General features: G+C 48.4%; 2 protein-coding genes across 2 annotated transcripts in view; one reads left to right on the top strand and one right to left on the bottom strand.

The window, feature by feature from the left end:
- Positions 1-54,570: 54,570 nt before the first annotated feature.
- On the bottom strand, positions 54,571-60,044 carry RPL35 (ribosomal protein L35). The gene is made up of 4 exons (XM_001516096.6): positions 59,965-60,044; positions 57,524-57,660; positions 55,385-55,466; positions 54,571-54,762 (listed from the first exon to the last, which is right to left on the bottom strand). Exons 1-4 carry the CDS (start codon positions 59,965-59,967, stop codon positions 54,613-54,615), a joined length of 372 nt encoding a protein of 123 aa, XP_001516146.2. The 5' UTR covers positions 59,968-60,044; the 3' UTR covers positions 54,571-54,612.
- An 8,564-nt stretch (positions 60,045-68,608) lies between these two features.
- ARPC5L (actin related protein 2/3 complex subunit 5 like) overlaps positions 68,609-69,094 on the top strand; it is an 8,567-nt gene continuing 8,081 nt past the window's right edge. Inside the window, exon 1 of the mRNA XM_029063775.2 lies at positions 68,609-68,824. Coding sequence (XP_028919608.1) covers positions 68,682-68,824 — 143 coding nt within the window. The 5' untranslated portion in view covers positions 68,609-68,681. The remainder of the gene's footprint in view (positions 68,825-69,094) is intronic.

Genomic DNA, 69,094 nt, shown 5'->3' on the forward strand with positions numbered 1-69,094 from the left:
ACCCCTGGGTCACGTCCTCCCGCGGTCCTGGAACGCCCTCCCTCCTCACCTCCGCCAAACTGATTCTCTTTCCCTCTTCAAAACCTTACTTAAAAATCACCTCCTCCAAGAGGCCTTCCCAGACTGAGCTCCTCTTCCCCCTCTACTCCCTCTGCCATCCCCCCTTTACCTCTCCGCAGCTAAAGCCTCATTTTCCCCTTTTCCCTCTGCTCCTCCACCTCTCCCTTCCCATCCCCACAGCACTGTACTCGTCCGCTCAACTGTATATATTTTCATTACCCTATTTATTTTGTTAATGAATTGTACATCGCCTTGATTCTATTTAGTTGCCATTGTTTTTACGAGATGTTCTTCCCCTTGACGCTGTTTAGTGCCATTGTTCTTGTCTGTCCGTCTCCCCCGATTAGACTGTAAGCCCGTCAAACGGCAGGGACTGTCTCTATCTGTTGCCGACCTGTTCATCCCAAGCGCTTAGTACAGTGCTCTGCACATAGTAAGCGCTCAATAAATACTATTGAATTCCAAGTCTCTAGACCCTACTCTACAGGGCACCCAGAGAAACATTAGTGGGAAATCAATTAGGACAGCACTCTCCATCTCCTAGCACTTCATATAATAAGCCATATGGATGCTCTAAAGTTCAAATGAATGCCTAAATAGAGTTGATCAAAGCTGTCAAGCTAGATTCCCTTTCACAATGCTGTGCAGATTAATCCACTGCCAAGGAGCACAGGGGGAAGTTTTCCTAACACCTGCTCTAATTGCTTTTTTCAAGGACAGCTTGGCCTATTGGATAAAGCAAGGGACTGGGAGTCAGAGGGTCTGGATTCTAATCCCCATCCCACCACTTCCTGCTGTGTGACCTTGGATAAGTCACATAACTTCTCTGTACCCCAATTTCTTCAACTGCAAAATGGAGATTCATTATCCGTTCTCCCTCCTACTTAGCCTGTGAGCCCCATGTAGGACAGGAACTGTGTCTAACATGATTAACTCGTGTCAACCCCAGCACTTAGAACAGGGCTTGATGCATGCTAAGCACTTAATAAACACCATTAAAAAAATCCAGCTTCATCACCCTCCCCAGTCTCTGGAAAATGTAATCAACTGTGGGATGGCAGAGGAAAGAGGCTTGAGGAGGGCCCCCTGGAACACAGTCAATCAATCACTCATACTTATTGAGCGCTTACTGTGGGCAGAGCACTGTACTAAACACTTGGAAGAGTACACTACAACAGTATAACACACATTCCCTGCCTATAACGAGCTTACAGTCGAGAGGGGGCAACAGACATTAATGTAAATAAATTATAGATATGTACATAAATGCCTTGGGGCTGGGAAGGGGGATAAATAACGGGAGGAAGTTTGGAGGGTGACGTAACTACAAGAAGCCTCAGTTCAAGTTGTTAACTACCTGAAGTGGAGGCATTAAAGCAGATCTGTATTCTCCACCTCCAGTAAAAGGCAGTACTTTTCAAGAAGATGGATGAACTAGGAAGGATTGTCTCTATTTGTTGCTGCATTGTACTTTCTAAGTGCTTAGTACAGTGTTCTGCACACAGTAAGCACTCAATAAATACGATTGAATGAATATAAGGAAATCTGAATCCACTTCCTGGTCCTTGGTGGCTTCTAAGGAGCTAGAGTTCTTTTAGCTTTTGAAGAGGGATGGGGTGGTTCCTCTCTGAATTCACTTGAATACCTCCGATTTCTTTTTGAGCTCCCTCTAGCTGGAAAGCACACCTATCCTATAGAAATGCCTGAATCCCTATGATTGAACCCAGATTTCTAGGTTGGCAAAGAGACTCCATTAGAGAGGGGTACAAAGACTCTGTATTTTCTGCAGGAGCCCTCTGGAATGGAGATTCCCAAAGGTGTTGAGGTCACATCCTGCAAAGGTGTTGGTGTAGTCCCCAAACATTTATAACAATAGAATGGCATCAAGACACTGTGCTTCAAGTTGAGAAAAATGCTCACAGGGGTCAAAGATATCAGTTGAGAAGAGATTACTTGGAAGGTGTGTGTATCAATCAATAGTATTTGTTGCATGCTTACTGTGTGCAAAGCTCTGTACTAAGGATTGGGAAATTACAGTAGATGCAATCAATCAATGGTATTTATTGAGCGCTTATCACAAGCAGAGCACTGTACTCTGTGCTTGGGAGAGTACAATAAAAAAAGTCAGTAGACATATTCCCTGATGATGATGCTTAACAAATATGCTTAACAAACACCAACGCTACCATCATCATCATTATTATTTTTATGAGTGCCTTTAAAAATGTCTGAAATTTATTTCTCATTATTGTTTCATTAATTTCTCACTGAATTTTATTAAGTGACTCTCCAGTGACATCCAGGGACATACCTAATTAAGTGGCCCTCCTCCATGAAACCTAGGGACTCCTGCTCTGGAGGATCTAGTTTTTTCAGTTTGTAGAGAAGATGCACCCATCAGGGTGGACTTTCCTACCCTTTCGCAACTTGTGTGAGCAGACCTTAGATTATAAACTTCTCAAGCACAGGGACTGGATCTTCTACTTATACCTTACATTCCCAAGTGCCCGATAGAATATCCCACCCCCAGTTGGCACTCAACTAAAAACGATTGATTTATTGATTCTTTTATGGCATTTATTACATGCCAGGCACTGTACTAAGCACTGGGGTAGACACTAACTAATCAGGTTGGACCCAGTCCGTGTCCCAAGTAGGGATCCCAGTCTTAACCCCCATTTTTGAGGTGACTGAGGCATAGAGAAGTGAAGTGACTTGCCCAAGGTCACCCAGCAGACAAGTGGCAGAGTCAGGATTAGAACCCTGGTCCCTCTGACTCCCACACCTGTGCCGTATTCACTAGGCCACGCTGCTTCTCATGATTCATGATGATATGTACCTTAGTAATGGAGATTCACAGGGTTGTGCCCTATTATCCACCTAAAAGACAGGTGCCCCCCCCCATAGCTGTTCCCCCCTGAATGAGTAGGGCAGACCTCCCGGACCGACCACAATGACAATTCTCTTGTTCCCCTAGCTCTCCCGCTCCCTGCCATATGCTGCTGACTCTGGCAGAAGCCCTTACAGTCTGCTACAGGCCTTTTGTTGGCACTTACAATCCAGCTTGCAGCCTGTGGCATCCACTTCCAGCTGCCGCTAACTTTCATAGGCCCTGAGGTTGGGGTGGCTTTCCAGAAGATCAGGAATACATTCCCCACGCCTTCCCTCACCCCCCCACTGCACACACACACACCAGTAGTGGCATCTCTGTCCCTTGCTGTTCTGCCAAGCACAGCTTGCATGAAGCAGATCAAGCCAACAGACGAAAGGAAACTCAATTCCACTCACGGTTCACCTCACCTGGGGTAGCCATGCAGGAATGTGCTTCTGTTGAACGCCTGACACGCCAAGGAGGATGTTCCTGTTAAAAAAGCAGGATTCCTGGGGTGAGGTCTTCTGAAGGAGGAGAAAGAGATGGGTTTTTGTTCCCCCTTCCTCCCCTCACCCCAAAATCTGGGATGGCGCCATGATTTTGTCTAAATATCCCACCAAATCCCTGACTAAACAAGACATTTCTGAGAGTTTTCCTTTGTACTAAATAAACTTCCAGACATCTCTGATTCTAGGAATGTATTATTGTTCAATAGGATCTGTCACTTGAGTTTCCCTAAGCTTGGGTCAGATTTTGCAATGAAGGCTGGAAACAAGCTTGGATTCCTCTCCCAGCAGAAAGTGAAGCTCTAAGGCCTAAGATCCAAGGCCCAAGTAGAGACCTGCCTGTCTTGTTCGACTTTCTCTCTGCTCTTCCCCAACCCCAAACCATCCCTGTGGATGGTCTGCAGACCTGCTCTGGGCTCAGAAACTGTAGATTCCTCCCAAGGAAGGGCTCAGGGAAACAATCTCCACAAAGACTTACAGCTGTAGCCAAGGTAGACTGTAAATTCCATGTCGGAAGGGGTGCATGTCTAACAACTATATTGTATTATACTCTCCTAAATGTTTAGTACAGTGGTGTCCACATGATAAGCACTCAATAAATACTATTTTTAATCCCATTTGTTAAGCACTTACTATGTGCCAGGAACTGTACTTATGCTCTGGGGTAGATACAGGCTAATCAGGTTGGACACAGTCCATGTCCCACATGGGGCTCATAGTTTTAATCCCCATTATACAGATAAGGTAATTGAGGCCCAGAGAAGTTAAGTGACTTGTCCAACGTCACAGGTCACACAGCCGACAAGTGGGGGAGGCGGGATTAAAACTCATGTCCTCTGACTCCCAGACCCATGATTTTTCCACTAGGCCATGCTGCTTCCCTGAGAAGTTATGTGACTTGCTCAAGGTCAAACAGCAGACACACATTTATCTTGTATCTACCCCAGCACTTAGTATGTTGCCTGGCACATAGTGAGCACTTAACTACTATTAAAAATGTGGTAGAGCCAGGACTCCCAGGCCTGTGCTCTATCCACTGCACCGAGCTGTTCCTCCGTACCCTAGAATCAGGCTGGGAAGATGAGTACCAGGTAAATAGACTGTGAGCAACATCACTCCATGGTCAGACCTAGGTTGGGTAATGGTATGACCTCAGAGACACAGGACGACCTATAAGATCTCAAGTCGGAGCTCAAATCTGGGTAGGAAAAATCACAAAAGATCTTCTATATGGGACCCTCCCTGAGTGCCTGTGGAAATGAGAGGCTGCCTACCACAGAGCAGGAGGGAAAAGGAAACTCACTTCTCTTATCTTCACTTGTAAAGACTTTCCTGAAGCCTCAAAAGCTGGAAAGGTGCAATGGGCTTGAAAAGCAGGAAGAAGAGACATCCAGAATTTAGAGGATTCAAAATGTAATTGCTCAAAATGGTGCTCTTCTATTAGGCCCTCTTGAGCATTCCCAATGCCCTACACGAGGAGTCAGGAGTAGGGAGTCAGCATGGACTAGTGAAAAGAGTTGGGGCCTGGGAGTCAGAGGACCTGGGTTCTAATTCCGGCTCCATCACCTATTTGCTGTGTGACCTTCGGAAAGTTACTTAACTTCTCTGTGCCTCAGTTCCTTCATCTGCAAAATGGGGATTCAATCCCTGTTCTCCCTCCTATTTAGACTGTGAGCCCCATGAGGGGCCTGATTATCTTACACCTACCCCAGCACTTAGTATAGAGCTTGGCACAGAGTAAGTACTTAACAAATACCACAATTATTATTATTATTATTATTATTATTATTATGAAATCTCAGCTTCTGCCCTAGAGGATGGGTCTCCTGGCCTCCTTGGTTCAAAGGAAATAGCCATAAAAGGATAATAATAATAATAATATTTGTTAAGCGCTTACTATATGCCAAGCTCTGTACTAAACACTGGGGTAGATACAAGGTAAACAGTTTGGACACAGTCTGTGTCCCACATGGAGCTCACTGTCTTAATTCCCCATTTTACAGATGAGATAACTGAGGCCCAGAGGAGTGAAGTGACTTACCCAAGTCACACAGCAGGTAAGTGGCAGACTCGGGATTAGAACCCATGACCTTCTCACTCCCAGGCCCGTGCTCTATCCACTACAACATGCTCAAGGTCAGACAAGGGAATCCCTGAACCAGGCCCAGTTCATGGTGATGGACGGAAGTTCAGCGCCTCAAAACTCTGGAAAAAAGTGGGCCACGTCAGATTCGGCTGTCCAGGTTGTGTCCAGCTTTCCTCCCTTTTTTTTTTTTTGGCTCTCCAGGACTGTCTTTTAGGATGGTTGGTCTGTTGGAATGATGGGGGTTCGGATGATCAACTTTAGTTGCTGTTCAGACAGGCACCACCCACCTGTCCCTTTTCCTCTGCCAAGCCTCCTCCCTCCGGCTCTTCTTTTCATCAACAGGACCAGACAGCAGAGGGGTGGATATTGTTGCAGTTGCCAGACTCAGCAAACGCCCCCCAAGACTTCCAAGAGAATGGAACTTAAAGACACAGGAGATGCCCAGAAGCTCTTGATTTACAGCTGCAGTCCAAGTTGTTATAGACCGCAAGCAGAGCTCCATCTTTGGAGTGTGTTTGAGAGCAGAAGTCTCTCCTCCACCACACCATGCCTATTATTTCACACTCGAGAAAGAAAATGCTGACAGCAGTTGTGCTTTCCTGTTTGGAGAGCTTTGGAGTTCTGAGTGGCTTCTCCTGAAAAATGTTTCCTGCTCCCCCTGGCTTTACAATGAGGTGTGGAGAATCCATCGAGATCGCAACTTGCTCCGTACAATGGGGGGGGGGGGGGGCGACTCTCTTTCACTGGAGTTTGGTCAGTGGCACCCAGGATCTTAGGACAATTTTAATCAATAAAGAAAAATAAATGGAAAGATTTCTCCCCCTTCTCCTTTCCCCTTGCCTTTCCGTTCCGCACCACACCCACCCCCAGCATCTGCTCCAAATAATGAAGTGTAAACTATGTAGCTTACTGAAAAAAGAAAAACAAATTCCTGCCCAGCCCCAGCCACAGAATCCATAGCAAACACTGCCAGCGCTTACCCAGTGGAAGTCTTGCCCTAAGGCCAGGAGTCCCCCGAGTTCCCCCAGCCTGCTATTTTATCAAACTCCCTAAGTAGGGTGGGTGTTGGAGCTTTCTTTCAGACCTTGCTGTGAAAGGAGATGGGAGATGAGGGCCATATTTGTGTCTGGCCACCTCTCTCTCTTCCAGGAGGGTAAAGTTACCGCTTATGGTAACTGACAAGCAGTGTGATCTAATGCATAGAGCAGGGGCCTGGAAGTCAGAAGGACCTGAGTTCTAATATCAGCTCTGCCAGATTGGTGTCTAGCTACCTCTCCTCCATGAGGGTAAGGCTGCAGCATTGAGTAACTGATGAGCAGTGTGGTCTAGGGGATAGAGCAGAGGCCTGGAAGTCAGAAGGACCTGGGTTCTAATATCAGCTCTGCCACTTGTCTGTTGTGTGATCTTAGGCAAGTCACTTCACTTCTCTGTGCCTCTTCACCTCATCTGTAAAATGGGGATTAAGACTGTGAGCCCCATGTGGGACATGGACTGTGTCCAACCTGATTAGTTTATATTCATTCATTCAGTCGTATTTATTGAGCACTTACTGGGTGTAAAGCATCCACTCCACTGCTGGCACTTAGTTCTTAACAAATATCATTATAAAAAAACAAAACAAAAAAGATTGACCAGATGTTCCATTTCGGATCCGATCATCCGTGGTTTGGGGATTGGGCTGGTAGAGCATAAAAGCCATGAGAGCTTTAGGCACAACAAGCAACTGGCTGTAGGCTACAGAAACAAATGGTGGAAGTGTGAAACCCAAAAGAAACGCCCACCAGATTCACTGGTCCAGACGTGCACAGGTTAAAATGGGCTTTAACAGGAGTTTTTCCAGTGCTCTCTCTGGGTTGTACAGGGGCAGGAAGAGCCGTCTTTTAAGCGGGAGGAGGGATACCCTACTAGAGGTGATTTGGTCGAAACAGTGGCAGCAGAAATTTAGGTTAGACACAGAAGTTAGACACTTACCAATAATAATAATGGTATTTGTTAAATGCTTACTTCATGCCAAGCACTGAATTAAGCACTTTGATAGGTACAAGATAATAAGTCCCTGTCCCATATGGGACTCACAGTCTATAATTTGGAGAAAGAACAGGTACTGAATTCCCATTTTATGGTTGAGAAAACTGAGACACAGAGAACTTAAGCAACTTGTCCAAGGTCACACAGCAGACTAGTGATACATAGCACCTCCTAAGGATTATGAAACCTTAAAATATGGAACTGAAAGGCGTTCAGAATCTCCCCATCCTTCTAAAGACAACTAAGAATCCAGTGGGCAGCTCTCTGACCAGAGGGCATTCAGCCCAGATGGTCCAGCCTGAGGGGTCCTCGGATTCAAGTCTACCCACCCCCTGACAACTGCATACACTTCACTGGGAGACCCAGCACTGCCACTGGCCTTCTGGGTGACCTTGGGCAAATCATTTAACCTCCTTGGAGACCTCAGTTTCCTCATCTGTAAAATGAGGTGATACCTGTTTTCCTTACCACTGGGACAGGGACTGTGCCCACTCTAATTATCCTTTATCTACCCTAGCGCTAAGCACTGAGCTTGGCACCTAGAAATCACTTTATAAATCCTTAAATTAAATTATTAAAATCTTCATCTTTCCAGACTGAACAGCTCTCATCTTTTCAGTCTGTCTTGGTATGGAAGTTGCGCCACTCTCTGATCCTTGTCATTGCCTTTTTCTGATCCTTCTCTTGACTGAAACTGTGGGCACCTGAGGGGCAGGATATTATGGCTTCAAACAGCAGGAAAACTGGGTCTTAGGTTTCAGTTTCTATCCCCATCCTGATTATGCCTACCATTTTCCTGGTCTTTTAGGGCACCATAGCGCAAAGAATCAATAATTTAAAGGAGCAGTCGATGATGACTTCAATAATGATAACAATACAAATAATAATAATATAGTGGTATTTCTTCAGCACTCATTACATGCCATTAATTGTACTAAACGCTGCCGTATATACAAGATAGTCAGTTGCAGTCCCTGTCCCACACGGACCTCACAATCTAAGAAGAAGGGAGAATATCCAATCCCTACTTTACAAATGAGGAGGAGACACAGAGAAGTTGTCCTTGATCAACATCAGGAAGAATGTAAGTGGCAGACCTGGGATTAGAACCCGGGTCTTCTGCCCCCGAGGCCCGTGCTCTTCCGACTAGGCCCCACTGCTTCGGAGCCCATACCAGTGCCAGCAGATTAGCTGAAAGCTGCATGGGTCTGAGCTGGAAAGCTGGTTTGCCTGGGCATTCTCTCTCCTGAGAAAGCCTTAAGAATCAGTCCCAGGAGCAGAGACAGGATGTCCCATGTGAGACAAGGACCACTGTGTCCTACTTAATTAGCTTGTACTTAACCCAGTGCTTAATACAGTGCTCGGTACATAGTAAGCGCTTCCACCGTCCTGTTTGCCTCACGACCGCCTCACCTCCACCTTTCCTGGCTCTGGGGAAGGGTGACTGCAGCTGGATGGGGATAGGGCTGCTGGTCTGCACAGCCCCTAGCAGGAGACCCAGCTGTAGGGGTGGAGCAGGAGTTAAAAGAGCTCTGGTTCCCCATTCCTTCCTTTCTCCTCAAGACTGTAAGTTCATTGTGGGCAGGGAATGTGTCTGCCAGCTCTGCTAATATGTACTTCCTTAAGTGCTTAGAACAGTGTTCTGCACACAGTAAGCACTCAATAAATATGATTGATTGATTGATGGATTGAAATACCAATCTTATTATGAGGGTCTTTGTGTTTTGGTTCTCGGAGTAAGGAGGAAGAGTTGAGGAGGAGGAAATACCCAGAACTGAACCAGTTCTCCAGTAGGTGAAACAGAAAGCTACTGAGGGGGTGGGAAAATTCTTCCATTATCCCAGACCTGAAGGGTGTCAGAGACAGACATTCCCACCAGCAAAAACCCTCAACTAAGGAAGAAACGAGGAACTGTCATTTTGCACGGCAGCGCAGTCCTAAAGCCAGGTGAGTCTGTTTCCAGCTGTGCTCCTCCTCACAGTCCTGACAGGACATGTCTATGTGCTCCCTGAGTTGGGTAGCCTGCTTCTTTAGAAGGGTCCTGAAGGCAGAAGGGGCAGGAGTGGGAAAGGAAGTCTTGCTGAGCCTCTGCTCTAAGTAAACAGATCCACTGTCTGTCCCCTTTAGGCAGAGTGGAGGTGGTCAAAAGAAAAAAAAAGAGGGAAATAGGAAAAGAGGAGTGCAAGGGGAAAAAAAGAAGAAGAAAGGTGAAGGGAAGAGGAAATAGAGGAAGGTGTGGGAATGAGGAGGGAGAAAAAGGGATAGGAAAGAGGGAAGAGAGAAAATTGAGGGAAGAATAAAGGCAAGAGGAAGAAGGGAAAGGGGAAAGAAAGAGCTAAATTCACTCTCATCAATTCCAGCCCTCTCACAAAGGCAGGGGTGGTGGCCCTGAGAGCACAACTCAGAATGGACCAGGTTAATGGGGGCCACCACCCAGAAGGAAACGTTGGCAAGGTTTGGCTGTCACCCCAGCCGAACTGAGCCGACCTAGGACCATGCCTGCTAGCTTTCGATGCCCAAGATGGCAGTGGTGCCTGCTATAGCAGCAGTTAATGTTACTGCTAAGGAAGAGGAGGAAGAAATAGCTGGGAGCCACTTCCTCCTCTTTATTCTTGGGAAGCCTCCACTGCTATGACAGCTAAAAGCTGGGTCTTGCTCTAGTCTTTTCTGGTGGCAGGCAGACCCACAGATTTGTGACTGCCTTTCCTAAAGCAGGATATCTGGTTGCTCCTTATCCATTTTACTGCTTGCTGCCAAGAAATGAGTTACCTCGAAATTTGCTTCCCAAAACCCATGGACCTGAGGTTGAGGAACACAGAATCCTCCTTCCATTCATAATCTAGAAACATCACTCTGAAAACCAATATATCATTGCTGTTTTCTATTTGGAATTATTCTCCTAGCTCTCTAGGTTTGGTAGAATGTTTTAGGAAAGGTCATGGATTTACAAGGCCCATTCTTCAATTTTTGTTCCGCTAATTTTTTCTGGCACCTTTAACCAGGATTCTCCCCATTAGACCTAAGATCAACCCTGGGAAAAGTGTGTCCAGAATGTGTAGCATTTGGAAGGAGAGGATGGCTCACCATAGCAGTTGATTACAATCAGGTGTTTAGTTGAAGGCAGGGATCATGGCTATTAACTCTGTTATACTCTCGAAGTGCTTAGTACAGTGTTCTGCACACAGTAAGTGCTCAGTGAATACAATTGATTGACATCCTGAAAAATACAGTTATCCTTTCAAAGGGAAGCAGCTTGGCCTAGTGGTTAGAGCATGGGCCTGGGAGTCAGAGGATCTGAGTTTTAATGCCGGCTCCACCAGATACCTGCTACGTGACCTTGGACAAGTTACTTAACTTCTCCGTGCCCCAGTTAAATCATCTGTAAAATGGGGATAAAGACTGAGAGCCCCATGTGGGACATGGACTGGGTCCAACTTGATTATCTTGTATCTACCCCAGTGAGGACAGTACCCAGCACATAATAAGCGTTTAGTAGCATAAAAAAAATCAAAGACAAGATTGCATTCATGAGCGTGAGTGTCTTTGAGAGAGACTCTCTCACCCCCATGTACTTTTTAAAAATATAGTAGGGCACAGGATAGTATCAGGAAAAAAATCACAAAACCAGCACCCAATAAGCTTGGCCTGTTTTCTGCACCACCACTGGTGTCATAATTCTGATCTTTAATGATAACTCTTGTGAACTCTTCCCACACAAGGCAAAAAATGTTCTGACCTGAATAATAATAATAATATTTTTTTAAGCATTTTCTATGTGCCAGGCACTGTACTAAGCACTGGGGTAGATACAAGCAAATCGAGTTGGACACAGTCCCTGTCCCATGTGGGGCTCACAGTTTGAAGCCCCATTTTACAGATGAGGTAACTGAGACATCGTGAAGTGAAGTGACTTGCCCAAGGGCACCCAACAGACAAGTTAGTGGAGCTGGGATTAGAACTCATGACCTTCTGACTCTCAGGCCCGTGCTCTATCCACTAGACCACACTGCTTCTCATCTTGACCACCTTGTTGGTTTGGGGTTTCCAGGTCCCTATCGTTGTTGAGTTCTAAGGCCACCCTCAGGGATTGAGGAGAGGTAGGGAGGGGGAGAAGAGGGAAGTGTCTGGGGAGAGGGGGTAAAATCAGAAAGGACTCTGAATTCCATACATTCTCCAGTCCATCCAGTTCATAGATGGAGCTTGGGAGTGACCGGGGTGGGGTCAGAAGTTAATCAGTTATTCTCAGCCAGCTTAATTGCCACAGTATGGGTAGGTAAAAACCGTGGCACGTGGCATCCCTTGGAAAGAGCTCTCCACTTTACTTGGCCAGAGTCCTTTTCCCCAGTCAATTTTCATACCCCTCAAGCTCCTGGGGAGGCCCATTTAGAGTCCATGGCATTGTAAGCAAGTGGCAGGGGTGGTGGTGTTAATGGGTCATTCTCCAAAAAGCTAGATTTACCAGTCAGGAATCAGAAGGTCTCAAACCTGACAGTGAACATCACCCACCACTCCCAACAATCTATCCTCCTCTTCCTTAGCAGAGGCAGCTCCCAGAACAGAAATCTGGGTGGGGAAAGCCATTTAATCACCGCTCCCAAGACATCAAGCACCTGCTCCCCGCTTGTAAGAGGCTTAGGTTCTGAAGTGGGTGAGCTTTCAACTCTAAGCCTGCTCCAAAAAGAAAGGATTTCCCTCTTCCCACCCTCAGAGATGCTTTGAAAAATGTCAGCATATGCCCAGATACTTGGAATACATCTGCCTAGAGGCAGGGGAATGGATCAGGTCACTTCTTACAGTCTCTTCCAGTTTAAGGAAGTGGAAACATTCCCGGGTGGAACAGGGGCAGTAGCCCCAGTTTGGCAAAAAGCAGTTCTTCCCTCTGGTGATTAATGCAGCTGCTGAGAATTAGCTGATTAAAATCAAAAGAACAATCTCAATAGAGCCCCTGGCTTTGAAGTACAGATGTCCTGGCCACAGATATCCTTTCCATCAGCAGGAGAAACAGCAGAGGTGGATGAGGGATCGACAGGTTTTGAACTTTCACATAATTAATTTTCTGAACTTTGGAGCTACCGGACCCTGCAGAAACAATTCTCCATGGCCCAATCTGACTGTTCTCCCCGTGCCAAAATGGAATTAGTGAAGGGATTTGGGATGAGGGCTAAAAATTGCTGTGCTGGAAGAAATCTGATCTTTTCCAGAACGTTTCGTTGGGCTGCTGAGCCTGTCAAGTTATGCACCAGTAAGTATGCTTCTTTTGCAAACTCACTTGTAATCACCACCCTCTTTTTAAAGTTGTCATTCCCTGAGTGAGTTTTTTTACTGTTGTTCTCCAATTCTTTGTTCCCTCACATTTTTCTCTTTCCTGCCTCCCCTGTGCAGTCCTGTTTTAATCTTCCTCCTCTCTCTTCTTCAACCCTCTTCCTAGAGGAAGTGCTTTAATTTCTGAAGACAGCTCACTAATCCCTTCCCTAGAGGAACACAACCCAATGCCAGGGACATTAGCACTCTGAGAATGGACAGGATTGAACTGGATTTGCCTGCAGTTTTCTTCCATTAAAACATAGTGGGATTCTGTAAATTCCTTTGGGGCAAGGATCATGTCTGTCTACTCTACTGTACTATATCTCTCAAGTGCTTACTACAGTGAACTGCGCACTGTAAGGGCTCAGTAAATACCACTGATTGATTCTGATCCTCCTGTGCACCAGTCAGCTTTTAGGATTAATCCTCAGCAACTCAAAATCATCCAAAATACAGCTGTGCTCATCAATGCTCCCCAGAGCAGAGAATGATTAGAAAGCTATCCTGAAAACCTGCCTTTGATCTGGGCCCAGAAGGTTGCTGAAAGGGACAAAAAAACCCAAAACCAACCAGTATCAGATAGAGCCAGCTGTTTGATTCTCAAAGGAAAGCTACTGGGGTGACTTTCTGGGGTAGGGTATGATCTTGATTTGATGCCTGAGGTAAGGAAAGTTTGGGCATAGGTATTTATTTTTTTAAAAATATTATTTTTTAAGTGTTTACCCCAGAGGTTTCTAGTCCTCAGGAGGTCTCAGGAGTCTGGTCATTCTTTCCCAAGGCTTCTTGAGTGCCTCTCCACAACCCTAACAACCAAACCCAAGGACAGACAAGAGTAGGGCACAGTTGGCTATGAAGAGGGCAGGGGTGGGTGTGAGCCCCCACACCCACTGCTACTGACTTCCCAGTCACTCCAAGAGAGGGGGGAATAAAGCTCTAATTGCAACCTCCAATTCCTTACCCTTGAGACCAGAAACAGACAGGAACCCCAGGGATCTCCAGGCCCTGGTCAGGGCAAGACAGGATGAGGGTGGTGGGAAAGAAAAAAATCACTTTAGCCTAATGATCTCAGAGCTTTGGACCAGGTCACAATCTTGAGAAAAGAAATATGAAAGAGCATGGGCCTGGGAGTCAGAGCATGGGCCTGGGAGTCAGAGGACTTGGATTCTAATCCTAGCTCCACCATCTGCCTGCTGTATGACCTTGGGCAAGTCACTTTGCTTCTCGGTGCCTCAGTTACCTCATTTGTAAAATGGGGATTTAGACTGTGAACCCCACGTGGGACAGGGACTGTGTCCAACCCTATTATCTTGTATCTACCCCAACACTAATTCAGCACCTGGCACATAATAGGCTCTTAACAAACACCACTTAAAAAAAACACCAAAAAATCCAGCCTAGCTGAGGTCCACTGGCTTTCAGAATTTTCCTCAGTCCTCCTGAGCTGATGCGATGGGGAGAGGGGAAGGCAGTGGTTGGATATGGGGGGTCCTGCAGACCTCAAGGGATAAGATTCCCGTGTTCAGAAGAGGGGGGAATTAGAAACATTCAGATCATCATTGCCCAGACCCAGTGCCGGATGAGACTCCAAGGGGTCACTTGTGCCAACTCCCTGTTTCTGAGCAACTGAACTCCTAAACCCCACAGGAGGGATGAGGGCCTACTCTTCATATAAGAATCTCTGGGATGGGGACTCAGCACCCTCCCCATCCAGCCCCTCCTTTGCAAACTCAGGGCTGAGAGTGGGAAGTGAGCTGAGCCTCCTGGAAAATAGAGGCCAGCCCAACCCAGCTGGGAAAATAGCTTGGTATAGGAAGGATTTGATAGCTTTCTTCCACCCTTTGCCTCCGTGGTCATCCCCTCCCCCCATCCGTCAGCCGTTCGGGTGGCTCCGGGATCCCTAGTCCCCTCCATGAAATCCCGAACAGCTGCCTCCCATATAAAGAGCAAAGCCGCGGGGCAGTGGGAAAATGCCAGAGTAACCCAAACTTGTTTGGGATCTAATGGCACCGCACAGGGTGGGATGTGCCCTCCAGGGAGATAGTGGGGCAGCCAGTCAGCATTTCCATGAGAAAGTCTTCATTTCCCTCCCCGCCATGTTCCCCTTCACCCCCCACCCCACCTCTGAAGAGTCAGCCGGCCTGGGAAAAGCTGAGGAGGCTGTGAGCATGGCACTATCCTTGTTTTAAAGCTATAGAAAAGTCAAAAGGTTTGGGGTTTTTTAATGATCCAATGAATCCATCTTGGGAGGGTGGGTTCAAGTGAACTGGGGTGGTGGCGGTGGACAGGGATCCTGTCCACCAACTCAACTGTAGTGTACTCTTCCAGGCACTTAGTACAGTGCTCTGCACACAGTAGGAGCTCATTGAATACCACTGATTGATTGATTCGGACTATCCTGTGGATCAATCAGATTTGGGATTAATCCTAAACAACTCAAAATTATCCCGGGGCAAGTGATGGGTCATTTGAATTTGCACCCAAAGAACAATCTGAGAAGTGCCCAGCTGGGCTGGAGGGGAGGAAAGCATCATGTCACCCCATCTAGTCCTGCAGATCCCTGCTACATCCCCCCCAACCCAATCTTCTCTCCATCCAGTTCTGAGGGAGAAGTCAGAAAAGGCAGCCACATCTTGGTCCTGTCCCTAGCTCTTCGGCTCTTCCCCGGCTCCCTGCCCACCAAAGGGACAGCGAGACGGGCTGAGAAGGCAGATTCCCAGCTGCCACTCTGGCCTGAAATCCAAGAATTCCAGCTTTTGATTCTTCTTGGTTAAGAGCAATGTGTGATTTTTTGATTCTCAACCCCAAGAGCGGAGCCAGAGCACCCAGAAAAAAGCTGCGGGCAACGTGGCCTCAGACCAGGAGGTCCTGTGTTCTGCGGTTCTCCAGGATCCAACCTCCTTCACCTTCCCCAGACTCACCGCCGCAAGGGGTGGCTGTCCCCCAAAGAGAGGGGTGTATGGAGTAGATGTCACTCCTCTGTGTTCTTCCCACACCCAGGCTGTATCTGTTGGGTCCAGAGCTCTGGCCGGAGTCAGCTTAGGTGCAGGTGCAGGCTGCACGTTTCTGCTCATCCTGCACTGTCAAAGATCCGGAGTAATGCCCGAACTCTTGGTGGATTTGCCCAAGCAAGGAGCCTGAGCCCCAGGTAAGGCTAAGTAATGGAGATGACAACAGCCCCCCAAATTTGAGTACCTACTGCTCCTGAAGGGCAACTCTGAAGGATCAGAAATATCCAGGATGGTACATTCTGAGAGGACTCACCTGGGGCCCAGAGGCCCCAAGGAAAACATCCATACCTGTGGGAATTTAATCAATCAGTCGTATTTATCTGGAAAATGGGGATTAAGACTGTGAGCCTCACGTGGCACAACCTGATTAGCCTGTATCTACCCCAGCGCTTAGAACAGTGCTCTGCACATAGTAAGCGCTTAACAAATACCAACATTATCATTTATCGAGCTCTTACTGTGGGCAGAGCCCTTTACTAAGCACTTGAGAGAGTACAATATAACTGAGTTGGTAGACATGTTCCCTGCTAACTACGTAATCCTGCTCTGAGCCCTTCTCCTCTCTCTTCCAAGAAATTGATGTAATTGATCTTTAAAAAATAAACAAATAACTAAATAAAATAACCCAAAACTCCAAAATACAGAGCACTGAAGTAAAAGCACCCTGAGATGCTTTCTATTTTTTTCTATTCTCTCTGTTTTACAGGAGGGGAAACAGGCTCCGAGAAGAGGAATGACTTGGCCAAGCCACACATTCAGACAGGGACAGAGGTAGGAAACAGAAGTCAACTCTCATGGCTGTTAGTCCAGGGATCTAATAATTATAATAATAAAGGTGTTTGTTAAGTGCTTACTATGTTCCAGGCACTGTATTAAGCGCTGGGGTGGATACAAGCAAATCAGGTTGGATACAGTCCCTGTCCCACGTGGGGCTCACAGTCTCAATCCCCATTTTACAGACAAGGTCACTGCCAGAGAAGTGAAGTGACTTACCCAAGGTGACACAGCAGACAAATGGCAGAGCCAGGATAATAACCACTAGTTCATCACTCTGGCCCTCTCCCAGTGGAATCCCGATTGATGTGAAAGGAGTCTCCTGAGCTCTTCAAGACCTAGGATGCTGACAAATTACCCTCCATGTCACAAGGACCAAACAAGAGGCAATGGGCTTAAATTTAGGGAGGCAGCCCGCAGCCTGGCCTAGGGGAAAAAGAACGGGAGTCTCAAGTTCTAGTCCCAGTTCTGTCAGTAGCTTGCTATGTAACTTTGGGCAAGTCACTCAAATTATCTAGGTCTCCTTTTCAATATCTATAAAATGGAGATAAGATCCCTGGTCTCGCTGTTTCTTCGACTGTAAGCATCCTGTTGGCCAGGAACTGCTTATCTTGTTTCTACCCTAGCATTCCTCCCTGTTCTTGTTTGATGCACAGTAAGGACTTAAATGCAGGGATCAAATAAAATAAATGATCTGCAAGGTAAGTGTTGGATTAAGATGTAAGAAAAAAACTTTCTGTCTGGGGGGATTAGACCCTAGACCAGGGAGTGAATGTGGAGCCTTCCCAATCAGTCAACCATATTTACTGAGTGCTTACTGTATGCAGAGCACTTAGCATTCGACTTATTTACTTCTATTAATGTCTGTTTCCTCCTCTAGACTGTAAGCACCCTATTGGCAGGGAACATGCCTACCAACTCTGTAGTACTGTACTCTCCCAAGTGCTTAACGCAGTGGTCTGCACACAGGTAGTGCTCAATAAATACCTTTGATTGACTGGAGCCTAGATTTTCAGAAAACCTTAAAGAAAAAGCCCCTATATAACTTGGATGAATAAGGTCATTTGCCTGCCTGGAGGCAGGGGTATGGATCAGAAGACATCTCGAGATGAGATCCCTCCCATATCTGGAGACAGGGATTCCAGTCCCACTCTCTCTACTAGAAGTCTTTTCCAAGTTGGGGGGGAGGGGGACCCACTCATTGTTCTCTGGCCACCCCCCAGGGGCCTCGGGCATGTGTTATGCTTTCTGTTGTTAGGCTGGGGGAAGCCCGCCTAAAGCCATATAATTATAACTTCTTTCCATTCTATCTTGTTTTATTTTGATTTCTCTGGCAGCTTCCCCTGCCCTTGGTCTCCAAACGGAAATCCAGCAGTCCCGTGCCAGGAGACGCTTGCTCTGGCCTGCTGGACTCCTCCACCCAGGGCCCAGAGGAACCTAGCAGAAGAAGGTGGCTTGGGTAAATACTCCTTCAAAAAGCCCATTCTCACATTCTCAAAGCCCCCGAGGCTGGAGGGACTCTCAGCCCTGCTGCCTGGGCTTCCCCCTCAATTGAGGTCAAGGAGAGGAAGAAGACAGGTTGTGTCCTTCCCAAGTGACTTCTGGAGTTCGGGAACTTTCATTCAATAGTATTTATTGAGTGCTTACTAGGTGCAGAGCACTGTACTAAGCACTTGGAAAGTACAATTCGGCAACAGATAGAGACAATCCCTGCCCAACGACGGGCTCACGGTCTGAACGAACTGTGCAGTCTGAAATTCTATTAGAAACCTCTAAAGAAAGGACTCCCCACTCAGAATCAACCACTTGGTGTATTTTTACCTAGAAAACTCTACGGATACACTACCAGAATGGAATGGCTGCAGGTGGAGTGTTCTGGGAGATATGTGTCCATGGAATCACTATAGGTCGGAGACCCCTCCACAGCTTAAGACAAGACAGGAGAGAGGAAGGAGTGTTCTCTCCCCTCTGGTCTCTTTCAGGGTCTCTCAGTTCTCCCTCTGGAGAGAGGGGAAAGATCCTATCCCTCCTACTGCCCTCTCAGCTGATTTCCTCCTGTTTGGTCTTCGGTGTAGCTAAAATAGCCAGATCCCACCCTTCCTCAGGTAAAGACCCTTCTGAGACATGAAGACTCGTATAGTTCCACTTCCCCCAACCCAAACCCTGATTCCTTTGTCCTTCTTTCTTGGTCTTTTTCCTCATCCTTCTGTAGCCCTGGCCCCAGGGGCGGAAGAAACGATACCCGCTGTGGGGGTCCAGGGAAGCGGGGGGAGTGTGTGGTTAGCGGTGGAGCTGGGTGCGGCGGGTCAGGGCAACTGTGTGAAGTCTGATGAAGTCAGCCTCTCAAGAGCTGGGACAGAAAGGAGATGCTTCCTGCCTCCCCCTGGCCCCTGCCCGGTTAAGGGCTGGGCACATTCTGCTATCCCTGGCAGCATAAGAGAGGCCGGTTCTGAGAGCAGATAGTGTATCTGCAAAGCCCTGCCTCTCCAGAAAGGCTGAAGGAAAGGCTAGGCGGGGCTCAGAGAAGGGAAGCCACAAGGCAGTGTTGAAACTCCAGGCCTCCTCCCTGTTGTTTCCTGTTGCCTGCTCAACCAGCGCTGGCATTGTTCACTGAGATGCCGCCAGTCAAAAGCTGTGCTGGTTTTTCCATGAGGATGCTTGCTGGGTGAGATCCCTGGGGATGGCATCTTGGTTCCGTGGTGGCCAGCGGGCAGCCAGCCAATCTCCCAGAAAGAAAGCCCTCTGTGCCTCCCCAAGCAAGGATGGATCCGTGGCCCCTGCAACATCGAGAGTCCCATCTCCTGCCTGCCTGCCCGCTCTCCCAACCCTGGCAGGAGCCAATATCTCGTTATGGGCATGGAATATGTCATTTACTGTTATTTCATACTCTCCCAAGCACTTAGTACAGTGTTAGGCTCACAGTCAGCATTTAATAAATATGATTGAATGAAAAAGTAGCTCAGGCGGGAGACTCTCCCTCCAGTCACCGCCACTGGTTAGAGATGAGCCACGACAGGTGATGCCGTGAAAATGGACACCAGCTGTCCAGCCCCCGAGGAGAGCAGTTGCTTGGGCCTTGGGTCCCGGGGGTTTTGGAGAGGTCTGTCTTTCTGCAGACCAGCTGCCTGAGGCCCTGTGGGCGGGCTACAGGGATTGTGGAAGCAGTGGGAGAAATTCCGACAACTTCAAATTCGTCAACAATCCCTAATCAGCATTCCGTGAGCATCCCTGGCGTCACTAGTGCGCTCAGATCCCTTAAGCCGGCCAGACCAGGCCGGTGTCTCTAAAGGGAAGGCAATAAGATGAATGCCTTAATGTTCTGACTAGGGGGATAAGTAGAGGCTTCATTTATTTGGGTTTATTTTTCAAGTGTGTTAGCTCATGAGCAGAGAACGTGCCTCCCAACTCTATTACAGTATGCTTTCCCAAGCGCTTAGTACCATACTCTGCACACAGTAAGCACTTGGTAAAAACAACTGATTGATTTTAAAAAACCATATAATGGAGTGGCATGGCCTAGTGAGAAGCAGTGTGGCCTGGAAAAAGCATAGGTGGGAGTCAGAGGACCTGGGTTCTAAATCCAGCTCCCTCACTTGTCAGCTGTGGGAATTTAGGCAAGTCAGTTCACTCCTCTGTGCCTCAGTCCCTTCATCTGCAAAATAGAGATTGAGACTGTGAGGCCCATGTGGGGTCTGGACTGTGTCTAACCTGATTAACTTGTATCTACCCCAGTGCTTAGTACAGTGCCTGGCACATAGCAAGCACTTAACAAATACCATTTTAAAAAATGTATACACCAACACCATTAGGACAAATTTAAATGGGAACCCACCCGACCAATTGGTTATCTCAGTCACGGCATTCATTTGCACTGTGAGTGTCATGCAGTAAGGGTGAGTGTGGCATTCTACAGTTGATCATTAAGCAATGAAAAGTTGAATGGGTCCTGTCTAGCTGAGCCCTCTCCTGTCAAATTGAGAAGCAGCGTGGCTCAGTGGAAAGAGCACGGGCTTTGGAGTCAGGGGTCATGAGTTTGAATCCCAACTCTGCCACTTGTCAGCTGTGTGACTGTGGGCAAGTCACTTAACTTCTCTGAGCCTCAGTTACCTCATCTGGAAAATGGGGGTTAAGACTGTGAGCCCCACGTGGGACAAGCTGATTCCCCTATGTCTACCCCAGCGCTTAGAACAGTGCTCTGCACATAGTAAGCGCTTAACAAATACCAACATTATTATTAATTCCCACCACAGAGGAAAGGTGTACTGTTGCTTACTCTGCCCCGATCTCCTCTATCTCACCACCACACCCTTTCCCATGCTCTTCCTCTGGCCTGGAACTACCCTCCCTCCATATATGCCAGACCACCACTCTCCCTACCCATCTTCAAAGGCTTAATAAGTTCATATCTCATCCAAGAGCCCTTCCCCAATTAAGCCCTCTTTTCTTTACTCTTTTCTTTTCCTCTTTTCTCTTTTCTTTTAAGCACCTGGATCTGTATTCTGTGGGCACTTGGCATTCACAACACACTCAGCCCCACAGCACTCATATATACATATCTGTAATTTACTTATTTATTGTCTGTCTCCCCTCTAGATTATAAACTCACTGTGGGCAGGAAACGTGCCTATCAACTCTATTGTTTTGTACACTCCCAATCACTTAGTACGGTGCTCTGCACAAACTAAGTGCTCAACAAATACCATTGATTAACTTGTATCCACCCCAGCGCTTAGAACAGTACTTGACACATAGTAAGCCTTTAACAAAAATGATAATTATTAATTATTATTGATTGACTGGGGTCGGGTCAGACAGACGAAACAGCATGGTGTAATGAATAGAGCAAGAGCCTGGAAGTCAAAAGGATCTGGGTTCTAATTCCGGATCCACCACTTGTCTGCTGTGTGGCCTTGAGCAAGTTGCTTAACTTCTCTGTGCCTTAGTTGCCTCATCTGTAAAATGGAGACAGACTGTGAGCCCCTTCTGGGACAAGAACTGTGTCCAACCCAATTTACTTGTATCCACCCCAGCACTTAACACAGTGTCTGGCACATAGTAAGTGCTTAACAAAAACCACAATCATTATTATTATTGTTGGGAGTCGCACAACTAATCAGGGAAGACTTTCTGGAGGAAGGAGAGGGGGCTCTGCATGGCACCTGTCTACTATCTCTTATAATGTACTCTCCTGAGTGCTTAGTACAGTGCTCTGCACACAGTAAGCACTCAAATACCATTGATCTATTGATTTGAACAGGCTTGGAAAAGAAGTGGCTTGGTGGAAGGGAAGAGAAGAAACGGGGTAGAATTACTAATACTAGCAGGCGGCTTGTTTAAAGCAATATAACTTTCAATGGGGCTGTAAGTGGGCCTGGGTCTCTGGAGAAAGCATTGACAAGACTTTCTTCTCAACAAGGTCTTAGGCTCTAATTCACTCTCCCTGGGACTTTTCAGCTAAATACAGAGCTGTCAGCCCAGCCTTGGCAGACAGCAAATCCCGTTGACAGATAACACGTCCAGCCCAGCTCCTGCTGGCTTCCCAAAGGCAAAAACTGGGTTCTCCAAGGCCAAGAGAACAGGGAGGGAGCCCAAGTCATTTCTCTTTTCCCCTACTCTGGGGACTCTAGTTTGTTTTATCTCGGGGCATGAATCTGACAAACTTGGCAGCCGAAAAGAGCCCAGCTTCCTTCTCCTGGAATGAAAAAAGGAATGGAACAGTAGGGTAGGCGAGAAGGAGCTCCCAGACCCAGAGTCAAGGGTGTAGGGTCCTATCATGCACTATGTGACCTTGGGCAAGTCACCTAACCTCTTTAGGCCACAGCTTTTCCACCTGTAGAACGGGTAAAATAGCTCCCAGTTCTCCCTCTCCAGGAGGATGAGTAAAACAGTTCACAACCGGAGAAAGGTCCAGTTCCAACTCTAGGTTTTTTCTGCTTTTAAGCTGCAGGTGCAGACCCGGTGGCCTCAAGGAAAGCAGAGGCTCAGCTCTGCCCCAGGTCCTGAGGGAGCCGAACCAGCCTTCCGAGCCCCAAGCCAGAAAGAAAGCCCACGGGCAGGGTCTGGCCAACTTGGAGAGGAGAGTCATCTGGAGAAAGGATGTGGGTGGCGAGGAGGGGAGGACAGGATACCCACATCACTGCAGTGTGGCTTCAGCAGCTGAACAAATTAGTCCGCCCTCAGGCCCTGATCCTGACAGAAGCCAGGCTGCAAACAAGTCAAAATCCAAACCAGAAATTAAAATTCCAACCTCTTGAGACTTTAGACTGTCACTCTCCATTATCCAGGGGCCTGAGGAATGGGTGGAAACTAGCTGGGAGGGCTCTTGTGCTTTTCCGAACAGGAACTGGTACAAGAGAATTCCTGACCAGAGACCAGCTACCTCAATCAATTAATTTACTGAGCCCTTACTGGATGCCCACATCTATGCTAAACACTTGGGAGAGTACAATACAAGAGTTGCTAGATGTGTTCTTTGCCCATGAGGAATTTATAACCTAGATGGGGAGACAGATATTTAAATTATGGATATGCACATAAAAGCTGTGGGGCTGAGGGTGGGATGTCACCCTCTCTGTACTCTCCTTGATCTGAAACCTAATAATAATAATTGTGGTATTAAGCACTTTCAATGATCTGAACAAAGTATTAATAATAATGTTTGTATTTGTTAAGTGCTTACTATGTGCAGAGCACTGTTCTAAGCACTGGGGTAGATTTACGGGGTAATCAGGTTGTCCCACGTGAGGCTCACAGTCTTAATCCCCATTTTACAGATGAGGTAACTGAGGCACAGAGAAGTTAAGTGACTTGCCCACAATCACACAGCTGACAAGTGGCAGAGGTGGGATTCAAACCCATGACCTCTGACTCCCAAGCCTGGTCTCTTTCCACTGAGCCACACTGTATTAAGCACTGGAGTAGATACAAGATAATTGGGTTGGACAGTCTCTGTCCCCCATGGGGCTCACAGTCTAAGCGGGGACGAACAGGTACTGAATCCCCATTTTACAGATGAGGAAACTAAATCACAGAGAGGTTATTAAGTGACTCTGTCAGGGTTACACAACAGGCAAGTGGTGAATCTGGGATTGGGACCCACGTCCCCCGATTAACAGGCCTGTACTCTATCCAGTAGGCAGGACTGCTTCTCAGTTTGCTTCACCAGAACCCACTCAGTAGCAGAAAGAACTCGAGATTCTAAGGTAGTAAACTCCTTGAGGGTAAGGGTTGGGTCTACTTACTCTATTTTACCCTCCCAAAAGATTAGTACCATGCTATGCACAGAGGAAGCACCCAGTAAATATCATTGATTGATTTTCCTTTGCTGAAGACCCTGTTCATTCAACTTGCAGCTGCCAAGGATCTCTGGGTGGAAAGGCCAAGGGAATGACAGACACCCAGACACCCAGAACCAGAGGATCATTTTTTCTATACCCCTGCTTCCAGGCAGAGCTCCTCCCTCCTGATAGTGCAGTCCCACAGGGGTCTCTTCTGCTTTAAACATCTCCAGAGAAGGCATCGCCACACAGACGCACCTAGATCTCACACCCGACAGGAAGTTCTTTGTCTCTAAAATCTGCAACTGATGGGGAAAACCTCTCACTGAAGATGGGAAAAACTGTGGTCTGGTTAATTTGAAGGGGATGAGGATGCCATGCAGGAGGGAGGGTATGAGCCAGAGGTCAGAGATGAAAGAGACATGAAAGAAGCTCCCCTATTCTCTCTGCCTCCCTCCAGGCTTGTATCTCCTCCTGCCTTCAGGACTTCACCTGGATATCCGCCCACCACTTGAAACTCAATATGTCCAAGACTGAGCTCCTTATCTTCCCTCTCAAACCCTGCCCTCTCCCTGACTTCCCTGTCACTGTGGAAAGCACTACCATCCTTCCCGTCTCATAAGCCTGCAACCTAGGTGTCATCCTTGACTCTGCTCTCTCATTCACCTTGCTGGTACAAGCTCTTACAATATCCCAACTGGATTATTGCATCAGCCTCCTCTCTGATCTCCCATCCTCCTGTCTCTCCCTGCTCCAGTCTATACTTCACTCCACTGCCCAGATTATCCTTCTACAGAAATGCTCTGGGCATGTCACTTCCTTCCTCAAAAACCTCCAATGGTTGCCTATCAACCTTTGCATCAAACAAAAACTCCTCAGTCTTGGCTTCAAAGCTCTCCATCCCCTTGCCCCCTCCTACCTCACCTCTCTTCTCTCCTTCTCCAGCCCACCCCATGCACTCCGCTCCTCTTACACTCACCTCATCACTGTGCCTTGTTCGCGTCTGTCCCTCCGTCGACCCCTGACCCACGTCCTACCACCGACCTGGAATGCCCTTCCTCCTCACATCAGCCAAACTAACTCTCATCCCCTCTTCAAAGCCCTACTGAGAGCTCATGTCCTCCAGGAGGTCTTCTCAGACTGAGCCCTCCCTTTCCCTCCATACCTCCTCCCCTCCCCATTCCCCCTACTCCCTCCCTCTGCTCTACCCCCTTCCCCTCCCCACAGCACTTGTGTATATTTGTATATATTATTACTCTATTTATTTTATTAATGCTGTGTATATATCTATGATTCTATTTATCTTGATGCTATTGATGCCTGACTACTTGTTTTGTTTTGCTATCTGATTCCCCGTTTAGATTGTGAGCCCATTGTTGGGCAGGGATGGTCTCTGTTGCCAAATTGTACATTCCAAGCGCTTAGTCCAGTGCTCTATACACAGTAAGCACTCAATAAATATGATTGAATGAATGAATATGTTCATCTGAGAGAAAAGATGAGTTTGAGCTTGTATGTAGTGGGTCTTAGTGGATAAGGAGGTTGGAGAGTGTCTTAAAGCCAAGGGTCAGGAGTCTGTGCTTGCTGTGGAGAGAGAGAAGAAACCATTGGAGCTTGTTGAGGAGTGGAGAGGTGGGGGAAAACTAATTTTAGAGATATGATCTGGGCTGCAGAATGAAGCGTGGGGGGGAGCGGCTGGAAGTAGCAAGACCAATGAGGAGGCTGATACAGTAGTTAGGATTTGACAAGCACCAGGACCAGGATTGTAGCAATTTGGATAGAGAGAAAGGAACAGATTCAGGAAATCTGTGGAGGAAAACTGGTAGGATTAAGCTGAAGGCTGAATGTGGGAGTTAAAAGAGAACATGGAGAGTGTCAAGGTGGCAACTTTCTGGGACAGGAAGGGTGGTGGTGCTATTAGCTGTGATGAGAAAATTAGGTGGAGGAGAGGGAAGATGATAAGCTTATTGTAATAATAATAATGTTGGTATTTGTTAAGCGCTTACTATGTGCTGGGCACTGTTCTAAGAACTGGGGTAGATACAGGGTAATTAGGTTGTCCCACGTGAGGCTCACAGTTTTAATCCCCATTTTACAGATGAGGGAACTGAGGCACCGAGAAGTTAAGTGACTTGCTTAACATCACACAGCTGACAGGTGGCAGAGCCGGGAATAGAACCCATGACCTCTGACTCCTATGCCCGTGCTCTTTCCATTGAGCCACGCTGCTTCTCTAGGCAGGCAGGGAACGTGTCTACCAACTCTGTTATAGTGTATTCTCCCAAGTGCTTAGCACAGTGCTCTGCAACAGTATGTCCTCAATAAATACCAGAGATTGAGATACTTCATTTTCCTAAAATGCCATTCGGAATGCACCACGCCTTCCTCAAAAGTCTTCAGTGGTTATTTCTCTTAGCCTCAGACAGAAGCTCTGAATGATCAGAATCAAGATGTTCTTTCAGCTGTCCCTTCCTCTCCTCTCCTCTCCATGCTCTTCTCCTGTCCTACTCTAGCTGGTTGGTACTCTTTCCTCCTATTAAACCAACCTCCTACCTTTGTCTTGTTCCTGCCTCTCCAAATTACTATGCAGGACCTTTCCCTGTGCACATCCTTCCCTTCCAATTTAAATCAGCCAAACCTCCTCCAGTCCACCTACAATGTCCTGCTAAAGAAGCAGCATGAAAAGCAGCATGAGGGGATAGAGCAAGACGTAGGAATCAGAAGGGCATTGGTTCTAATCCCGGGTCCACCACCTGTCTGCTGTGTGACCTTGGGCAAGTCATTTAGCTTCTCCAGGCCTCAGTTCCCTCATCTGTAAAATGGGGATTAGGACTGTGAGCTCTATATGGGACAGGGACTGTGTCTAACCTGACTATCTTGTATCTGCCCCAGTGTTTAGAACAGCGCCTGGTACATAGTAAGCAGTTAACAAATACCATTATTTATTTAAAAAACACCTCTTTCATGAGGTATTCCCCAACCATCCCCACCTCCCTGATCAAGTCATCCCATCAACCACCCTTAGAACCAAATACGCTTATCTTATTTATCCATTTTCTGCTAAGTTTAGTTGTTATATAATAATAATGTTGGTATTAGTTAAGCGCTTACTATGTGCGGAGCACTGTTCTAAGCGCTGGGGTAAATACAGAGTAATCAGATTGTCCCACATGAGGTTTACAGTCTTAATCCCCATTTTACAGATGAGGTAATTGAGGCCCAGAGAAGTGAAGTGACTTGCCCACAGTCATACAGCTGACAAGTAGCAGAGCAGGGATTCGAACCCATGACCTCTGACTCCCAAGCCCAGGCTCTTTCCACTGAGCCACGCTGCCATGTTTTCCCTCTTGCAATCTTATGCATCCTATGCTTCTCCCCGGCTCCCTCATTGAATTGTCAGCTCACTGAGGTCAGGAACAATAATAATGTTGACAGTTTAAAGCTACAACCTACCATAATTCTCTTGAAATGTTGCAATATCTTTCTTCTGAAGAGCTGACTGGATAATTGTATTATCTCTTCACCCAATAGCATCCATCTATCAGAGGCCTGTTAAAGCAGCGCAACAAATCTTGAGTCCTGAACATCCTTGCATTACATTACCTGGTTATATGCAAATCCCTGATTTCAAATCAGAAAGCCTTCAAAACCCCAGTGTTTAAACAATGTTTTGGGCTAAAATGATTTGTTTTCCATGGCACCACATTGGGAATTTAGGTGCCTAAAAGTCAGAGAACAAAATGTAGGCTTTATATTTCAAATCTGGAAGAACAAATTTAAATATCAGTTTAATCCAGAATTTGATGACTTTGTCAGACTCCACAGTTCCACCTCAAGGAGTCTCATTCTGTTTAAATGATAAACCAGTAAGATCAACAGGAAGGGTTTAAGTAAAGGGTGGGAGGCGGGGGAGATGGGAATAAAGCACGGTGAGTAAAATAGCTTGAGAGGAATGAAGAGTGTGAGCTGGGATGTAGTGGAAGAAGAGAGAGGATAAATAGGAGTGAGAACTGATGGGCCTTCAAGCCAAAGGTCAGGTGTTTCCACTTGATACTGAAAGGCATGGGCAACCATCAGAGGCCTTTCAGGAGTAGGGAGATGTTGCAAAATGATGTTTTAGAAAAATGAAGTGTGGACTGGGAGCTGGGAGACTCTTTCCCCCTTTCCCCTCTTCTGTCACTCTTTAGGCTTAGCCCATAACCTTAGGCTTAGCCCATAACCTTATCAAGTCCCAGGGTGGCCTAGTGGATAGAGCACAGGCCTGGGAGTCAAAAAGACCTGGGTTCTAATCTTGCCTCCTCCACTTGTCTGTTGTGTGGGTAAGTTACTTCACTTACCTCAATTACATCATCTGTAAAATGGGGATTAAGACTGAAAGCCCCATAAGGACCAACCTCATGACCACCAGCAGCTGTCTGTTACACAGTAAGCACTTCACAAAATACTATTAAAAAGAAAGTTCCCCCAACTCTCCTTTTTTCAAACGGCCGGGAAAGTCTGGAAACTACCCATCTTGGGGTAGATGCAAGGTGGACTTCCATCTGAGGAAAGTGGCCCGGAGGCGGCCTAGATTAGTCTTTCCCGGGGCAGGGGGGTGTCTCCCCAGTCTGTTACAGGGAGCGTTCGGACTACTGGAACTACTGGAATATTCCATCATTTTCCTCGTCCATCTCGCCTCTAGCCAGGGGCCGTGGAACGGGAATTTCGGCTGGCACCACTAAGGCCCATAGGAGGCGGGGAAAGGGAGAGGCAGAAGCCGGACCGGCCACGAGGAGGGGGATGATGACTCCGTCCAATCGGAAGCCTCGAGGGCCGCCCTTTTTTCCCGCTCCCTCCCCAAAGTCCCTTCCATTGGCCGAGCCAGATTCATTCATTCAATCGCATTTATTGAACACTCACTATGTGCACAGCACTGTACTATGCTCTTGGAATGTACAATTGGGCAACAGAGAGAGACCATCCCTGCCCAGTGACAGGCTCACTATCTAAATGGGGGAGACAGACAGCAAAGCAAAACAGAACAAAACAAGACAACATCATCAAGATAAATAGAATCAAGGAGATATACACCTCATTAACAGAATAGAGTAATAAATAATATATACAAATGAGCACAGTGCTGAGGGGAAGGGGGAAGAGCAGAGGTTGGGGGAGGGGAGGAGGAGCAGAGGGAAAGGGGGGCTCAGTCTGGGAAGGTCTCCTGGAGGAGGGGACCTCTCAGTATGGGGTGGAGGAAGCGGTGGAGGGCTGTGGTCCCTGCGGCTAGGCAGAGGGAGATTGGTTTCCTGCTACTGAAGGTTGGCCTGACTGTTCCCAGAAGAGAGAGGCTGAGGGGACTGGATTGGGCCAGGGCCTCCTCAGGGTTTCTTCCCAGTGGGATGAGTGGATTCGGTCACTGAGGCGGGGACTGAGGGCAGAAGGAATGAAGAATGTTGGTATTTGTTAAGTGCTTACTATGTGCTGAGCACTGTTCTAAGCACTGGGGTAGATACAAAGTAATCAGGTTGTCCCACGTGAGGCTCACAGTCTTCATTCCCATTTTACAGATGAAGTCACTGAGGCACAGTGAAGTGACTTGCCTAAAGTCACACAGCTGACAGGTGGCGGAGCTGGGATTAGAACCCATGACCTCTGACTCCCAAGCCCGGGCTCTTTCCACTGAGCCACACTGCTTCTTTGAAGAAGGGAAGGGATTGAGGGGGGCCATTCATGCATTCAATCGTATTTATTGAGCGCTACCTGTGTGCAGAGCACTGTACTAAGTTCTGGGGAAAGTAAAACATGGCTTACTGGAAAGAGCCCGGACTTGGGAGTCAGAGGTTATGGGTTCTAATTCCGGCTCCGCCACCTGTCAGCTGTGTGACTTTGGGCAAGTCAGTTCACTTCTCTGGGCCTCAGGGACCTCATCTGTAAAAGGGGGATGAAGACTGTGAGCCCCACGTGGGACAACCTGATGACCTTGTATCTTCCCCAGCACTTAGAACAGTGCTTGGCACAAATACCAACATTATTATTATTAGAGAGACGATCTTTGCCCACAATGAACTCCCATTCAATCATATTTATTGACTGCTTACTGTGTACAGAGCACTGTACTAAGCATTGGGGACAATACAATAGCAATAAATAAAGACCATCCCTACCCACAAAATAGCAATAAAGACCATCCCTACCCACAACAAGCTCACATTCAGTCATATTTATTGAGCGCTTACTGTTTGCAGAGCACAGTACTAAGGCTTGGGAAAGTACAATATAGCAATAAAGAGAGGCAATCCCCACCCACAACGAGCTCCCATTCAACTGTATTTACTGAGTGCTTTCTGTGTGCAGAGCACTGTATTCAGCACTGGGGAAAGTACAATACCACAATAAACAGGGACTCTCTGCCCACAATGAGCTTACAGTCTGCGGAGGGAGACAGGTGTCAATACAAATAAATAAAATTACAGATATATACATAAGGGCTGTGGGGCTGGGAGAGGGGGAAAGAGCAAAGGGAGCAAGTCAGAGCAATGCAGAAGGGAGTGAGAGATGAGGAAAAGTGGAGCTTTGGCTGGGAAGGCCTCTTGGAGGAGATGTGCCTTCAGTAAGGCTTTGAAGTAGGGAGGGAGTAATTGTCTGTTGGAGTTGAGGAGGGAGGGTGTTCCAGGCCAGAGGCAAAAGGTGGGCAAGGGGTGGGAGGCGAGACTGGCCAAATGGAGGCACAGTGAGAAGGTTAGCACTAGAGGAGCAAAGTGCGTGGGCTGGGTTGTAGAAGGAGAGAAGTGAGGTGAAGTAGGAGGGGGGCAAGGTGATGAAGTGCTTTAAAGCCAATGGTGAGGAGTTTTTGTTTGTTATGGATGCTCACCATCTTTTATAACACCATCCTTTTCGTCAGCTCTCAATCCTGATTCGACACCAAAGAACCCACCAGAGTAAGAAACCCTACAGGTGTATTTAGCATGAAAGAAGGTTTCGCCACCACTCTACCCTGACGGTTTACAAGAGACCGCACACAGGTGAGAGAGCCTATTCGAGTGGCTTTAGGGGGTGCAGACGTCACCGGTCCCCAGAAAAGCCCCGTTAGTGAGACACTGTAGACCATCCCCTTTTCCTCCGCACCTTATCTCACCTTGGCTTCACGGACTCCTTCCTCTCCTGGTTCTCCTCTTATCTCTCTGGCCGGTCATTCTCGGACTCCTTCGCAGGCTCCTCCTCCCCCTCCCATCCTCTAACTGTTGGGGTTCCTCAAGGGTCAGTTCTTGGCCCTCTTCTGTTCTCCATCTACACTCACTCCCTCGATGAATTCATTCGCTCTCACGGCTTCAACTGTCATCTCTTTGCAGATGACACACAAATCTATATCTCTGACCCATCCTCTCCCCCTCCCTTCAGTCTCGTATCTGCTCCTGCCTCCAGGACGTCTCTACCTGGATGTCTGCCCGCCACCTAAAACTCAACATGTCCAAAATTGAACTCCTTATCTTCCCTCCCAAGCCCTGTCCTCTTCCTGACTTCCCTATCACTGTGGATGGTATGACCATCCTTCCCATCTCTCAAGCCCGCAACCTCGGTGACATCTTTGACTCGGCTCTCTCGTTCACCCCACACATCCGATCCATCACTGAGACCTGCTGATCCCACCTTTATAATATCGCCAAGATCCGCCTTTTCCTCTCCACCCAAACAGCTATCTTACTGGTACAGGCTCTCATAATATCCCGGCTGGATTATTGTGTCAACCTTCTCTCTGATCTCCCTTCCTCCTGTCTCTCCCCACTCCAGTCTATTCTTCATTCCGCTGCCCAGCTCATCTTCCTGCAGAAACGCTCTGGGCATGTCACTCCCCTTCTTAAAAACCTCCAGTGGTTGCCTATCAACCTCTGCACCAAACAAAAACTTCTCACTCTAGGTTACAAGGCTCTCCATCACCTTGCCCCCTCCTACCTCTCCTCCCTTCTCTCTTTCTACTGCCCACCCCATAGGCTCCGCTCCTCTGCCGCCCACCTCCTCACTGTCCCCCGTTGTCGCCTATCCCGCCGTCGACCCCTGGGCCACATCCTCCCGCAGTCCTGGAATGCCGTCCCTCCTTACCTCCACCAAACTAATTCTCTTCCCCTCTTCAAAGCCCTACTCAGAGCTCACCTCCTCCAAGAGGTTTTCCCAGACTCAACTCCCTTTTTCCCTCTGCTCCCCCTCTACCATCCCCTTCATTTCCCCTCAGCTAAGCCTCTCTTTCCCCCCCCCCCTTCCCCTCCCCTCAGCACTGTGCTTGTCCACTCATTTGTATATATTTTTATTACCCTATTTATTTTGTTAATGAGATGTACATCCCCTTGATTCTATTTATTGCTATTGTTTTAATGAGATGTACATCCCCTTGATTCTATTTATTGCTATTGTTTTTGTCTGTCTGTCTCCCCCGATTAGACTGTAAGCCCATCAATGGGCAGGGGCTGTCTCTATCTGTTGCCAATTTGTACATTCCAAGCGCTTAGTACAGTGCTCTAAACATAGTAAGCGCTCAATAACTACTATTGAATTAATGAATGAGAACCTACGGTTCTCTCTCACTCTGCCAAAAGTTGGTCAGAACTTAAACTTATAGGGCACTAGATAATCTATATGGATGAAAACCCCTATCTGTACACGCAGCATATGTGAAAGGAGTTTTTGTCAACATTCAGCCCATGGCGTACACAGGAGAAGCAGTCAGTCAATCTGGTATAAGTTGAACTCTTACTGTGTGCAGAGCACTCTACTAAGCGCTTGGGAAAGTATACAGGTTAATCAGGTTGGGCACAGTCCCTGTCCCACACGGGGATCACAAGAAACCATACAAATGCTCTGAATTTGCAAGAAGCTTCAGTTGGTACTTGCTTTTCACAAGCGCAAGACACTGAGCCCGAACAGGTGGAAACCAAAGTAATTCCTCATGAGCTAGAAATTCAGTCGAGTGAGAACCTTACTGTGCACCAGAGAATCAATCGAAGGGAAAAAAAAAAACCTGCCAGTGTAGTGAGTTGGTGGAACAAGTTAGCCAGTTTCATAGGTTTCCAGCTGTGTGGACACAGTCATTGCTTTTGGCCTGACAGCTTTTAGGGCTGCACTCCCACTTTGGCTCATCCCAGATCTCTCCAGAGGCCCTGCTTGGAAGCTAAGAGTTTCCGAGCGGGGCCGCAAAGACCTAAAACTGGGCCCCTCTGATCCATTAGCTTTTCAGAGCCTTCCTGCCACTCCCAAGTCCCATCTTAAACTTTTACTAAGAGCTTTCCCCATCCATTGCTCTCGTTCTCAGAGCGGAAAGGTGGGCTGGGTGATTCCCGGCCCACTTAAATCATTGAATTAATAGACCTTGCCCAACAGTGAGGGTCCCTTCCACCAGGATGGTGCGAGTGGTGAAGCAGTAGACACCACTAAGGCACTAACCAATGATAGGTTAGGTAGAACATAATAATGATAACCAGTAAGCACCTAAAAAGCACTTGGGCACTTACTGCGCACCAACACTTATTCGAAGCACTAGAGAAGGTACAAGTTAATCACACTGGACAGTCCCTGTCCACATGGGGGCTCACAGTCTAAGTAGGGATAAGAGGGATTTAATCCCCATTTTACAGATGAGGACTCTGAAGCACAGAGAAGTTAAGGGACTTGCCTAAGGTCACAGAGTAGGCTATTAGCTGAGGCAGGATTAGAACCCAGGTCCTCTGACTCCCAGGCCCTTGCTCTTTCCACTAAGTCAAGCTGCTTCACATTGTATCCCAGCATCTGGGAAACTAGTTTTAACTGCGATTTAAATGCAAGAGTTTAGATATTTGACAGAACTAATGCTGTTCAGAACAGTGTAATGTGAGCAGTGTTGAAGATGGAGAGGAGCCTTGCCTGAAAGGCTGATGTGGAAAACTAGTGAGAATCCAGTGTTGCTCTAAGAGTAATAATAATACCTTATTTTTTGTATTGCCTTTTACTTTTTCAAACTTCTTTTGCATCAGTTTTTTTATTTTGTCCTCAGTAACATGTATCAATCATTGGGTTTTAGAGAGCAATGTGTTAGGCACTGAGGAGAATCAAAAGACAAACGTAAGCCATGTGTCTTAGTGAGAAACAGTGTGGCCCAGTGAAAGAGCATGGGCCTGGGAATCAGAGGATTTGCCTTCTAATCCCAGCTTTGCCACATACGTGCTGTGACCTTGGGCAAGTCACTTCACTTCTCTGTGCTTCAGTTCCCTCATCTGCAAAATGGGGATTCAGTGCCTGGTCTCCATCCTACCTAAACTGTGAGTCACACATAGGACTTGATTGCCTTGTGTCTAAACCTTGTGTCTGCTTAAGAGAAGCAGTGTGGCTCAGTGGAAAGAGCACGGGCTTTGGAGTCAGAGGTCATGAGTTCGAATCCCGGCTCGGCCACTTGCCAGCTGTGTGACTGTGGGCGAGTCACTTCACTTCTCGGTGCCTCAGTTACCTCATCTGTAAAATGGGGATGAAGACTGTGAGCCCCACGTGGGACAACCTGATTCCCCTGTGTCTACCCCAGCGCTTAGAACAGTGCTCGGCACATAGTAAGCGCTTAACAAATACCGACATTATTATTATTATTATTAAACCAGTGCTTAGTCCAGTGCTTGGCACATAGTATGGGAAGCGGCATGGCCTAGTGGCAACAGCACAGGCTTGGGAGTCAGAGGACATGAGTTCTAATACTGCCTCTGCCACTTGTCTGTTGTGTGACCTTGGGTAAGTCACTTCACTTCTCTGTGCCTCAGTTACCCCATCTGAAGAATGGGGATTAAGAGTGTACAGAGCTTGGCAAATAGTAAGCACTTAACAAATACAATAATAATAATAGTGCATTACCAGGCACATAGTAAGCAGTAACAAAATACCACAATTGCTATTATTAGTGTAAGACACATTCTATGACCATGAGCACCTCAGTCTAATGTGGGAGAGGGAAACCTTAAACCCCAAATCTTGAAATCCACACATGGGCCAACAGGTATATTTCCCGGGGCTCCAAAAGCCCCGGAGAACTCTGCCTGGAAAGAAGGGCCTGGAGCATAAATGAATTACTCAGGAATAAGCTTGTGAAAGCAGGGGTTACTGGGGGAAGGGAGGAGCAGATCCCCAGGAAATAAGTCACATATTTTTTTCTTTGTTATATCTGAGGAGGAAGACTGTGTTTCCTCTCTATTCATTCACACACTGCTTTCTGTCCCACTCCGTCCTCCCTTCAAATCCCGTCTTTGGAATTTTTTTTACTGTTCCTCTTTCTTCTCTCCCTGTCATCTTTTACTTAGCTGCTCTTCATCTTGTATCCCTTTCTTCCTCTCTGCTCTTTCAGATCTTTACCCCTTGGTCCCTCTCTCAGGACTTTGCTTTTCCTGTTTCTCTTCCCCTATTGTCTTCGTCCTGTTACTCTCTGACTGTCTTTTCTCCATCTGTTTCTCTCTTAGCCCTCTCCTTTCTCTTCCTGACTGCACTTTTTCAAGTCCCTTTCTCCTGTTAACTCTGGACCCATTCCCATTTCCCCTCACCCTTTTATCTAATCCAGGACTCAGCATCCTGTAGGTTGGGAGCTTTATCTGGCTCTTCTTGGAACCAGATCTGGTTCCTGAGGTCAATAGCACAGAAACATAAAATTCTAGTACTTCATATTTAATTTAAAATATAGTTATTTAATAAAATATTTTAAAACATAAAGCCATGAATATTACAAATCCATATAATTGCTGATTTTACTAAAGCTTAATTCCAGAGTCCATACTTCATTAAGTTTTGGTTGGTAAAATACTAGTTGGTTTTGTGGTTAAAAAAACCCCAAAAAACAAACTTCACCTGCTCTTGAGTCTGAAGCAGTTATATTGAAAAATGGAGAAATGAAAGAAAGATGAGGAATACTATTTTCAGCTAGAATGGACTGGCACTTGTGTCTCAAAGGAAAATTTGGGATTACCACTTTGCCGCATATGTAGTCTGGCTTCAAGTAAAAAAAAAAAAATCAGTTTACAGTGACATCTCATGATAAACTGTGGGGCCTTTGCAGCAAAATCTCCAGAAACTGAAGCTCAGAATAAAGCCTGTGAGAAGCTACAGAGAAAAGAGAAAGCCAGGCAAAGGAAACTATTGGTGTGGTTAAAGAAGGGAAAAATTCCCAAGTTTGACAAGCTTGTGAGAGATCATATGCACAGGTAAGCCTTTTACCGACAGCTGAAAATTTAATACAGTTAAGGAGCTGGCTTGACTAATTTCTTAACAAAGATTCTGGCAGCTGGGTCCCATCTGTGAGCTTTATAACCCCAGGATTTCCTCCTTCTCTTCCCTACTATCCTCAGCTCTATCTCCTCTGTCTCCGTACTATATTACTTTTTCCAGTTCTTTTGGGGAAAACGACTCAATATTGAGATTGTGAGTCCCCCTTCGGACAAGGGCTGCATCCAACCCTATTTGCTTGTAAACACCCCAGTGTTTAGTACAGTGCCTGGCACATAGGAAGTGCTTAACAAATACCACAATTATTATTATTATTTGCAGTGTGTGCAGGGTCAGAATAGTGAGGCAGCATGGTATAGTGGTTTGGGCCTGGGAGTCATGGGTTCTAATCCCAGCTCTGCCACTTGCCTGCTGCTTGACCTTGGACAAGTCACTTCACTTCTCTGTACCTCACTTACCTCCTCTGTAAAATAGGGATTGAGACTCTGAGCCCCACGTGGGATGGACCGTGTCCAACCCGATTTGCTTGTATCCATCCCAGCACTTAACAAGTACCATAATTACTATTAATTACTAACCCTCCCCCCTCTCAGCCGTGTTAAATGGCTTCACTTGGGGTCATGGAGTCCTGGCTTCATTGGGCCTTGTTCATACCTGCAGAGTTTGGATCAGTGAGTCACTTAAAAACACTTTCTCACTTGTGACTGTTCTTAACCATTCTTCACAGCTCTTCACCTGTTCTTCCCGAAAGCAGCACAGAGGCCCTGACACTGTCATAATAGTGGCTTCGGCAGAGCTGGGTTTACAGGATGGTCTCCTCTGCTATTATTTTCACACTGTAGCTGCTCTGAGAAAGGGAAATGGGGAGTGAGTCTGTCCCAAGCACTTTGGTGGGATCCCGCCACTGTGGAGTGGGAGATATGTCCTCTCAGCACTAAGTGTCTCTCCATAAAGGCATATGTTCAGTCTCCGCTCTTGGGGAATCATTGTTTTCAGGCTCCTGCCTTATTTAGGAAGGGGTGGGGTTGATAGGAAAACTGCCTCTTGAAAGGGGTGGGGTGACGGAGAGCAGGGCTGGTCACAGATCCGTGCTCTGAGGTGGAGGCAGGGACCGGGATGGCAGTCACAGCAGGAGATGGTGGGGTGCACGTGGGGGTGGGGAGGGGAAACGGCAGGAGGGGGGTGATTTCTGAGGTCAACTCTCCATGGACTCCAGTCCCTGGTGCAGCTGCAGCTGGGGAAAATCTTCCTGCCCCTGCCCTGGGTGGGAACTAGTAATAATAATAATAAAAAATAGTGGTATTACCAAGCACTCTATTGAGTGCTAGGGTAGATACAAGATAATCAGACGGGATACAAATCCTGACTCACATGGGGCTCACAGACTAGGAAGGAGAATGTTTTACAGATTTTACCTTTTACAAGTGAGGGAACTGAGGCACAGAGAAGTGAAGTGTGCACAGTCACAGCAGGCAAATGGCAGCATGGCTATTTGAACCCAGCTCTTCTGACTCCCAGGTCTGTAAAATAGAGATTAAGACCATGAGCCCCATTTGGGACAGGGACTGTGTCCAACCTGATTTTCTTGTATATACCCCAGCACTTAGTTCAGTTCCTGGCACATGGTAAGCACTTAAATACCATTAAAAAAAAAGCTATGGAAACCCTAACATACACATACCCAGCTGTGAAGCGTGACAAATGTGCTCAGGGCAGCAAAAAGCAGCATCCACAGGAAGAAGAAAGGCGTTTAGACTGACGCAGCTGCTACTGTTTCTGGTCTGCCCAGCATGCCCGCCACAGCTGCTTGACTTAGAGCCCATTTGGGGCTGGAGGAGACAGTGGTGGGAGCTGCAGCTGCACCCAGCTAAAGTTTCTCCATTTCCTCCTGCTCAGTGCTGTACCAGGCATCTTGCTGACACTCCTGTGGCTCATAGCTGAATTTTTATAGGTGGGAGGGACCAGGGTGTGAATTCATGACAATCCCACCCAATCCAAAATAGCTATTTCCATGTGTGTGTGTGTATGTGTGAGAGATTGTGAGTGAGTGCAGAAGGATTGAATAGGTGTCAAATCTGTTCTCAGTAGGTAGAAAACATGCCTGTGCAGGTAGGTGTATGTATTTGTTAAGTGTATTTGTTAAGTAGTTAAAACAAGCTACTCCTCTAGACTGTAAGCTTGTTATGGGCAGGAAATGTATCTGCTAATCCTGTTGTGTCATATTCTCCCAAGCGTTTGGTATGTTGGTCTGCACATAGTGAGTACTCAATAAATACTGTTGATTGATTGATACTAGATAATCAGCTTGGACACCTGCCTGCTATGTGATCTTGGACAAGTCTCTTCAGTTCTCGGGGCCTCAGTTACTTCATCTGTAAAATGGAAGTTAAAATGGAGTCTCACATGGGACATGGACTGTGTCTAACCTGATTGGTTTGTATCTAAACCAGTGCCTAGTATAAGTGCCTGGAAGATAGTAAGCACTTAAAATAATAATGTTGGAGTATTATGTAGTAGTAGTAGTATGTAGGCAAGCGTGGCTCAGTGGAAAGCACACGGGTTTAGAAGTCAGAGGTCATGGGTTCTAATCCCAGCTCCGGCACCTGTCAGCTGTGTGACTTTGGGCAAGTCACTTAACTTCTCTGTGTCTCAGTTTCCTCATCTGTATAAATGGGGATTAAGACTGTGAGACTCACATGGGACAACCTGATTAACTGTATCTACCCCAGCGCTTAGAACAGTGCTCTGCACATTTTAAGCGCTTAATAAATACCAACATTATTATTCTCTATTTCCATGTGTTTATGTGTGAGAGATTGTGAATGTGTGTGGAAGGACTGAATAGGTGTCAAATCTGTTCTCAGTAGGTAGAAAACATGCCCGTGCAGCTAGGTGTATGTATTTGTCAAGTGCTTACTATGTGCCAGGCACTGTACTGAGCGCTGGGGTAGAGACAAGCTACTTCTCTAGACTATAAGCTCGTTATGGGCAAGGAATGTGTCTGCTAGTCCCTTTGTGTCATACTCTCCCAAGCGTTTGGTATGGTGGTCTGCACATAGTGAGTGCTTGATAAATACCATTGATTGATTGATACTAGATAATCAGCTTGGACACACTCCACATCCCAAATGGGGCTCACAAACTTAATCCTCAAGCGTGGCTCAGTGGAAAGTGCACAGGCTTAGAAGTCAGAGGTCATGGGTTCTAATCCCAGCTCTGGCACCTATCAGCTGTGTGACTTTGGGCAAGTCACTTAACTTCTCTGTGCCTCAGTTACCTCATCTGTAAAATGGGGATTAAGACTGTGAGACTCACATGGGACAACCTGATTACCCTATCTACTCCAGCACTAGAACAGTGCTCGGCACATAGTAAGCACTTAACAAATACCAACATTATTATTTTAAGTGCTTACTATCTTCCAGGCACTTATACTAGGCACTGGTTTAGATACAAACCAATCAGGTTAGACACAGTCCATGTCCCATGTGAGACTCCATTTTAACTTCCATTTTACAGATGAAGTAACTGAGGCCCTGAGAACTGAAGAGACTTGTCCAAGATCACATAGCAGGCAGGTGGTGGAGCCAGGATTAGAACTGAGATCCTTCTAACTCCCAGGCCAGTGTTCTATCCACTAGGCCAGTGCAGGAAATGGAGAGAATAGGGAAGGAGGGAACAGAAGAGGGAGGAAAAGCGCAAGGATGATAGGGGTCCTGCCCTATACAGGGTGAAAGAGGATGGCAAGCTCTAGTGCCAACCCTGGGCACAGGATTCCCTCCCCATTGCAGGTGACCCCCCAGGTCCGGCCAGGGTGCCCTCCCGAGTGATATGCTGTTTCCATGAGATTAATCTTCTTCCCGTTCTATCTGTTTGAATCTTCTGCATTCCCTGCTGGGTGAAATTTCAGGATCCAGGCTTGACAGGAAGCTCATCATCATCATCAGCTTCTGGCAAACACAACACTTCTTCCCACTCCCTATCCCTCAATCACAGTTCCAGACTTCCCTAGCTTGCTCACCTCCTCCCACACCAGAAACCTACAGCCCCTCTTCCACCTCTAGCATCCAGTCTCCTCTCCCCTATCCTTCCATCCCCAAAGCTGTCCCTGCTGTCATCAGTTGACCATGTCCCTCCCTCCCTTCTGCTCCCTAGTTCCAGCCCCTCAAAATGGGAGAGAAAATACGCTGGGCTCCATGGAGACCTCTGGATCCCAGCCCAGGGAGTTCCTGACCATTACCCTACAGAGTCCTGAGGCTCTGGACTTATCCAGTTTTATGTCATCGGAGAGTGCCCGGCACTGGACGATATTACGATCCGAAAGTCCTGGAGCTGTGACTCACGCCACCCCAAAGTGCATCCCTAATTCTGCTTCACCTTAGCATCAGACATTGCTATCTCAAGATGGAGTCTGAAAACACCCTGGGCCGCCTATATCCCACAAAAACAGGCCCAAGAAAGGCCAACACAAACCACACATTCCAAAACAAACCAACATATTTGCACAAATACATGCAAACTGCCACCCTCCCTACACACACACCTTTCTACAAATCCACAGCCCCCCCCGCATTCCTATCCCACAAACGACATTGTTCTCTGAGTCACAGGGGAAGGGGCCCTCATACGGAGGAGGTTGGAGAAAAGTTCCAGGGGACCTCTAACTTTAATCCTCACAGGTGGGGAGTGAGAGGCCAGCCTACTCTTGGGGTCCCTTCCCAGAACATCTCCAGTGAAAGGGGGAGAAACTCAGAATGCTGGGACAGCACCCCTGTTTGCTCAGAATTTCTGGGTGGGGGGTCGGGTAGGGAGGAGGGTGGGAGAAAGAGGCGTCTCGGCAGTGGCGTGAGCGGCTGACTGTTACTTGGGGAGAAGGAGATGAGCCGGGGGATATCTTCACCACTGCCCATCCACCCCCATCACCAGTTATCTGACCTGTTTGGGTTTCCCAAGGGGAGAGGCAGAGATAGGAGGGGCTGCTGGGGCCCAGCTCGATAGTACATGACAAATCCCACATACCATTTCCTAAAAAACACCCTTGTGTTAAGAGCAAAAGATAACTCTCTCCATTTTGCCGCTGAGAGAGTGGAGACCCAGAGAGGAACAGCATTCCGGCCACGGTCACCCAGCAGGGGACAGGACCACAGCCCCATTCGCAGTTTCAACAGCTGCAGGAGAGTCCTGGCAGGACTCTTGGCAGAGCTAGAACTGTGGTCACGCTCCTTTCACCACAAGGGGTAGAAGTCGCCTGCTGCCGGTAGAGATCCCGGCTTCTCCAGAAAGGTGTGGCCGTGGGAGGGAATTCATTTGCCAACCCAGGGGCCATCCGACCCCAAGCCTCCGCTCTCCCCCCATCACCTGCCAGGAGATTGGAGAGAGGTCCGGGGTGGGAGATCCATATTAACGACCCTGAGATTTCCAAATCACCATCTCCTCCTGCTTGGCCAGATATTTCCCATTCTCAACAGAGGGTCCATGGGGGTGAGGGGCAGGGGAGAGAAGCGATCCCCCTCATCCGCCACTGAATCCCTCAAGCCCAAGCCGGACAGAATGAGGGTGGGCAGGAGGTGGTGGGGAGAGCAGCTCTTTCCATTCCCCAAAGTTGGCCCTCTCTCCCTGGGGCAGAGCCAGGATCAAACCACTCCCCACCACGGCCTCCCCCGGCTAATGATAAGCACCGTTGGAAATGGACCCAGCTGTATAACAACAGCTGAGCCAGCTGCTCTTGCAAGAGACTCACTCCCGGGAGGTGTGGAGGGAAAGGAAGGGCAGGGGCAGATAATAATTATGGTATTTGTTAAGCTTTTACTATGTACTAAGCACTGTTCTAAGTGCTGGGGTTTATATGAGGTAATCAGGTTGTCCCACGTGGGGCTCACAGTCTTCATCCCCATTTTCCAGATGAGGTAACTGAGGCACCGAGAAGTTGAGTGACTTGCCCAAAGTCACACAGCTGATAAGTGTCAGAGCCGGAATTAGAACCCATGACCTCTGACTCCCAAGCCCGGGCTCTTTCCACTAAGCCACGCTGCAGGGAGGGGATGTAAATGGAGATGATTTCCTCCAGGAAATCCGCCTGTATCACTCGTGGGGCTTTTTCATAAGTCATTCTGATTTACATGCATATGCTTATCCTCTAATGCCCACAGATTTAATGGAAGGTCAGCATGAGGAACCTGAAGAGGTAAAGAACAGGGAAAGATTGGATGGATAGACAAGGACAAGCAGACAAGCTGGAGTGACTCAGGTCTGGACAGAACCAGAGATTTGTCTAACTTTGCCCCTGCCACTCTCAGGAGACTTCCTGGTCCACTGAAAACCGGATGCCCGAGGTCTGACATTGGATTATCTTGGCTTTCCCCCGGAGGTATGTTGCTCATCCCCATCCCTCTCAACACGTGCGTGCATATACACAGATGCACACACAGACACATGCGCAAATTGCAGGATCTGAAGCAGCGTGGCTCAGTGGCAAGAGCCCGGGCTTGGGAGTCAGAGGTCACGGGTTCGAATCCCCGCTCTGCCGATTGTCAGCTGGGTGACCTTGGGCAAGTCACTTCTCTGTGCCTCAGTTACCTCATCTGTAAAATGGGGATGAACACTGTGAGCCTCACGTGGGACAACCTGATGACTCTGTATCTACCCCAGTGCTTAGAACAGTGCTCTTGCCATAGTAAGTGCTTAATAAATACCAACATTATCGTTACTATTAAAATGAGGATTAAGACTGTGAACCCCATGTGGGACAACCTGATTACCTTGCATCTACCCCAGCGCTTAGAATGGTGCTTGGTACATAGTAAACACTTAATAAATACCATCCTAATTATTATAATTATACAGAACTTTGTGATGGGCAAAGGCAGAACAGCTTGGTTCTCTATGAGGTCAACTCGCCTCCAGGGTGAGGTCTCATGCAAGGTAGGAGGGAGGGAGAGGTAGGCTGCCAACAAACACCCACAAACACCTCATACACACAAGTTGCAAAGACCCCTGCTTGAGTGAGGCCTCTGGCTTGCCGACAGCCCTTCCCGTCCCCATCCTGGCCTCCCCGGAGGGTCAGTGTGATGCCGGCCCCATGGCCTAAGCAGATGGCGGCAGCTGTGGCCCAAGGCCAGAGCAGCCACCCCAGCCACAGAGGACACTGGCAGCATTCATGGCCCCGGCATGATTCAGAAGAAGCAGGGGGGAAAGGGGAGACTGACTCCCTCCCCTCCACGCTCTCAGCCCCTCCCCACCGGCCCTCCTGCAACCTCCCAAGAGAATGGGCCATTAAGGCCGAGGCCGGGGCCTCAGCCTTCACAGATCTGAGGCTCAATGGCACCATTGCCAGCAGGGCTCCATGTTTGTCTTTCGCCGAGGAGTCGGGGGCCACCACAGGGATGGCCCTAAGGCTCACTTCCTTCCACAGATGGGCTATGAGACCAAAGCTTCTTCTGTCCATCTTCCACCTCCCTCCACCCCCTTCCCAGCCCAGAATTGCTTGGGTGGCCATCCTTTCATTCATTCAATAGTATTTATTGAGCGCTTACTGTGTGCAGAGCACTGTACTAAGCACTTGGAATGTACAAATCGGCAACAGATAGAGACAGTCCCTGCCCATTGACGGGCTTACAGTCTAATCCCCTCAGCCCTACCCCTCTTCCACCTTCTCTTCTGCCTTGGTCAAATTCAGTCCTGGAGGTAAATCCACCTTTAGAGAATAATAATGTTGGTATTTGTTAAGTGCTTACTATGTGCAGAGCACTGTTCTAAGCGCTGCAGTAGCTGCAGGGTAATCAGATTGCCCCACGTGAAGCTCACGGTCTTCATCCCCATTTTACAGATGAGGGAACTGAGGCACAGAGAAGTTTAGTGACTTGCCCACAGTCACACAGCTGACAAGTGGCAGAGCTGGGATTCGAACCCATGACCTCTGATTCCCAAGCCCAGGCTCTTTCCACTGAGCCAGGCTGCTTCTCTGTAGACAGAAAGGGGCAACTTGGGAGGCCGGGCTCTCAAACATCAGTGGCTCTCAGCCTGCACGAGCCTGAGTCAAAACTGGGCATTAGTTCCCCTCCCCGTCTCAGTTTCCTCACCTCCCCCAGCCAGCGTCTGCTTCTGATTTGTAATCTGTGTAGGCTGGAAATCATTTATTTATTGAAATAATATTTCCTCCAGGACCACCAGTCTGTGTTTGGGCAACAGATAGTTACAGGGGAAAAACAAACTGAACTGCAGCATCTTTAGGAACCCTACAGGAAGCAGAGGCCCCAGGATAGGAAAAGAACAAGGAGGGGAGATGCCCAAGGGTAGCAGGGCCTGGCCAGAGCCGCACTGCCACTGCTGAGGAAGAAATCTCATTCCCATCGAGGGAAAGGTCTGAGGGCTGGACTATTAAGTGAGGGCTGGACTATTAAGTAATAGTATTTACTGAGCGCTTATTATGTGCAGAGCACAGTATTTAGCGCTTGGGAGAGTATAACAGAATTAGCAGACACATTCCCTGCCCATAATGAGTTTACAGTCTACATGGGGAGACAGACATTAATATGAATAAAGTAAATATTAGTGTGGAGTCCCAGTGCTTTTCCACAGACACCAACTCGTTCCCTTTCCTAGTAGTCCGGGGTTCCAAGTTCTTCCATTTTCAAATGGAAAAATCAAGACTGAAGGGTTTGGTGCTTTTTTTTTTATGGTATTTGCTAAGTGCTTAATTAGGTACCAAGCAGTGGGGTAGATATAAGATACATTGGACACAGTCCCCATCTCACATGGAGCTTACAGGTTGTGTTTATTAGCCAAATCTTCACACTGGTACTCAGTCCTGACAGAATGTTTGTCCTCTCAGCTACTAGATAGCAAGCTCTCAAGGGAAGAAGCCGTGAAACTTTTAATCTTCTGTTGACTATTCCCTCAGTGTGCAATATTGGGGTCTTCACAGAGGAAGGCTTGTTTAATGGTAATAATAATAATAATAATAATGTTGGTATTTGTTAAGCGCTTACTATGTGCCGAGCACTGTTCTAAGCGCTGGGGTAGACATAGGGGAATCAGGTTGTCCCACGTTGGGCTCACAGTCTTGATCCCCATTTTACATATGAGGGAACTGAGGCACAGAGAAGTTAAGTGACTTGCCCACAGTCACACAGCCGACAAGTGGCAGAGCTGGGATTCAAACTCATGAGCCCTGACTCCAAAGCCCATGCTCTTTCCACTGAGCCACGCTGCTTCTCCAATGGTAATGGTGTCATGAGGATGGACTGTGGTGCTCTGCACACAATAAGTGCTCAATAAATACTGTTGATGGAAGGATTGATTGATTGATGATGGTTGAGATGGCAGCAATGAGGCTGATAGGGGTAGTGGTGATGGAGGAGGCAGTCGCGCTGGTGAAGATGGCAGAGGAGGTGGCAGAGATGATGGAATAGTAGTGGAGAATAATGTTGGTATATGTTAAGCCCTTACTATGTGCCAAGCACTGTTCTAAGCACTGGGTGAGATACAGGGTAATCAGATTGCCCCTTGTGAGGCCCACAGTCTTAATCCCCATTTTACAGATGAAGTAACTGAGGCACAGAGAAATTAAGCAACTTGCCCAAAGTCACACAGCTGATAAGTGGCGGAGCCGGGATTAGAACTCACAACCTCTGACTCCCAAGCCCCTGCTCTTGCCACTAAGCCACGCTGCTTCTCCAATGTGGTGATGGTAGTAATAGTAGGATATCCTGAGCTCCCACCGAGTGCAGTGCCCTGAACTAAGTCCTTGGGAAGTACAAGACCAACAGGCAACACATTTTCTGCCCGTAGGGAACTTACACTCTAACAGGAGAGGGCTGATGATAATGGTAGAGAGGTAGTGGTGGTGGACATGGTGGAAGTGGTGTTGCCCGGAAGCCCAGGTCTCCAGAGCAGCCGGACACCCAACTTCCAGCACTGACTCACCAGATCTGATCTTCCCCCATCACACCAGCTGCTTCCCATGGACCCTGGGAGTGGGAGGGGAGGGAAGTGCAGGAGGTGGGGGTTGGGGAAATAGGATGGAAAATGTTGGCAGAGAAGGAAATGGTTCCAAGCTGTGGGTTCAGCTCTCCAGGGAAAGGAAGGCGGGCAGCTGCATCATTTCTGGTGAGGCCCGGCAGAGCAGGGCAGAGCTCTGGGGAATAAGCAGCTGGGAACTGCCCTACCCCGCCCCATCCCTGGAGGTTGGTCAGGATGACCCAGTTCTGCCCAAACTTTGTCCAGTTTCCATAGCCTCTGAAGCTTTATGTAGCCCTTGCCCTCACTCCGTGCTCTCCCAGGCCACGGATTCTGGGAAATCATTAGTGACTCAAACTTTTTCACCTTCACAGTTTCTGCACAAGCCCATCTTCCCCCCCAACGATCAGCCCTCCCTCCTTGCACTCCCTTAATGCCCCACGTAAGTCATCCCCTGAAAAAAAGAGTCCACAGTTTGGCATCACGGGCTCTGCTGTCTGTACTCCTTGCAGCCCAGACCCCCAGGGGCTTGCCGGCCCCGACTGTAGGAACGCTGCACTGGACTTCCCCCTTTTTAAAAGAGCCAGACTCTCTGTTTCCCAGTTGGACTGTAAAAAGGAGCAGCTTTATTTCCAAAATGACCACGCGCCCCCAAAAATATGGAAACAAATGAGTGCTGGATTGGTCTGGGAAGGATGCCTTCCCCTGAGAGAGAAGCAAGCTGCCCAGCGCCTACCCATATGCTGCCCGCTGTGTGTGTGGGCCTACAGTGCCCCCTGGTGCAGTTCTCTTGAACCTGAAGCCCACTGCCCTGGGACCCATGGGCCCAATTGGGCATGGGTGAAGGCATAGATTGCTCCTCACCCACCCTGGCCCACAAAGAGAGTCCCCCCCCACACCCCACCCTCCTGTCCTCCCTTCCCTCCACCACCTCTGGCTTTGCATTGCTCTACTGGCTGCCCAGAGACCCTAGGTTTTAAGGGGAGGGGAGGCGATTAGACTGTAAGCCCGTCATTGGGCAGGGATTGTCTCTATCTGTTGCCGAATTGTTCATTCCAACCGCTTAGTACAGTGCTCTGCACATAGTAGGCGCTCAATAAATACTATTGAATGAATGAATGAAATAGAAACCAGGAGTATGGAGAGGAGGGCCCGGAAGGCTTGTGGGGCAGAGGGGGAGGGTCCGCTCTGTCATCCATTCTAATACCCTCCCTCCAGCTTCCAACAAGCAAAAAGTTCTTCCTTCTATCTACTCCAGTCTCTCTTACTGCAGTAAACTGTTCTCAAAACCTGGCTGATAGTTTGCAGGCAGGCAAGGATCTGAGGACAGGGACAGCAAAACTCTGCCAGCCTCCCTAAAGTCTTCTCCTCCATCCTGCCCCCACCAAATCCAGCAGATGACAGCTCTCCCCATGTTCAAAGGCATTCTAAAATCCTAACCTCTTCTAATAAGTTTTCCTCAATTGTAGAATGGGGGTTAAGACTGAGAAACTTATGTGGGACAGAGACTGTGTTCAACCTGATTAGCCTCTGTCTACCCCAGAGCTTGGTACACTGCCTGGCACGTAGTAAGTGCTTAACAAATGCCATTTAAAAAGTCTCCATTCATTCAATAGTATTTATTGAGCGCTTACTATGTGCAGAGCACTGTACTAAGCGCTTGGAATGAACAAGTCGGCAACAGATAGAGACAGTCTCTGCCGTTTGACGGGCTTACAGTCTAATCGGGGGAGACGGACAGACAAAAACAATGGCAATAAATAGAGTCAAGGGGAAGAACAACTCGTAAAAACAATGGCAACTAAATAGAATCAAGGTGATGTACATTTCATTAACAAAATAAATAGAGTAATGAAAATATATACAGTTGAGCGGACAAGTAAAGTGCTGAGGGGATGGGAAGGGAGAGGGGGAGGAGCAGAGGGAAAGGGGGGTAAAGAGGGTTAAGCTGCGGAGAGGTGAAGGGGGGGCGGTAGAGGGAGTAGAGGGGAAGGGGAGCTCAGTCTGGGAAGGCCTCTTGGAGGAGGTGAGTTTTAAGTAGGGTTTTGAAAAGGAGAAGAGAATCAGTTTGGCAGAGGTGAGGAGGGAGGGCGTTCCAGGACCGCGGGAGGATGTGGCCCAGGGGTCGACGGCGGGATAGGAGAGACCGAGGGACGGTGAGGAGGTGGGCGGCAGATGAGCGGAGCGTGCGGGGTGGGCGGTAGAAAGAGAGAAGGGAGGAGAGGTAGGAAGGGCCAAGGTGATGGAGAGCCTTGAAGCCTAGAGTGAGGATTTTTTGTTTGGAGCAGAGGTCTATAGGCAACCACTGGAGGTTTTTAAGAAGGGGACTGACATGCCAAATCGTTTCTGCAGGAAGATGAGCCGGGCAGCGGAGTGAAGAATAGACTGGAGCGGAGCGAGAGAGGAGGAAGGGAGATCAGAGAGAAGGCTGATTCAGTAGTCTAGCCGGGATATAACAAGAACCCGTAGCAGTAAGGTAGCCGTTTGGGTTGGGGAGGAAAGGGCGGATCTTGGTGATATTGTAAAGGTGAAACCGGCAGGTCTCGGTAACCGATAGGATGTATGGGGTGAACGAGAGAGACGAGTCAAGGATGACACCGAGATTGCGGGCCCGAGAGACGGGAAGGATGGTCGTGCCATCCACAGTGATAGGGAAGTCTGGGAGAGGACCGGGCTTGGGAGGGAAGATGAGGTGCTCAGTCTTGCTCATGTTGAGTTTTAGATGGCGGGCCAACATCCAGGTGGAGACATCCTGGAGGCAGGAGGAGATGCGAGCCTGAAGGGAGGGGGAGAAGACAGGGGCAGAGATGTAGATCAGTGTGTCATCTGCATAGAGATGACTCCAGCTGAGTCTATTCCCAAAAATTATACAGGTAATTCACCCTCCCCAACCTCATGCAGCCCCCTGCCCCCCAAAACAAACCCAAAACCATTAGTTTGAATTACCTGATACTTCAGGCCAAAAAATCCTGTCCACTTGAGAAGTAGCATGGTCTAGTGAAGGAGCATGGGCCTGGGAGGCAGAGGACCTGAATTCTAATCCCAGCTCTGCCACCTGTCTATTCTGTAACCTTGAGCAAGTCACTTAACTTCTCTGTAAACTGGGGATGAGACACTTTTCCTCCTTCCTACTTAGACCACGAGTCTCATGTGGGACAGGGACTGTGCCTGACCTGATTGTCTTGTATCTACCCCAGCGCTTAGTCTAGTGTTCGGTGTACTTTTAATAAGGCTTTTAAAGTGGGGAGAGTGATTGTCTGTCAGATGTGAAGAGGGTGGGCATTCCAGCCCCGAGGCAGGACAAGGGTGAGAGGTCAGTGGTGAGATAGCGAGATTGAGGTACAGTGAAGTAGGTTGGCATTAGAGGAGTGAAATATAAAGGTTGGGTCGTAGGAGGAAACCAGGGAGGTAAGGTAGGAGCGGACAAGGTGATTGAGTGCTTTAAAGCCGGTGGTAAGGAGTTTCCGTTTGATGCAGAGGTGGATGGGCAACCACAGGAGGTTCTCGAGGAGTGGGGAAACATGGCCTGAACAGTTTTGTAGAAGGATCTGGCCAGAGGAATAATAATGTTGGTATTTGTTAAGCACTTACTACGTGCAGAGCACTTTTCTAAGTGCTGGGGTAGATACAGGGTCATCAGGTTGTCCCACGTGAGGCTCACAGTTTTCATCCCCATTTTACAGATGAGGTCACTGAGGCCCAGAGAAGTTAAGTGACTTGCCCACAGTCACACAGCTGACAAGTGGCAGAGCCGGCATTCGAACCCATGATCTCTGACTCCCAAGCCTGGGCTGTTTCCACTGAGCCACGCTGCTTCTCTAGGAATGAAGTATGGGCTGGAATTGGGAGAGACAGGAGGCAGTGAGGTAAACGGAGGGTGATGCAGTAGTCAATGAGGGATGGGATAAGTGATTGGATTAATGTGGAAGTAGTTTGGATGGAGAGGAAAGGACGGATTTTAGTGATATTGTGGAGGTTGAACTGACAGGATTTGGTGACAGATTGAGTATGTAAGTTGAATAAGAGAGACAAGTCTAGGATAACGCCAAGGTTATGGCCTTGTGAGATGAGGGGAAGGTGATGTTGTCTACAGAGATAACAAGGTCAAGGAGAGGACAGGGTTTGGTTGGGAAGGTAAAGGAGTTCTGTTTTAGACATGTTAAGTTTGAGGTGTCAGCAGGACATCCAAGTAGAGATGACTTGAAGGATGATATGAGTCTGCAGAGAAAGCGATAGATCAGGGCTGAAGATGTAGATTTGGGAATCACCTGTATAAAGATGGTAGTTGAAGCCATGGAAGCGAATGGGTTCTTTGAGGGAGGGGGTGTAGTTGGAGAATAGAAGGGGGTGCAGAACTGAACCTTGAGGGATGGGAGACAGTTACGGGGTGGGAGACAGGAGGAGGCTGCAAAAGAAACTGAGAAGGAATAACCAGAGAGATATCCTCCAGAGCAGCGATTGTTTTGTCATCCAAGAGTGGGGTACCTGCAGAGAGTATGGGTCTCTCCCTCACTTGGCAGAGCTAGGTGGGTGGGACTCGCAGGTGCCCGATTAAAAGCAGCCTTAGTCAACATCCTTGACTCTGCTCTCATTCACCCCACACATCCAATCCGCCACCCAAACCTGCCGGTCTCACCTTCACAATATCGCCAAATCTGCCCTTTCTTCTCCATCCAAACTGCTACCATGCTGGTACAAGCTCTAATATCCCAGTTGGATTACTGTGTTAGCCTCCCCTCTGATCTCTAATCCTCCTGTCTCTCCCCGTTCCAGTCTATTCTTCATTCCGCTGCCCGGATCATCTTTCTACAGAAATGCTCTGGGCATGTCACTTCCCTCTTCAAAAACCTCCAGTGGTTTCCTATCAACCTTCACATCAAACAAAAACTCCTCACTCCTGGATTCAAAGCTCTCCATCCCCTGGCCAACCTGCTACCTCACCTCCCTTCTCTCCTTCTCCAGCCCACCCCGTACACTCCGCTCCTCTGATGCTAACTTCCGCATGGTGCCTCCTTCTCGCCTGTGCCCCCGTCGACCCTTGGCCCACGTCCTACCACTGTCCTGGAATGCCCTCCCTCCCCACATCCACCAAACTAACTCTCTTCCAAAGCCCACCTCCTCCAGGAAGCCTTCCCAGACTGAGTCCTCCCTATCTCTCTGCTCCTCCTCCCCTCCCCATTCCCCCTTCTCCCACCCTCTGCTCTTCCCCTTTCCCCTCCCCACAACATTTGTGCATATTTGTATATATTATTTCTCTATTTATTTTGTTAATGGTGTGTATGTATCCATGATTCTATTTATCTTGATGATATTAATGCCAGAAGACTTTTGTTTTTTTCTGTTTTGTTGTCTGCCTCCCCAGTTTAGACTGTGAGCTCGTTGTTGGGCAGGGATTGTCTCTATCTGTTGCCGAATTCTACACTCCAAGCGCTTAGTCCAGTGCTCTGCATATAGTAGACGCTCAATAAATATGATTGAATGAATGCACATTAAGGAGCTGTTTGCCCGCTTTTAATCTAAAGTGTGACTAAATCATTCACTGGTCTTTTCTGAGCACCCGCTGTGTGTAGAGTACTGTAGTAAGTGCTTGAAAGAATATAATCGAGTTAAAATCAAACAAAAATATTTATTGACCACTTAATCTGTGAGGCACATTGTACCATATATCTTAAGCACCATACTATATGCCAAGCACTGCACTAAGTGGTTGGGTAGACAGAAGATAATCAGGTCTCTCATGGAACTCAGGCTAAGTAGAAAGGAGAATTAGTATCAAATCCCCATTCTGCCATTGAGGGAACTGAAGTACAGAGAAGTTAAATGACTTACCCAAAGCCACAGAGCAGTAAGAAGTAGACTGGGAATTAGAACCCGGATCCTCTAACTTCTAGGCCCATGCTCATTTCATTAGGCCATGGTGCTTCCCTAAGGAGATCTGTGCCCTCAAGGAGTTTTCATTCTAACAGGGGATACGGACACAAAAATGAATTACAGGTAAGTGGAAGAGAATGAATACGTATGGATGAGCCCTTACATTAAACAACCTCTTGGCATTCTACTTGCCTGTTGGAAAGTACAGGATAACGAATCGACAAAAACCCAGCTCACAATGGGGAGACAAATTAATCTGGGAAAGCTTTCTGGAGATGGGATTTCAGAAGGGCTTTGAAGATGCAGAGTACCGATGGATCTGAAGCGGGAGGGTGTTCCAGACAGGAGCAGGAGCATGAGCTAGTGAGTAGGTTGGCTTGAGCACAATAGGGTGTAAGCTGAGCAGTAGTGGGAGAAAAGAGCGTAATAATTGTAGTGTTTAAGTGCTTACTATGTGAAGGAGTATTGCAGGTGCAGTACAAGACACAAGATAATCAGGTCAGACACTTCCCTGACCTCATAGGGCTCACAATCTAAACAGGAGGGAGAGCAGGTATTGAATCCCCATTTTACATACAAGGGAGAGAACTTGAAGCACAAAGAAGATAGGTAACTTACCCAAAGGTCATACAGCAGACAACTGGCGGAGCCAGGATTAGAACCCAGGTCTTTTAACTTCCAAGCCCACACTCTTTCCTGTGGTTGTGCTGCTTCTGAGCCTCTAAGGAGGGCTGATGGCATGCCTTAAAGCAATGGTCAAGATTTTCTGCTTGAGGCAGTGTAGTGGGTAACCACTGAAGGTTTTTGAGGAGTGGTAGTCATGTGCAGAATGACATCTTGGAAAATGATCCAAGCAGCAGAAGGTGGGGACAGGGACTATCTGATTTGCTTACATGTAGCCCAGCGCTCAGTACAGTGCCTGGCACATAGTAAGCACTTAACAAATAGCACAATATTAGTAATTACGGCCTGGAGAAGGGAGGCTGGGGGCAATGAAGAGTCTGATATGAGGAGCACCTGGACCAAGTTAGTGAGCCTTTGGATGGAGAGGAACAGGCCAGGCAAATGATGTGGAGAATAAACTGATGGGATTTAGCCACCTATTGACTGAGGTCACAGGCTTTAGACAGAGAGTGTTAACTGTGGCAGGGGGAAGTATATGAGGGAATGAGGCATTTTCACCATGGTGAGTTTAAGGAACTGGAAGGACGTCCACATCGGTAACTGGGTTTTTAGAAAGTAAGAATGGGGTCAGAGATGGGAAAAAAAAATTCTTGTAAGGCCACCTTGGAATCTAAATTCCAAACGTCATTATCAGTAAAGGCATTTACTGAGAACTTATTGTATCCAGAGCACTTGGGAGAGTGCAAGAGTTGGCAGACAACATTTCCTGCCCACGAGTTCATGGTCTAGAGGACTAGGCCACAAATGTGGCTCAAAATGGGAACTGGCCCCACCATCCACTACCCACACCAGTTTTGGCTGCCAGCCGCTACGACTCCCACAGAAGGCAGTAAGAGCAGGGGTTTTTCAGGCCCAGTACATCCCTGGCTGTGACTAAAACCTGGCTGCCTTTCTTTAACAACATTCTCCTCTCCTTGACTCTCCCCACAGGCTCCTGCGATTGAGTCTGGACTTTGGTACACGCCGGATCCCACAACCCTGGAAGGTCACCAAGGCAATGTTCATGTTTGCTTTTCAGAAGCAGCTGGCATGCCGCTGGTAAGCTGGGTAGCGAGACCCACTGATTTGCTGCCTTAATCATGTCCTGGTCAGTCAGGGTCTTTGCCTCCCTATCCCTGGAGCACTTATTACCATGTGTTTTATGTTTTCCAACCTGGAATTTATGGGTCCTTCTCCCTAACTTCTAAACTCCTTGAGAACAGGGATCAGATCTAAGAATTCTGCTGCACTCGCTCAAGCAGCAAGTGCAGTGCTCTTTTAATGCTGTTGACTTAAGGGCTTGCTCTTGCAAGCATCATGGCCTATTGGATAGAGCATGAGAGTCGGAAGGCCGTCCTCTAGACTGAGTCTGTTATGGGCAGCGATTGTCACTACTGTTGTATTGTACTTTCCTAAGCACTTAATAATGTTGGTATCTGTTAAGCGCTTACTATGTGCAGAGCACTGTTCTAAGCGCTGGGGTAGACACAAGGGAATCAGGTTGTCCCACGTGGGGCTCACAGTCTTAATCCCCATTTTACAGATGAGGTAACTGAGGTAACTGAAGTTAAGTGACTTGCCCACAGTCACACAGCTGACAAGTGGCAGAGTCGGCATTCGAACCCATGACCTCTGACTCCAAAGCCCTTGCTCTTTACACTGAGCCATGCTGTAAGCAGCTTATACAAATGAATGGATTGAATCAATGACCTGGGTTCTAATCCCAGCTCCACCATTTTGTCTGCTATGTGATCTTGGGAGTCATTTCACTTCTCTGTGCCTCTTATCTGTAAAGTGGGGATTAAGACTGTGACACCTATGTGGGATATGGGCCATATCCAACCTGAATAACTTGTATCTACCCAGCACTTAGTACAGTGTCTGGCAGCCTAAGTGTTTAAATACCATTAAACAAAGAGAAGTAAGTTTTTCGGCCACTTGTGCATATACACCATCTCTAAATCCAGGGCAGATTACAACAATAACCTGTCTTTTATTGAACAGACACAAACTAGGCCTTAACAGCAAATTTGCGAACAGGGTATAGGCGTTCCTTTCTCTGCTGTTTTTTAGTCTTCAGACTTTCCTCGTGTTTATTCAGCCGGCGGCGCATGGCACGGGTCTTCTTCGGCCTCAAGTCTAGGGGCTTGTACTTCTTGCCCTGTGTGTGAGATTAGCAAGCGTGAGTTCAAGCCACACCCCACCAAAACCTTGGGGAAAAAGCACTTAGACTTGGTCCTGGCCTAACCCAATCAGGTTAGAACAGGACCAGGTTACAAAACTCTGGGGAAAGTCCAGCCAATTTCTCTTCAGGGTGTAACCTCAAATTCAGAAAGGCTGGATAGATCTCTCTCCGACCCAGGCTGATGCCCTTCTAGAATAACCCCAACTCCACCTCCGCTTGTCTCACTCCATCAAGACCATCTCCACCAAGGAGGGCAGGCAGAAAGGACCTCAGAAATTCAGGAGCTGTGCCTACCGGAAAGCTCACTAAGTCAGAAAACAGAGCCACTGCTTTCCAGCAGGACGATTCTGTCGCAAGAACTGATTCACACTATCTCTCAGACTCAGAGCAGTGTTGGGTATGTCTTGCAAAAAGAAACCACACATCTTTCAGGTAATTCTAAAATGAAATCTCCAAAATGCTGACCCACTACAACCTCCTCTCACAAAAAGGGTTGGTGAGAGGTCCAAAAGGGAAGCTTCCAACAAACGGTAAACATTTCTTACTGTGTTCCTCTTGATTGCACATTAAATGCAGATTAGAGTTCCTGCAGACTCACCTTGTAGAATTTCCTGAGGTTTTCTTTCTGGGTCTGGTTGATGACAGTCAGGACTCTGGCAATAGATTTGCGAACAACCCGACTGCAAAGGAAACGCCCAAGGGCATTGTAAAAATCAATCAACAGTATTTACGAGACCTGATCCCGTCATACTAAACTCTGCTGCCCAGATCGGTTTTAGAATAAAACTGAGACAGTCCATGATTCCCAACTCATTCATTCAATCGTATTTACTGAGTACTTACTGTGTGCAAAGCACTGTCCTAAGTTCTTGGGAGAGGTACAGTACAACATCAGACACGTTCCCTGCCCACAACAAACTCAGAGAGAGAGAGAGCTCAAGAATCTCCAGTGGTTGCCCAACGAACAGAAACCGCACCCAACAGAAATTCCTTACCCTGGGCTCGGAAGCACTCAAGTAGCTCAACCCATCCTACCTCACCTCCACATTCTGCTTCTCTAATGCCAGCCTGTTCACCGGGCCCCGATCTCATCTATCTTCCCACTAACTCCTTTCCCACTTCCTCCCTCTAGCTCGGAACTCTCTCCCTTCCATATACCCCGGACCACCACTCTCCCCATCTTAAAAGCCTTATTACGATCACATCTACCAGAGGCCTTCCCTGATTAAGTCCTCTTTTCTATGACTCCCTTCCACGTCCTATATGCACTTGGTATTCACCCAACTCAGGCCCACAGTACTATGTACGCATCTGTCATTTGTTCATCTATATTAATGCCCATCTCCCCTCCTCTAGATTGTAAATTCACCACGGGCAGAGAACGTGACCAACTCTGCTGTACTGTACTCTCCCAGTGCAGAGCACACAGCAAGCGCTCAATAGATCCCACTGAATGACTGACCGGCAAAGGAGACTGACAAACAATAATTCAGATAGAAAAGAAAAATGGATTATGAAGATAGGAGTTTAAATAGGTAGGGTACATGAATAGGTACAGAACTCCACGGGTAGGTACCTGGCACCGCAGTGCTATGGTGCTACAAGAGGACACAACCTATGGGGAGGCCTCTGGAGATGATTTCCCAGGAGCTTTAATGATGGGGCGAGTTATGGATTGGCAGATTTGATTGGGGGCTGAGAAAGTTCAATAAGGCACCTAAGCATCCAGAGCCAGGGGCCGAGGTTTCCCACTTCCACTATAGGAAGAGCTGGTGTAGGATATAGCATCCCTACACATTCACTGAAACCTACAGCCTCCGCCGTCAACTGGAGTATTTCACAAATAGGTTTCCCATACCACACTCTGCCCTTCTCTGCCACTCAGGTAATTGTTGCTAATTTTGGATTTATTCTAGCAGCTCTCGTAAAGCAACTCTTATGTGACTTTGTATAAAGCATTTAACTTCACCTGTTTGCACTCCTAAACTGTGAGTCCCGTGTGGAGCAGGGACTGTATCCAACCTGCACAGCTACCCCATCGCTTATTACAGCATTGGGCACACACAGTAGTAGTAAACACTTAACAAGTAAGATGGTTGTGGGCGGGGAATGCTTGTACCAACTCTGTACCGTGCTCTGCTCGTAGGATTCGTCCAATTGTATTCATTGAGCGATTACTGGGTGCAGACCACTGTAGTAAGCGCTTGGAAAGTATAATTCAGCAACAAATAGAGACAATCCCTATCCAACCACGGGCTCAGAGTCTAGAAGGGAGGAGACAGATGACAAAACAAAACAGGTACAAGGAAAGAGGCAGCATTCAGGACACACCACCGATGATGACCATCGGTGAAACAGCGTGACTCAATGGAAAGAGCCCGGGCTTGGGAGTCAGAGGTCATGGGTTCGAATCCCGGATCTGCCACTTGTCAGCTGTGTGACTGTGAGCAAGTCATTTAACCTCTCTGTGCCTCAGTTACCTCATCTGTAAAATGGGGATTAAGACTGTGAGCCTCACGTGGGACAACCTGATTACCCTGTATCTACCCCAGCGCATACAATGGTACTCTGCACCTGGTAAGTGCTTAACAAATACCAACATTATTATGACCAGGTACCGTATGATCTCGCACATGAGGGGGTGCAGAGGTCAGAGAAACAGGCTCTCCATACCAAAAATCATGCCCCTTCCCGGCCCCCAAAGCCTCGGCGACCCCCATCCCCCCGGCCCACTCACATTTTGGACAGCTTGGACGCGGCTCCACCCGTCACCTTGGCCACCCGCAGCTGGGATAGCTCCACCTTCAAGTCGTCCAGCTGCTTCAGCAGTTCCTCCTTTTTCTTCCCTCGCAGGTCACGGGCCTTGATTTTCGCCTGAAGGAGAGTGGGAGAGCATGAGGCGAGCCCAATCTCTGTTGCCCAATTGTACTTTCCAAGCCCTTAGTACAGTGCTCTGCACACAGTAAGCGCTCCATAAACGATGATGGTATTTGCTAAGTGCTTACTATGTGCCAAGCACTGTTCTGGGCGGGGAGGGGGTATAACGTGATCAGGTTATCCCACGTGGGGCTCATTGTCTTAATCCCCATTTTACAGATAGGGGAACTGAGGCACAGAGAAGTGAAGTTATTTGCCCACAGTAACAGACAGGTGGCGGGGGTGTGATTAGAACCCACAACCTCTGACTCCCAAGCCCAGGCTCTTGCCACTATGCCACGCTGCTTCTTGACTGAATGAGGCCCTGCCGATTCACTCAACAGTACTTGAGCACTTACTTTTCATTCAATAGTATTTATTGAGTGCAGGGCACTGTAGTAAGCACTTGGAATGTACAATTCAGCAACAGAGACAATCCCTGCCTAATAACGGGCTCATGCCGATTCAGCTGCACATGCTGTGCTTGCCGTGGGAATAATAATAATGATGGCACTTGCTCAGTGTTTACTGATGTGCCGAGCACCGTTCTAAGCGCTGGGGATGGGGGAGGGGGAATACAAGATGATCAGGTTGTCCCACGTGGGGCTCACAGCCTTCATCCCCATTTCCCAGATGGGGTCACTGAGGCCCAGAGAAATGACTTGCCCAAAGTCACCCATCTGACCAGTGGCGGGGGCAGGATTAGAACCCCTGACCTCTGACTCCCAAGCCCGGTACGAGAAGCAGCATGGCTCAGTGGAAAGAGTCCGGGCTTGGGAGTCACAGGTCATGGGTTCTAATCCCGGCTTTGCCACTTGTCAGCTGTGTGGCTCTGGGCCAGTCACTTCACTTGTCTGGGCCTTAGTTCCCTCATCTATAAAATAGGGATGGAGACCAAGAGCCCCACGTGGGACAGGGACTATGTCCAACCCAATCTGCTTGGATCCACCCCAGCGCTTAGTACAGTGCCTGGCACATACTTAAGCACTTAGCAAATACCATTATTATTATTATTTCCACTGAGCCACGCTGCTTCTCTGAGGGGGGGGGAAATGCGGGGCGCCAAGGCCAGGGAAGCAGAGGGGAGGCGGCCCATGGAGATCCCCCCGCTGGCAGGCTGCCATCATCATCATCCTCCATTAGCCCGTGAGCCCGTCACTGGGCAGGGATGGTCTCTGTTGCCCAACTGTATGTTCCAAGCGCTTAGTACAGTGCTCTGCACATAGTAAGCGCTCAGTAAATACTATTGAATGGTCAGGGATTGTCTCGGTTGCCGAACTGTCCATTCCAAGCGCTTACTACAGTGCTCTGCACACAGTTAGCGCTCAATCAATACGACTAAATGAATGGTCAGGGCTGGTCTCTTTCTGTTGCTCAATTGTCCATTCCAAGCGCTCAGCCCCGCGCTCTGCACACAGTAAGCGTTCAATCAATACGACTGAATGAATAGTCAGGGATGGTCTCTATCTGTTGCCCAATTGTCCCTTCCAAGCGCTTAGCCCAGCGCTCTGCACACAGTAAGCACTCAATCAATACGACTAAATGAATGGTCAGGGATGGTCCCTGTTGCCCAACTGTCCCTTCCAAGCGCTTAGCCCAGCGCTCTGCGCATAGTAAGCACTCAATCAATACGATTGAATGAATAGTATGGGTTGGTCCCTCTCTGTTGCCCAACTGTCCCTTCCAAGCGCTTAGCCCAGTGCTCTGCACATAGTAAGCGCTCAATCCATACGATTGAATGGTCAGGGCTGGTCTCTCCGTTGCCCAATTGTCCATTCCAAGCGCTTAGCCTAGTGCTCTGCATATAGTAAGCGCTCAATCAATACGATTGAATAAATGGTCAGGACTGGTCTCCCTCTGTTGCCGAATTGTCCCTTCCAAGCGCTCAGTCCAGCGCTCTGCACACAGTAAAGCGCTCAATCAACACGACTGAATGAATGGTGAGGGATGGTCCCTGTTGCCCCACTGTCCCTTCCAAGCGCTCAGTCCAGCGCTCTGCACAGAGTGAGCGCTCAACCAATATGACTGAATGGGCAGGGATGGTCTCTCTGCTGCGGAACTGTCCCTTCCAAGCGCTCAGCCAAGACGGATGAATGATGGTCCCGCCATCCGCCTCCCCCTCTCCGCCCTCCGCGCTGCCCGCTCCCCAAACTCCCCCGGAGGGGGAAAGGCCGCCGGCCTTGGATGTCCGGGGGTGTTGGGGAGCGGGCTCCGGCGCGGTCCTCCCCGCCGATGGCACCGGATTGCCCGGCCGGGCCTTACCATGTTGGCCGCCGCCGCCTCCGAGGACAAAGAGGAAGGAGGCGGCGCTGACCCCGACACAACTACTACCGGGGCACGGCATCTACCACCTACCGCGCGGCGGGGGGGGCGGGGCTGGAGCGGCGGGCTCCCCCCGCCTGCCTCCGCAATGGACCCTCCCAACTCCAGGCCTTGAAGCCCAAGGGACCGGAAGTGGGCCGCCGCCTGCCAGGAGTGGGGCCTAACCATGGCTCCAGTCAGGCAGGCGTTGGTATTTTATTAAGCGCCTACTATGTGCAGAGCACTGTTCTAAGCGCTGGGGGAGTTACGGAGTATTCATTCATTCATTCAATAGTATTTATTGAGCGCTTACTGTACTCGAAAAGGGAATGGAACTAAAAGGCAGTGAGGATTCGAAGCCAAGGTGGTGACGCAAGCAAGGAAAGTAACACTCAGAGACAGTGTTGGATAGATCAGAATAATGTTGGTATTTGTTAAGCGCTTACTAGGTGCCGAGCACTGTTCTAAGCGCTGGGGTAGACACAGGGGAATCAGGTTGTCCCACGTGGGGCTCACAGTCTTCATCCCCATTTTACAGATGATAATAATGTTGGTATTTGTTAAGCGCTTACTAGGTGCCGAGCACTGTTCTAAGCGCCGGGGTAGACACAGGGGAATCAGGTTGTCCCACGTGGGGCTCACAGTCTTCATCCCCATTTTACAGATGATAATAATGTTGGTATTTGTTAAGCGCTTACTAGGTGCCGAGCACTGTTCTAAGCACTGGGGTAGACACAGGGGAATCAGGTTGTCCCACGTGGGGCTCACAGTCTTCATCCCCCTTTTACAGATGAGGGAACTGAGGCACAGAGAAGTGAAGTGACTTTCCCACAGTCACACAGCCGACAAGTGGCAGAGCTGGGATTCGAACTCATGAGCCCTGACTCCAAAGCCCGGGCTCTTTCCACTGAGCCACGCTGCTTAAGGGAGGAAGGTGACCGAGTGCCCGTTCACCTCCAGAGAGGTACGAGTGACACAAAGGCACCCCTCTCCTGTTTGGCTGTGCCTTTATTTGCAACGTATAGGAGAAGTAGTCAATCACAAAAGAACAGGGACAGTGTGTTTTCTTCAGTGACAAAAGAGACTCTTCAAGCAGGCCTTATCTGTTTTGGGAAAGAAGCAATCTCCTTTCCCCCGGAATTTGGAATTTGCAGATGTGATATACATCCCACCTGAAATGGGGGACTTCCTGAGACAAAAACAGGGTCATTTAGATCAAGAGCTGCTATGCTCAGAATGCTGTTTTTAACACTATGTGCAGAGCACTGTACTGAGCGCTTGGAATGAACAAGTCGGCAACAGATAGAGACAGTCCCTGCCCTTTGACGGGTTTACAGTCTAATCGGGGGAGACGGACAGACAAGAACAATGGCAATAAATAGTAATCAGGTTGTCCCACGTGAGGCTCACAGTCTTAATCCCCATTTGACAGATGAGGTGACTGAGGCCCAGAGAAGTGAAGTGACTTGCCCACAGTCACCCAGCTGTCAAGTGGCAGAGCTGGGATTCGAACCCATGATCTCTGATTCCCAAGCCCAGGTTCTTTCCACTGAGCCCACAGTCACAGAGCTGACAAGTGGCAGAGCAGGGATTTGAACCCATGACCTCTGACTCCCAAGCCCAGGTTCTTGCCACTGAGCCACGCTGGTGTAGGGATTGAGCGCTCACTATGTGCGGAGCGCTGGACTGAGCACTTGGAAGGGACAATTGGGCAACAGAGAGACCAGCCCTCACCCTTCATTCACTCATTCGTATTGACTGAGCGCTTACGATGTGCAGGGCACTGGACTAAGCGCTTGGAAGGGACAGTTGGCCAACAGAGACCAGTCCTGACCATTCATTCATTCAATAGTATTTATTGAGCGCTTACAATGTGCAGAGCACTGCACTAAGCACTTGGAAGGGACAATTGGGCAACAGAGACCAGCCCTGACCCTTCATTCATTCAATCGTATTGATTGAGCTCTCACTAGGTGCAGAGCACTGGACTAAGCGCTTGGAAGGGACAATTGGGCAACAGAGAGAGACCAGCCCTGACCATTTATTCATTCATTCAATCATATTAATTCAATCGTATTGATTGAGCTCTCCCTAGGTGCAGAGCACTGGACTAAGCGCTTGGAAGGGACAATTGGGCAACAGGGAGAGTCCATCCCTGACCATTCATTCAATAGTATTTATTGAGCACTTACTATGTGTACAGCACTGGACTAAGCGCTTGGAATGGACATTTTGGCAACAGATAGGAGACCATCCCTGAACATTCATTCATTCATTCATTCATTCATTCGTGTTGATTAAGTGCTCACTAGGTGCAGCGCATTGGACTAAGCACTTGGAAAGGACAATTGGGCAACAGAGAGAGACCATCCCTGACCTTACATTCAATAATATTTATTGAACGCTTACAATGTGCAGAGCGCTGGACTGAGCGCTTGGAAGGGACAATTCAGCAACAGAGACCATCCCTGACCATTCATTCAAGCGTACTGATTGAGCTCTCACTAGGTGCAGAGCACTGGACTGAACACTTGAAATGGACAATTGGGCAACAGAGAGAGACCAGCCCTGACCATTCATTCATTCAATAGTTTTTACTGAGTGCTTACAATGTGCAGAGCACTGGACTAAGCGCTTGGAATGGATAACTGGGCAACAGAGAGAGACCAGCCCTGGCCAGTAACGGGTTCACGGTCTAAACAGGGGAGCCTGACAGCAAAGCAAAACAGAACAAAACAGAAAGACAACATTATCAAGATAAAAAGAAACAAAGGGATGTACATCTCATTAACAAAATTAATAGGGTCATAAATAATATATGCAAATGAGCACAGTTCTGAGGGGAGGAGAAGGGGGAGGAGAGGGGGAGCAGAGGGAAAGGAGGGGCTCAGTCTGGGAAGGCCTTTTCTATCCGACCCAGCGCTTAGAACAGTGCTTGGCACATAGTAAACACCTAACAAATGCCATCATCATTATGATTAAATTGTGGTATTTGTTAAGCGCTTACTATGTGCCAAACACAGTTCTAAGCACTGGGGGGGAGGGTAGAGGATAAAAGGTGATCAGATTGTCCCATGTGGGGCTCACAGTCTTCATCCCCATTTTACAGACGAGGTCACTGAGGCTCAGAGAAGTTAAGTGACTTGCCCAAAGTCACGCAACGGACAAGTGGCAGAGTTGGGATTAAAACCCATGACCTCAGACTCCCAAGCCCGGGCTCTTTCCACTGAGCCACGCTGCTTCTCTAATTATTATTATTATTTTAAATATAATTATAAATTATTATCCCCACAGCGGGCACGACGCCTGCCAGCAGCCACATGGGCCTCCCCTTCTGCCCCCACAGCTTCTACCACCCAATCAACTGAAAAAAACACCCGAATATCTCTCTCTGTTGCCGAATTCTACATGCCAAGCGCTTAGTATTCATTCATTCATTCAATCCATCGTATTTATCGAGGGCTTACTATGTGCAGAGCACTGGACAAAGCTCTGCATACAACCGCTCAAAAAATAATAATGGTGGTATTTGTTAAGCGCTTACTATGTGCAGAGCACTGGACTAAACTAGGTGCAGAGCACTGGCCTAAGCTCTGCACACACTAAGCGCTCAATAAATAATGATGATGGTGGTTGCTAAGTGCTTACTATTTGCCAAGCACTGTTTTAAGCATTGGGGGGGATACAAGGTCATCAGGTTGTCCCACATGGGGCTCACAGTTTTCATCCCCATTTGACAGATGAGGGAACTGAGGCCCAGAGAAGTGAAGTGACTGGCCCATAGTCACACAGCAGACAAGCGGCTGAGCCGGGATTAGAACCCATGGTCTCTGACTCCCAAGCCCGGGCTCTTTCCACTGAGCCACGCTGCTTCTCAGTCAATAAATACGTTTGAATTAGGTGACCACCTAAAAGGCAAAAAAAAACCCCAAAACAACAAGGGCAGGAGCGTCTCTGCGGCGGTTTTTATTGCGTGCTGACTCTGTGCAAAGGCACCATCATCCCAACGTGTACTTGTGGTTTACAAGTGGTTTACATGTACAACGTGTACATGTGGCTTACCATGGGCCAAGCACTGTACTAAGCCCTGGGGTAGACACTAATAGTAATAATAATAATAATGATGGTATTTGTTATGCACTTAGTATGTGCAAAGCACGATTCTAAGTACTCAGAATAATAATAATGGTATTTCTTTGGAACCTATTTGGCTGTGGACGAATAAGAAATGTGAAAATCTAATACCCATTTCCACTCCCGTTTATCCCTATCCTAGACAACTGAGTGTGTGCACCCTGTGAGGGGCACCCAGGCCCCATCCACTTCCAGGGTCCATGCCTTGTTGCCAGGGCTGAAGCCCCAGGCTGAAAAAGATGCATCCCAGAGGCCCATCTCTAGGGTAAAAGGACATTTTTCTCCATCTGGCAGGTGTGGGAGGGAGGCAGGTGGAGAAGGGGACTGGGGTGGTGGTGCGGAAGTGTTAAAGTGATTACAGACTGCCATCTTGAAGTGTAGGAAGGAATATTTGGTTACATCTTCAGCACATGTAGATTACCATTCCCATTGACAGAGCCATCTTCAAAGCACTTATCTATATATGTACATATCTATAGTTCTATTGATTTATATTGATGCCTGTTTACTCGTTTCCATGTGTCTATGTCTATAATTCTATGTAATTTATATTGATGCCTGTTTACTTGTTTCCATGTGTCTATGTCTATAATTCTATGTAATTTATCTTGATGCCTGTTTACTTGTTTTGATGTCTGTCTTCCCCTCTTCTAGACAGTAAGCCTGGTGTGGGCAGGGATTGTCTCCACTGCTGAATTGTATTTTCCAAAAGCTTAGTACAGGGCTGTGCACAGAGTAAGCACTCGATAAATACGATTGACTGAATGAATGAATCTTCAAACCAAGAGGATGATTGGGGATACCGTTCCGCATTCTGTGTTAGGCCTAACACCTTACTGGAACCTAATAAAGATAAATTACAACGCTCCCTGCTATTTCCCTGCAGCTCGCTATCCTCCACTTTCAGGCAGGGCAGGGGCTTCTCAAGGGGCTTCTCTATTTCCTGAGGAAAGGGTGGCTCTGAGGGGCATATGACAGGGTAAAAATGGGAAGAATGAGGGCCCCTTGTTCTGGTTTTGGGGTTTTTTAAAAAAATAAAACCAGGTGAGAAAGGAAAATAGACCTTGTGGTGGGGTCAGTTGAGCTCTATCTCCTTTTGTAGTTCCCCTTGTGGGCAGGGAACATGTCCACCAACTCTGGTTAATCGTACACTCCCAACCGTTCAGTACAACGCTCAGCAGATACTATCGATTGGTGGCTCGTACAGCCAAACTACAATTAGTCAATCAATGGTATTTATTGAGCCCTTACTATGTGCAGAGCACTACACTATGGGGAAACTACAGTGCCGTATTGTTGGTAGACGGGGTCCCTGCCCATGAGGAGCTCACTGTCTAGATGGGGAGGCGGACACCAAAATAAATTAGATATAGGAGAAATAGTAGAGTACAGAGATATGTACAAGAGTGTTGTGGGACTGGGATGAGTATCAGAGTCATTTATTATTATTGTACTTGTTAAGGGCTTACTATGTGCCAAGCACTTTTCCAAGAGCCGGGGCAGGTACAAGTTAATCAGCCCCTGCCCCACATAGGACTCACAGACTTAATCCCCATTTTATAGGTGAGATACCTGAGGCCCAGAGAAGTGAAGTGATTTGCCCAAGGTTACACAGGAGACACGTGACAGAGCTGGAATTAGAACCCAGGTCCTTCTGACTCCCAGGCCCGTGCTCTACCCACTGAGCCACGCTGCTTCAGTCAAGTGCCTAGTAGACAGAGAGGGGAGTGCAGAAGGGGAAATGAAGGCTTTGTCAGGGCAGGTCTTTGGGAGGAGATGTGATTTGAGGAGGCCTTTGAAGGTGGGGAGAGTGGTGGACTGTTGGATACCAACTGGGAAGGAGGTCCAGGCCAGCGGGAAGATGTGGCCAGAGAAGCCGTGTGGCTTAGTGGCAAGAGCACGGGCTTGGGAATCAGAGGTTGTGGGTTCTAATCCCGGATCCGCCACTTCATTCATTCAATCGTATTTATTGAGCGCTTACTGTGTGCAGAGCATTGTACTAAGCGCAGCAGTGTGGCTCAGTGGACAAGAGCCCAGGCTTGGGAGTCAGAGGTCATGGGTTCTATTCCTGGCTCCGCCACTTGCCAGCTGTGTGACTTTGGGCAAGTCATTTAACTTCTCTGTGCCTCAGTGACCTCATCTGCAAAAGGGCATTAAAAGCCTCATGTGGGACAACCTGATCACTTTGTATCCCCCCAGCGCTTAGAACAGTGCTCTGCACATAGTAAGCGCTTAATAAATACCACCATTATTTATTATAATTATTACCATTTGGCAACAGAGATAATCCCGACCCAACAAGGGGCTCACGCTTATCAGCTGTTAGACTTTGGGCGAGTCACTTCACTTCTCTGTGCCTCAGCTACCTCATCTGTCAAATGGCCATAAAGACTGTGAGCCCCACTTCGGACAACCTGATTACCTTGTATTCACCCCAGTGCTTAGAACAGTGCTTGGCACACTGTCAGTGCTTAACAAATACCATCATTATTGTTATTATTATTTTGCGGGCAAGGGGTCCCTTAGACAAGACTGAGATACCACAGGTTGGTGTTAGAGGAGGAGTGGAGCGTGGGGACTGGATTGTAGTAGATCAGCAGGGTGAGGTAGGAGGGAGAGAGAGCGCTTAGAACAGTGCCTGGCACAGTGTTAGCGCTTAACAAATACCATCATTATTGTTACTATTCTTATGCGGGCAAGGGGTCAGACTGAGATACTACAGATTGGTGTTAGAGGAGGAGCGGAGGAGCAGAGCGCGGGGACTGGCTTGTAGAAGATCAGCAAGGTGAGGTAGGAGGGAGAGAGCCGATGGGGGAAGGCCTTAGAGACCATGGTGACGGGTTTTGTTGGATGCGGAGGTGGATGGGCAACCATTGACGGGTTTTGGTGAGTAGGGGGCGGTGAACTGACTGGTTTTTTTTTAAGAAAATGATCCGGGCAGCAGAGGGAAGTAAGGACTGGAGAAGGGAGAGAAGGGAGGCCGCTGCAGGGGTCGACTGCAGCTAAGGCCTTGGCCCGAGGGTGGGGTGGATGTCTGGCTGGCCCCTGTCCTTGCTGCCAATCAACCCTCCCAAATCCTCATTGCTTTATTGTATTCATTCAATCGTATTTATTGAGCAGTTACTGTGTGCAGACCCCTCTACTAAGCCTTTGGAAAGTACAGTTCGGCAACAGAGACAGACCATCCCTGCCCACCAACAGGCTCACGGTCTAGAAGGGGGGAGACAGCAAAACAAGTAGACAGGCATCAATGTAAATAAATGGAATTACAGATATGTACACAGCATTAATAAAATAGGGTCATAAATAATATATACAAATATGCACAGTGCTGTGGGGGAAGAGCGGGAGAAGGGGGAATGGGGAGGGGAGGGAGAGGGAGGGCTCAGTCTGGGAAGGCCTCCTGGAGGAGGGGAGCTCTCAAGAGGACTTTGAAGAGGGGAAGAGAGTTAGGTTGGCGGATGGGAGGAGGGAGGGCGTTCCAGAACAGCGATGGGAGAGCTCACCTCCTCCAAGAGGCCTTCCCAGACTGACTTTCCCCTTTTCCCTCTGCTCCCCCTCCTGCTCCTTCCCCCTTCACCTTCCCTCAGCTAAGCCCCCTTTCCCTCTGCTCCTGCCCCTCTCCCTTTCCCTCCCCTCAGCACTGTGCTCATTTGTATAGATTTTTATTACCCTGTTTAGTTTGCTCATGAGGTGTCCATCCCCTTGATTCTATTTATCGTGATTATGTTGTCTTGTTTTTGTCCGTCTGTCTCCCCCGATTAGACTGTGAGCCCGTCGTTGGGCAGGGATGGTCTCTCTCTGGTGCTGAATTGTCCATTCCAAGCGCTTAGTCCAGTGCTCGGCACCGAGTAAGCGCTCAAGCAATACGATTGAATGAGTGAGTGAATGAATGAGTGAGTGAATGAATGAATGAATCTCAGACTCCCAAGCCCGGGCTCTTTCCACTGAGCCACGCTGCTTCTCTAAAAATTAAGCGCTTCCTCCGTGCCGAGCACTGTTCTAAGCGCTGGGGGAGACACAGGGTGATCAGGTGGTCCCACGTGAGGCTCCCCGCCTCCATCCCCATTTTCCAGATGCGGGAACTGAGGCCCAGTGCAGTCCGGTTGCCCCACGTGAGGCTCCCCGTCTTCAGCCCCGTTTTCCAGCGGAGGTCACTGAGGCCCAGAGAAGTGACTTGCCCCCAGTCCCCCAGCTGACGGGGGGGGGGGGAGGGGGCCCGGGGGCGGGCGGGATTCGAACCCACCACCTCCGACTCCCCAGCCCGGCCTCTTTCCCCTGAGCCGGGAGGCAGGAAGACGACGGGGGGGGGGGGGGGGGGAGGGGGGAGGGGCCTGGGGGCGCCTCAGGCGGGGGCTGCCCGGCCCCCCCGCCCGCGGCGCGTCACTTCCGCTTCCGGTCCCGCCCCCCGCCCGCCACCGGAAGTGGGGGGGAAGGCGGGCGCGCGGCGGCTGAGGAGGCGGAGGCGGCGGCGGCTGAGGCGGCGGCTGAGGCGGCGGCGGGGCCGGGCTCCTTTTCCCTTCCCTCGTGGTGGTGCGGCGGCCATGGCCCGGAACACGCTGTCCTCGCGCTTCCGCAAGGTGGACATCGACGAGTTTGACGAGAACAAGTTCGTCGACGAGCAGGAGGAGGCGGCGGCGGCCGAGCGGGGCCCCGACCCCGGGGAGGTGGACGGGCTCCTGCGGCAATATCCTTCCGCCCGGATATCGGGACGGGACGGGACGGGACGGGACGGGACGGGACGGGACGGGGCGGGGCGGGGGGGGGGCTGCCCGGGGCCGCACGGACACAGCCCCGCGGCCCTGCCAAATACTGCGGAGTAGCCGGGCGCCGGGAGGGGGGGAGGCCGGCACACACACACACGGACAGGCACACAGACACAGACAGACACACAAACACGGACGCAGACACACACACACACACACAAACACACAGACACACAGACAGACACAAACAG

This window comes from Ornithorhynchus anatinus, chromosome 4 (assembly GCF_004115215.2).
Source record: "Ornithorhynchus anatinus isolate Pmale09 chromosome 4, mOrnAna1.pri.v4, whole genome shotgun sequence".
NCBI classification, from domain to species: Eukaryota; Metazoa; Chordata; class Mammalia; order Monotremata; family Ornithorhynchidae; genus Ornithorhynchus; species Ornithorhynchus anatinus.

Bases quoted from the DNA above. Each gene is read 5' to 3' on its own strand.
- RPL35 (XM_001516096.6), bottom strand. The intron at 55,467-57,523 runs GTGAGTGGGCCG...TTTCCTTTGCAG, and splicing joins GCGTCCAAGCTGTCCAAAAT to TCGGGTTGTTCGCAAATCTA. The intron at 54,763-55,384 runs GTGAGTCTGCAG...TCTCACACACAG, and splicing joins ACCTCAGGAAATTCTACAAG to GGCAAGAAGTACAAGCCCCT.